Raw genomic sequence first — 71,782 nt, 5'->3', positions numbered from 1 at the left:
CCCAGGTACGTGTTACAGTGCAGGAGCGTAGTATGTCAGCCCTGAAGCTTCCTGATGCAAGCCACTGAACGCTCAACTCAAAAGGGCTTAAGCAATAATGAAAAGTATCCTTTCACATAAGAAGAATTCTGGAGGTCAAGCAGTTCCATTGTTGGTTCATTTCCCAGAAAAATTTGGTCATGAAGTACTCAAATTCTTTCCACTTCATCTTCAGTGGATTGGCTATTCAGCTTTTTCATATTTGCCAATCTGACACATAAAAAATGGTATGTAATAAACAAGACACAAGTTTATTGACATTCTGGAGTAGTCACTAGCAGGAAGAGTTTTGAGAAAATACTCAGACTCTTCTTGCCCCAGAAGGTGTATCCAGCAAATCAACTCCTGGGATCTCCAAACAGACTGGATTAAAAATGGAAAATAGCAAAGGATCTTGGCAGAGAATCCTCTCTGACTTTGTCAGATACAAGATTTAAAAAAAAAAAAAGTTATTGTCTTGCTTCCTAAAACAAATCCTGATAAAGACCCCTAAGAATCTAAAGTCAATTGAACACAGAAAGTTTAAAGCAAAGGAATTTCCCTACGTCCTGCCAGGAAGAGGAATGTTTACAATCTCTGCACATGGCCTAACATGGCTCCCCTAAAAACAGACTTCCCTTGTTTCAATTTCCATTAAAAGAGGAGCATAAGGGCTTTTTTTTTTTTTTTTTTTTTTTGAGACAGAGCCTCGCTCTGTTGCCCAGGCTGGAGTGCAGTGGCATGAACCCAGCTCACTGCAAGCTCTGCTTCCCGGGTTGAAGCAATTCTCGTGCCTCAGCCTCCTAAGCAGCTGAGATCACAGGCATGCACCACCACACCTGGCTAGTTTTTGTATTTTTTGTAGAGACAAGGTTTCACCATGTTGCCCAGACTGGTCTGGATCTCCCAACCTTAAATGAGTCACCAGGCCCGGCCCACATAAAGGCTTTTCTAAACCAGTGATGCCCCAGTAGAATTTTCTGTAATGCTGAATATGTTTTATATCTGAGCTGTCCAGTAGAGTAGCCACTGTCATGCATGTGTGAGTATGTAGCACTTGAAATGTGGCAAGTGTGAATAAGGAACTGAATTTTTAATTTTAAGAAATTTTACTTAATTTAAATTTAAATAGCCACATGTGACTAATGGCTACCATATTGAACAGAGCAGTTCTAGGTAGACTTGTTTGGGGTTTTATTTTGCTGAGAGCGATGCCCCAGGTCCTACTGGTCCAGGATGCCTGTAACTGCAACCTCTGGACACAACTAGGGTTGTTGCTGATAAACCACAGGATAGTATAGCTTCAGGTTTTTATAATAATAAAAATAAATAAAGTGAAAAGAGTAGAGGATGTTTATACTCAAAATCACAGGCACCACCCCATCTCCACTCCAGCCACAGGCTGAGTCTGCACAAATGAAATCAAGTGTTGAGCTGAGCTAAATACCTTGCTGAGAAAGGGAAGTTTGGTAGGAGAGGTGAGGAAGACAGAAGGTCTGAGCATTGTTGAATTACCTGGATGTAAGTGTTTTACTTCACCACTTTGTCCCTAATATCACAACACAATTATTGAAGGGAGTATGTGCCAGGCACAATTGCAATTTTACTTTATTAAAAGTTCACAATGTGTAAGCAACTGTACAGAACATAGAAACAATTGTCCTCATCCTCCAGGACTATATACCCTGGTGAGATGGGTAAAAAAAATAATAAAGAAGGCCAGGCTCAGTGGCTTACGCCTGTAATCCCAGCACTTTGGGAGGCTCAGGCGGGTGGATCACCTGAGGTCAGGAGTTCGAGACCAGCCTGGCCAACATGGTGAAACCCCATCTCTACTAAAAATACAAAAATTAGCTGGGCATGGTGGCAGGCCCCTGTAATCCCAGCTACTCAGGTGGCTGAGGCACGAGAATCACTTGAACCTGGGAGACAGAGGTTGCAGTGAGCCAAGGTCATACCACTGCACTCCAGCCTGGGCAACAGAGTGGGACTCTGTCTCAAAAAATAATAATAATAAATAATAATAACAATAATAAAGGAGATTGAGTGCAGGTAAAAGATATCATGATGAAAAAAAGGATGGATAAACCAATGATGTGTGATTTTCTTCTATTATGGATTTTAAAAATACATACTTTTTCCCCTATAATTATTGAAATGATATTTGCCCATTATGGAAAAACTGAAATAAACATATAAGCACAAAGAAAATAAATATCGGCTATAATAGCATGAAAATATTTCCTTAACCAATTTTCTTTTTTAAAAAAATATATTTTTAGGTTGGGCACGGTGGAGGAAGTTCTCTAACAAAGAGAAAAATCAAGCTAGAGAATGTTTTGAGGTAAAGGAATTGAAATAAATTACTCACGTTCATTGCTATCTAAATACATGATGACAAAAACGGAAAAGTAGAATAAACCATAACCCAAACTCTAGATAATACAAACAGCAAACATAAAAAACCAGAGCTAGTGAAATATACCTAGGTACACACATGTTTGGTAGAGAACACATAGATATTGACAAGGTTAAGAAGCTGACTACAGGGAAATATAGGTATTAATGTAAGGGATATACCCCAGAAGAATAAAAATAGAATGTGTATCTTAAGCCAACAGTAGAAGAAAATTTGTTCTATCCAATGAAAGGAAAAAAGGAATAAAAAAGAAATAAAAGTATGAAATAGAAAATATGAAATTAAAATTATAGAAATAGTTCTAGTAGACTGGTGATTAGAATTTATGTAAATAGGTTAAATTCACCAATAAAAAAATTACCAAATTGGATTTTAAAAATAGGCTGGCCACGGTGGCTCATGCCTATAATCCCAACAGTTTGGGAGGCCAAACTGGGAGGATCTTTTGAGCTCAGGAGTTGGAGACCATCTCTGGGCAACATAGCAAGGCTCCGTCTCTATTTGAAAAAATAACAGAGTATCAGATAAGGTAGAACTTTAATTTCTCCCCCAAATTGTAAGCCAATTTCTCCTTCATTATTTGTTGAGAAATTTGTATTTGTATTCTCCCATTACTGAATTGAGATGCCAACTCTGTCTAGTACTCATGATTTATATGTATTTGGGTTTGTCCTTGGATGGTGGACTCTAGCTCCTGCTTCAATGAAAGACTTGTCCCACCGCTGGTAGTGTTGTCAGCGGAGTATTCAGGGGTCATGTCCTGCAGGGATTTTCTCAGCTGTAGAGAGCCACCACATCTGAGGAGTTACCCCTTCCCAGTGGCCTACATCCAGTGACTCATTCCTGTGGGTATAAATGCCTGGCCACAGGTCCCACTTGAGACAACTCCGAAGGCCATTGAGCACCCAGCTCCTGTGGGTTTGGCCAGGGCTCTTGGGTCTACTGAATCATGGTTTGACTTCTCCCCCTGTCTGCTTGTCCTTCCTCCTTCCCCTCCCATCCACTGGTGGTGATCCCAAGGGTGCTCCTACATGTGAACACCCTGCATGCTAACCCTCGTCTCAGAGACTGTGACACTTGACTTTGCATTCTGTGCCACGCAGTGGCCTGTCCTTTCCGCAGTGCACTGTGAAGTCAGCTTCCTTTTAGCAAGCTTAAGGTCTACAGTGCAAGTCCTGCGCTTGATGATGCAGGACTGAGCTTGTTTAATTTGGTTACTTTTCCAGATGTTTCATTAAGTGCCAAAAAAAAATTTCCTTGTCACTTTGATTGGAATTACATTAAATTTATAAATTTATTTAAGGACAACATCATCTTGATAATATCCAGTCATCCCCTCAGGGAACATGCTTTACCTTGGCATACACTCCTTCTTTAATGTCCTTCATTAAAGGTTTGTGGTTTTCTATTTCTTTTTTTCTTTGACACAGTGTCTCGCTCTATCACTCAGGCTGGAGTGCAGCGGTGTGATCATAGCTCACTGTGGCTTCGAACTTCTGGACTCAAGCCATCCTCCTCCCTCAGCCTCTCAAAGTGTTGGGATTACAGGTGTGAGCCACCACACCCAGCCTGGTTTTCTATTTCTATTTGCATTGTTATTATAAAATAATACATATTATTATAGTATATATGAGATATATACTGGCTTTTATATAATCTATTTTTTTAACTAACATGTAAAAGCTATTGATTTTTATAAAAATACTTATTTTATATACTTCTTTTATAACTGGTCTCTTGGGTTTTTAGGTAAATGTTCATGGGATTGTGCAAATGGCAATAAATTTGACACCTTTCCAAAAGTTTTATTTTACTTGTTTTTCTTGTTGTTATTCAATGACTGGAATTTTGAGACCAAGCTTAAGCAGCATTGGGGATAGTTTCAGGTTACTAGTGGGAATGTCCCAAGTATTAACCGTTAAGGAAGGTATTAGTTTGGGACATTAATCATGTCAAAAAAGCAGCCTTCTAATTCTTAACATAAGAGTTTTTGTTTGTTTTAAAAATCAGCGATGGGCCGGGCGCAGTGGCTTACGCCTGCAATCCCAGCACTTTGGGAGACCAAGGCAGGTGGGCAGATCATTTGAGGTCAGGAGTTCGAGATCAGCCTGGCCAACATGGTGAAACCCCATCTCTACTAAAAATATAAAAATTAGCTGGGCCTGGTGGCACACACCTGTGATCTCAGCCACTCGGGAGGCTGAAGCATGAGAATCGCTTGAGCCCAGGAGGCGAAGGTTCCAGTGAGCCAAGATCATGCCACTCCAGTCCAACTTGGGTGACAGAGCAAGACTCTGTCTTAAAAAAAAAAAAAAAAAAAAAAACCAGCAATGTTGTCAGGGTAAGTTTAAATATTGGCATCTTTCTATTGCTTTTGCCTGGAATCCCTTTAAGTCTACATATATAGGCTTTGTTTTTCAATTCGGAAGTTTCTTTGATTACATCCTCCATTATTAGGTCTGTTTCAATGTTCCTGTTTTAGCCTCAGCAACATCTTAAGTTCTTAATTTTTATCTTCCTTCTCTGTCTTCTATATTTATTGCCTTTTCTCATGTTATTTTGAAATTTATTCTTTTCCTCTGCATTTTAGGAGGACTTTTGGGCCTCCATAATTGTGGATTCAGTTTTCCATCTTCTTGAATCTAGAGGCTTTACTGCCGCTCATGTATTTTCAAATTCCATTATATTGTTTTAGTCCATTTATATTATTTTCTTATCCAATTCCCCTTTTGAAAAAATTTTAGTGGCCTCTGCTTTTCATCTCAGTCTACTATTTGAGAACATCAATTTTGAGCTATTGTTTCACAGAGTCCATGTTTTCATTTTGTTAGGATCACAATAAAGTTTATCATCTAAAATTTATAGGTTGGTGCAAAAGCAATTGCAGTTTTTGTCATTAAGAGTAATGGCAGGGTATTAAAGTAACACTTCAGTCTTCTACCGTAACTCTGATGTCAGTTGGATTCAGACAACCCTGGGTCAACCTTCCATCCCATGGGAAGTCCAATGCCACACCCAAGATTTCTAGGGTTCCTTGTGCTCACTGCTTGCTCCATTTTCCTGTTCCTGCTCACTAGAGCTCATTTGTTTCTTTCATTTCATGCTTGCTTTCCTCTCTGCTCAGGGCCTACTTTCTTCCCAAGGTTCTTGAACTTCCATCCCTTTCTCTCCCCAGACTCTCCCAGATCACATCCTCTCTGGTCTGCGCCAGCTCCTCCCAATTCTGGTTCCTTTCATATCTCTGGATCTTTTTGCTCACCAAACCATCTTAGCCATGCCTAGAAGGCTTCATCTTCAAAGCTAGTCATGCTCTGCAAGATATGTTCTTAAACACATTTCCCCCCACCATGAGAAATGAAGTATTCTGCTCATAAAGTAACATTTTTTTCCTCCTCAGTATACTACCATTCACCTTATTCAATAGCTTGGTTTTCCTCTTGAGTGTTATGTTCTCTTCTCTTCATGATACAGAATACTTTCATAGTTCCATGTTGGTTTTACCACCATTTCACCTTTGAAAATTGATAGATTTATCTAAACTTTCTAGGTGACCCTGAAACAGGGTAAAATGATTTTCTTGGGATTCCATCACCAGTCGCTGTTACAATGCTCTTCTCTGTTCTTAGTTTGAAGGCCTCTTTGATGCTTAGAATAAGGGAAGAAGGGATCCAGAGCTATGAGCTGAAGGGCAGATTCTGTGATTCTAGGTGTTCGGGGATGCACCAGGCTCAGCTTTCTGACTGGCCCTGCGATGACTGGCCTGGGGGCCTCAGCATCCAGGTGTATCCCAGCCTATTGTAGTGTCCACTGTCTCTAGAAGGAGTCCTATCCCTACTCCCACACCGTGATATTCTCCATGGGGTGGCCACTTTAACCTTGGACCACGTGCACAACTGTTTTTAAAGGTAAAAAGGATTGCAAGTGGTGCGATTGACCCAAGGTCTATTTTACTGTTAACTCTTGCTCTTTCTAACTAGGGGATGTTACTAAGATCTGAGATCTCAATTATTCCAGGATGCTGTTTCTTGGGGAGAAGGGAGGTCAGGGTATACCTGGAGCTTTTTCTTCCATGCAGACTTCTTGCTGTAGTCCAGTAGAAAGTCCTCAATATTTTTGAAATGTAGATGATAACCTTTTCTAGTTGTAGCACTGATATTTATTTTACTTATATTGTATTCCTTTCAATCAGGAGCTGGGGCTGTGGGGTGGGACAGGATTAGATGTTGACATTCAAAGTCAGGCTGGGCGCAGTGGCTCACACCTGTAATCTCAGCGCTTTGGGAGGCTGAGGCAGGTGGATCACTTGATGTCAGGAGTTTGAGACCAGCATGGCCAATATGGCAAAATCCCATCTCTACGAAAAGTACAAAATATTAGTCGGGCATAGTATCATGCACCTGTAAGTCCCAGCTACTTGGGAGGTTGAGCTGGGAGAATTACTTGAGCCAAGAGGTCAAGGCTGCAGTGAGCTATTGCACTCCAGCCTGGGCAACAGAGTGAGACCCTGTCTCAAAACAAAAACAAAGTCACCTATGCTATTCAAAAGTACCAATAGTTTCTTCCTTTTGTGTTTAGTTTACGGAAAAGTTCTTTCGGTTTAAATCAGGCATTCATAATATTTCAAGTCTGAAACATGTCTAGAGAAAGGGTCTACTCAAATACACCATCACAACCTGTTTGTGCAGGCACGGAGCTGGGTAGCACTGCCTCTATTTTTGTTAGAATGATCTTTGGATTTCCTTACTCCTGTTCTGTTAGGGAGAAAAACAGCTTAGAAATATCTGAACAACTCCCAAAAATAATACACGGCTGAAAATTCCTTTTGCTATAGTTTTCTCAGGAAGCAGATCAAGCCTTTCCATTTCCTAGCAGATCCCTCAACAGTCAAAAGGACAGGGAATGTTTGTAAGGGTATCTTGTGTGCTTTTGTTCTCACCAGCCCTCAGGTCCCCTGGAAACACCAGACTCTAATAAGCAAAATAATCTGAGGAGTAAAGAAATAGCAGGCACCTTTTAGATAGGATGCGCTGCAGCCAGAACATTGACGTGCGGTCAGCTGGGCACCAAGTTGCTGTTTTGAATTTGTGAAAGTTCCATCTGTTTGGTGACCAAAATCCAAGGGAGGAAAAAATTCTGCTCCAAGTAAACTCAAATTTAGTGGCATTGGTAGAAAGATGTGAATAAGATGAGCTTCCATTTGGTAAGCAACATCCTTCTATCAGACAGGCCCATGGGGGAGTGGCACATGTGGCTTTGGGTTAACTCACAGAGGGGTTCCAGAAACTCTACACTGCCACAGACAGACAGTCAGGAGTTCAAGACCAGCCTGGCCAACATGGTAAAACCTCATCTCTACTAAAAATACAACAATTATCTGGGTGTGATGGTGGGTACCTGTAATCCCAGCTACCTGGGAGGCTGAGGGAGAAGAATCGCTTGAACCTTGGAGGCGGAGGTTGCGGTGAGCTGAGATCATGCCACTGCACTCCAGCCTGGGTGACAAGAGTGAAACTCCATCTCAAAACAAAACAAAATAAAAATTATCTGGGTGTGGTGGCACGTGCCTGTAATCCCAGCTGCTCAGGAGGCTGAGGCAAGAGAATCGCTTGAACCTGGGAGACGGAAGTTGCAGTGAGCGGAGATCGCACACTGCACTTCAGCCTGGACAATGGAGCGAGACCCTGCCTCAAAAAAAATAAAATAATAAAGAAGCTCTCTGAATATTTCCCTTTAGGGTCCTCTCGAACACTCTTGCTTAACCTTTGTGTGCCTCAGTTCTTTGACTGGTCCTTCCCTGTTCTGACATTGTTATCTATAGCATGCATTTTCTTACTTCCTTATGTGAGTTTGCTAAGCTGAAGTTGGAATTTGTGAACTTTGGACATTTCTTCTCCATTTCTCTTGTTATTGCTCAGTTTGGAGAAGTGAGGGTATAGGATGTGGGTTTGCGAGTGCATGTGTGTGTGTGTGTGTGTGTGTGTGTGTGTGTGTGTGTGTGTATCAGATAACAAAAGATCTAAGATACCTCTAGCAAAAAGGCCATCAAAAGAGAAGTGGGTTGCCCTTAGATTAGTGGCACAACTGGTCTAAATAGACCCAGTATAAAATCTCTGTGAGGTCTTTATGCTTTCTGCAACCTCTTGCATACACAAGAATACTTTGTTTTGCCATACTTCAGGACATTACCTTATTAATAATTAAACACCATTGTTTTTAATAATACCAACATATTATAAAATAACTGTATATAAAAATTTTAAATCTAGGCCGAGAGTGGTGACTCATGCCTGCAATCCCAGCACTTTGGGAGACCGAGGCAGGTGGATCACTTGAGGTCAGGAGTTTGAGACCAGCCTGGCCACCATGGCAAAACACCATCTCTACTAAAAACAAAAAAAAATTAGCCAGGCGTGGTGGCGCACACTAGTAATCTCAGCTACTCTGGAGGCTGAGGCATGAGAATCGCTTGAACCCAGGAGGCAGAGGTTGCAGTGAGCTGAGATAGTGCCACTGCACTCCAGCCTGGATGACAGAGGGAGACTGTCTCAAATAAATAAATAATAATTTTAAATCTAACACTAAAATCAGAAACACAATAACTTAAATAAATTCTGTCCATACAAAATATTGTATGTGATCTTATAATCATCATCATGATTTATTTGGCAAAGTCACCAAATAAGTTTTGCAATTTCCAGTTGCTTGAGCTACTCTACTATTCAGAGCACTCTGTTAAATATTGTTCCATATTGTTTGCCTTCCTTATCAGTATTTCCCAAACTTCCCTGATGATATGAATCACCTGAAAAACATGAGGTGCCTCTGTCACTCAGGATTTGGTGCCCATAGTGGAAGAACAATCTGCAATTCTCAACATCCACCAACATGTTCAAGCCCCAGTGCTCTCAGCTTTTGCTGTTTGCAACATGAAAAGTGACAGAACAATGCCTCAAAATTGGGCAATAGCAGGCTTTATTTAGTTAGTTTATTTTTTATCAGCTGCAATAAATACCTTTACTGTAGGTATTTATTGATTTGCTTTTGAATTTTTAAATTGACACATTATAATTGTACTTTTTTTTGTTTGAGACAGTCTCGCACTGTGGCCCAGGCTGGAGTGCAATGGTGCGATCTTAGCTCACTGCAATCTCCCCCTGTGGGGTTCAAGTGATTCTCCTGCCTCAGCCTCCTGAGTAGCTGGGATTACAGGCACCAGCCGCCATGTCTAATTTTTGTATTTGTAGTAAAGATGGTGTTTCACCGTGTTGGCCAGGCTGGTCTTGAACTCTTGCCCCCAAGTGATCCGCCCGCCTCAACCTCCCAAAGTGCTGGGATTACAGGAATGAGACATAGCGCCCAGCCTATCCTGACTTTTTAGTAATTTTGCTAAAACGAAGGTAAGACAAATACATTTTATGAAATAAATATATAAAAGTTATAAATTATGCTTGTTTTATTTTGTTTTATCTTCCAAACATTCCTGATCTATCAACTGAACATCAAGATATAAACAATAATATATTTACTAATTTGGATACTAACCATCCCTTTACATGTATTTTTAAAAATGTTGCCATTTTGAAGATATATTCATCAAGGAAGGAGAGTGGAACACAATTCATTTAATAATTTGTTTACCTGACTTATGATTTTTAAATATTTAGCCATATGGCCTGTGGGCCTTAGTCCCAGGGACTGGAAATGTTAGGGCTGGCCCTAACAGCAACTTCCTGGGAAGGGTTGTCCATTCTTTTGCACTTGTAGCCTTTCTCTTGGGAATGAGCTTTTCTGAAGTTCTAAGAAATATAATTTCCTCCTCCACCTTACATGTAAAGGACAGTTAATTTTAAATCTCCTGGACATCGGTTTCAAGCTTTCACATAATTTGTATGTACACCTTGATGTTCTCCTATTGTACCAGGACTAGGACTTTAAACAACAAACTGCTTAAGGTCAAAAGCCTGGGCTGGACGCAGTGGTTCATGCCTGTAATCCCAGCACTTTGGGAGGCCAAGGTGGGCAGATTACTTGAGGTCAGGAGTTCGAGACCAGCCTAGCCAAAATGGTGAAACCCTGCGTCTACTAAAAATACAACAATTAGCCAGACATGGTGGCGGGCACTTGTAATCCCAGTCACTTGGGAGGCTGGGGCATGAGAATCACTTGAACTCAGGAGGTGGAGGTTGCAATGATCCGAGATGGTGCCACTGCACTCCAACCTGGGGTGACAGAGCAAGATTCAGTCTCAAAAAATTAAAAAAAAAAAAGAACAAAAGCCTGTTAGAACTAAAGAGTAGAGGCCGGGTGCTCTGTGGGTCACGGCTGTATTCACAGCACTTTGGGAGGCCGAGGTGGGCAGATCACAAGGTCAGGAGTTCAAGACCAGCCTGGCAAACATGGTGAAACCCCATCTCTACTAAAAATACAAAAATTAGCCAGGCGTGGTGGCAGGTGCCTGTAATCCCATCTACTCAGGAGGCTGAGGCAGGAGAATTGCTTGAAACCGGAAGGCGGAGGTTGCAGTGAGCTGAGATCATGTCATTGCACTCCAGCCTGGGCTAAAGAGCAAAACTCTGTCTCAAAAAACAAACAAACAAAAAACTAAAGAGTAGAAAAAAACAGAATCCTACCACCCCTAATCAAAACCAGGTACTCAGAGCAGAAGCGCCGGTGCTCGTCAGAAATGTAAAATCTCAGGTCCCAATTCAAGCCCACTGAATAGGAATATGCATTCTAGTAACCAGATACTGTGGCTCACGCCTGTAATCCTAGCACTTTGGGAGGCCAAGGCGGGCAGATCACCTGAGGTCAGGAGTTCGAGACCAGCCTGACCAACATGGTGAAACCCCATCTCTACTACAAATACAAAAACTAGCCAGGCATGGTGACACATGCCTGTAGTCCCAGCTACTCAGGAGGCTGAGGCAGGAGAATTGCTTGAACCCAGGAAGTGGAGGTTGCAGCGAGCTGAGACCGTACCACTGCACTTCAGCCTGGACGGGAAGAGCAAAACTCTGTCTCAAAACAAAGAATATACATTTTCACAATATCCACATTACCCTATATACCCCTATACCCACTAAAGTGTGAGAAGCACTTCCGTAACCTCTGGACTGAGGCAATTAAAGGAATAAAGTTGAGAAAGAGTGGAGAATGATGGCTGTGGATCAGATAGATGTCTGGGTCGGGGGCAACCATAGAAGTACTTCTCACACTTTAGTGAGAAGCAGCTAGACTCCCAAACAGCCTCAGTTTCTGCTCTTCCTCAAACCTATGTTAATTTTAGGGGCTATAAGCCTCTGCTTCTAGCAACCAATGGACTCTTGACTAGAAGAGCAGGTAAACTAATGCTAGTAACCTAATTCCAAATACTCTAAAACTATCCATTTATTATCCTTCTATTAGTGTTGGCGCAGAAACTGGGGAGAATGGGAAGAGTGAATTTGGGTGGGAAGAGAGAATGTGTCTCTGAGGATTGACACCTAGGTGAGTGAGCACTCAGTTTTAGTACTCACATCTAGCCTAGAGGTTATCACAGCACATTTTATTTCTCATTACTTGGTTTATCTCTGTGTTTTTTAAAATTGGAGAAAACACTAAGAAATTCAATAGAAAGCCCAGATTAGGGGTATTGTTGGTTAAGTACTTATTTAGAGCTTAGATTATCCAAGTCAATTTTGCTAATAGGCTCTTAATATTTTAACATGCTAGAGAAGATTAATTAGGGAGATTTAAAATAATACTGCTGTAGCCATCTTGGCTTTAACCTGGGTCTGGATTGTTCATGATATGTATGGGGGAGTGAGGGACAGTTGGGGGGTGGTGCAAGAGGGGCTCTGGAAGAGTCAGTTCTGGACAATCCGTTTACATAAGAGTTGTTGCCAAGGGAACAGGAACATCTGCCTACACCAGAGAACAGGTGTCTTTGGAGGGCAGTGCTGATCTGAGTGCTAGGGGAGAGGTGGTTCTAAAATATGCTGAAGGAGCTGTTGCCTGTAAAAAGTCTGAAATATCAGGCGCAAGCCTCATTGTTTTCATGCCCAGGTGGATCAACATACGACAAAAAATGGAGGCGCGGTTCCCCACGCCAGCAGCAGGTCCTCAAGTGGACCTCAGGGCATTGAGGGCAGCAGTGTTGCTCAAGCACCTTGGGCCTCCTGGGCTGTCCAGGTTTTGTTTTAAGCTGGCTTACTGTCCTCTGTGTCATGTGATCTTGCTTTGTTCTTAGTCTACACATTTAAATTCTTGTCCAAAATCTGTTTTTTTTTTTTTCACTCCTGACATCATGCATATCCCAATCTTTACTTGTCTGCTAGTCTCCAACAGGATTTACAATGACAGTCTCTTAACAACCTGGTCTCCCTGCTGCCATTCTTGTCATCCTCTCCATTCTCAGCTTGGTAGCTGGAAGGAACTTTGAACAATGGAAACCTCTTAATATCCCATTGTCGGCTGCTCTGCCTATGGATAGCCATTCTTTATTCCTTTACTTTCTTAATAAACTTGCTTTCACTATATAGAGATAGAGATAGAGATATCTCCCAATGTCTTCCTGCCATCCTTAGCACAAGCCAAATCTCTTATCCTAGTCTGTACTGCCTTGTGTGATCTAGCCCCTGCCTTCCTCTCTGACATTACCTGCTACCTGCTACTGCTCTCCTTGCTTTTTTCGCTCCATCCATATGACTTCCTCTTTCTCAAACACCCTGAGCTCCTTCTGCCTCAGAGACTTTGGAGAAGCTGGGCTGGCTGCCTGGGCTCCACCTTGTCTCACCTGAAATGCTACCTTCTATTGCTAAGCCTTTCCTGATCTATCAGTCTAGAGGGCATGCTCTCTGCTGAAGCCACTTTCTAGCATATCATTGTGTTTTATTTTTTTTCACAGAATACATCTCCATCTAGAATTTCCATGAGTCTGTTTCTTGTTTGTTTGTTCATTCCCTGTCTCCCTCCAGTACAATGAAAGCTTCATGACTGCAGAGACCTCATCTGCCTCCATAGCTGCTGCATTGCCAACACCTAGAACAGTTTCAGGGACATAATAGGTGCTCAATAAACATTCATTGAAAACACAAACAAGCAAACTTCCCAGCATCGCTGATCTCCCACTTGCCACTTGGATTGATTGCATGCATGCTTGAATTTGCTCCTCTGTTATGGAGACTCCACCCTCCATTTACACCTCTTTCTGGAAATCCTGATAAACCTCTCAGATCAAGCCCTGTCCCTGGAATTTTCTCTAGCACTGGGAAAGGAAAGCTCATGCACAGTTTGACTTTGTGTGTTTAAACTTTTGGTGATTGGAGTAACTGCTTCCTATTTCACAGCCACTCAACTCTGTAGAGAAATATTTCTATAAGCATTTTGCCCTCGGTCTTGCTCCTTCTGCATGTTGACTTTGTGCTCTGAGACAACAGCCCTGCTTCCTGGCAGCACCTGAGCCTCACATCCAAGGAGGCCACCAACAGTGACGTGCTGATTCTCCCTCCTAAGTTTCTGTTTGAAAACTCCTGGAGGACGCTGGGTGTGGTGGCTCATGACTGTAATCCCAGCACTTTGGAAGGCCGAGGTGGGCACATCACCTGAGGCCAGGAGTTCAAAACCAGCCTGACCAACATGGTGAAACTGTCTCTACTAAAAATACGAAAATTAGCCAGGCTTGGTGGCATGAGCCTGTAATCTCAGCTACTCAGGAGGCTGAGGGAGGAGAATCACCTGAACCCGGGAGGCAGAGGTTGCAGTGAGCTGCAATCAAACCACTGGACTCCAGCCTGGGTGACAGAGTGAGACTCCATCTCCAGTAAATAAATAAATAAATAATATGGTTTGGCTGTGTCCCCACCCAAATCTCAACTTGAATTGTATCTCCCAGAATTCTCACATGTTGTGGGAGGGACCCAGGGGGAGGTAATTAAATCATGGGGGCAGTCTTTCCCAAGCTATTCTCGTAATAGTAATTAAGTCTCGTGAGATCTGATGGGTTTATCAGGGGCTTCCACTTTTGCTTCTTCCTTATTTTCTCTTGCTGCCACCCTGTAAGAAGTGCCTTTCACCTCCCACCATAATTCTGAGCCCTCCCCAGCCATATGGAACTGTAAGTCCAATTAAACCTCTTTTTCTTCCCAGTCTTGGGTATATGTTTATCAGCAGTGTGAAAATGGACTAACACAATAAATAAATAAATATTTTTAATTTCAAATATGCAGCTTTTAAAACCAGGTTGGGAAAACTTCTTGAATTTTTAAGATTCAAGAAGTTTTTTTTAAATGATGAGAAATGTTCCCAATTACATTTCAAAGCTACGATGTGGCAGTTACAGTTCTAACGCAGTTATTTAAGAGCAAAGCTTGTGAAACGTATCACTTCTGACAAATTCTTCACTTTCCTCAGTTATGGTTAAGGCTCTCTTGAGTCCTCTCAAATTCTAACCATTCTATTTGTGGCCTGAAACCTTATCCCAGTTGTCCACATCATCTTTAAGCCAGCAACCAAGTAGAAAGGACTGTGTTTATTGTACTTCTCAAAACGTGGGATAGCAGAATCACTTGACGTGGTTGTAAAAACACAGATTGCTGAGCTGCACCCTAGGCATAGTAACTGGAGGGTCTCTGGGGGTGAGTCCGGAACATTTTTTTTTTTTTGAGGCAGAATCTCACTGTGTTGCTCAGTCTGGAGTGCAGTGGCAAGATCTCAGCTCATTGCAACCTCCGCCTCCCAGGTTCAAGCGATTCTCCTACCTCAGCCTCCCGAATAGCTGGAATTACAGGCATGTGCCACCACGCCCAGCTAATTTTTGTATTTTTAGTAGAGATGGGGTTTTGTCATGTTGGCCAGGCTGGTCTCGAACTCCTGACCTCAGGTGATCCACCCACCTTGGTCTCCCAAATGCTGGGATTACAGGGGTAAGCCACTGCATCTGGCCCAGAGCACTTTTCTTAATACTCAAAATTTTATAGGTATCCAGCTTCACCTACCCTACCCTCTACAGAACAGCATGCGTTGTTCTTACTTGTTAAACATTACAAATAGCAATTCTCAGATTCCACTGTGGTGATGAGAGACAAACTTAAGCCTACCTACTTAAAAATAAAGCAAAAGAAATTTATTTAAATGCCAAAAAGTAAGAAAATACACGCAAACTACTAGAGAGATCATTCATTTGAAAGTCTTTGGTTTGTGTTTGTTTTATTTTAAATAAGATGTTCATTTAAAATGAAGGGGCTGTGCATTAAAAGTCTTGCTCTCCTATATTTTATTTTATTTTGAGACAGAGTCTTACTCTGTCACCCAGGCTGGAGTGTAGTGGTGCAATCTTGGTTCATTACAATTGCCACCTCCCAGGTACAAGTGATTCTTTTACCTCAGCCTCCCAAGTAGCTGGGATTACAGGCACGTGCCACCATGCCTGGCTAATTTTTGTATTTTTAGTAAAGATGGAGTTTCGCCATGTTAGCCAGGCTGGTCTTGAACTCCTGACCTTAGGTGATCCACCAGCCTTGGCCTCCCAAAGAGCTGGGATTATAGGCATGGGCCTCCCAAAGTGCTGGGATTACAGGGTTGAGCCCCCGCACCCGGCCTATTTTATTACTTTATGGTACGAGGAATACAATTTCAGAAACCTTGATTCATCCAGCAGTTTTCTTAATTTGGGCAAATGTCCCTGATGATGGATTTCTATGTAGTTTCCGGAGATTAAATAACACTATTATTCTTTTTTTCTCATACAAATAATTTTTCCCAAAAGGTGCACATGGGGTCCCAGGAATGTTAGATGACTCTTCCATTGCCCTCTTGCCAAAGGCAAGAGGATGCGGACTTGAATCCTGAAAATAATTTTTAAAAACTTTTTTTTTTTTTTTGAGACAGGGTCTCACTCTGTCACACAGGCTGGAGTCCAATGGCGCAATCTTGGCTCACTGCAACTTCCACCTCCCTAGTTCAAGCAATCCTCCTGCCTCAGCCTCCCAAGTAGCTGGGATTACAGGCATGCACCACCACGCTTGGCTAATTTTTTTTTTGTATTTTTGGTAGAGACGGGAGACGGGGTCTTTCCCTATTGTTCAGGCTGGTCTTGAACTCCTGGGTTCAAGTGATCTGCCTGCCTCGGCCTTCCAAAGTGCTGGGATTATAGGCGTGAGCCACTGCGCCTGGCCTAAAAATACTTTTTAATATTTAAAGATTCATAAACAATTAACATGATTTTGAGAAAAGAGGAGCAAAGGAATAGACTGTCTCTACCAGACATTACAATGCCACAGCAAGAAAAAGCGTGACACTGTCATACAAACAGGCAAAATAGAGAGACAGAATAGAATAGAGTCCAGAAAGAGACACAGTTATATGTGAGGGAAGGATGTAGAGTTGGGAAACCTGATTCACTAAATGGATTTTTTTAAAATGGCTCTCCAGGCATGGTGGCATGTGCTTGTAGTCCCAGCTACTCAGGAGGCTGAGGTAGGAGGATTGCTTGACCCCAGGAGGCTGAGGCTGCAGTGAGCCGTGATGGCACCTCTATACCCCAGCATGGGTGACAGAGAGAAATCCTGCTCAGAAAAAAAAAAAGGTCTCTCTATTTCACACCATAAATAAACTCCAAGTGTACAAAACACTTAAATGTGAAAGGTAAAACCATAAAAGTAATAGAAGAAAATGTAGAAGAATATATTCGTGACCTTGGATTGAGAAAGAGTTTCTTAAATAAGACTCCAAAAGCATAAAACCATGGGCAAAAAAAAAAAAAATGAAATTCACTCTATCTGTGGGCTTATAGAATGCTTTATCCATCATCATAGTATTCCACACGCACTATTTCTAACCAAAGAGTTCATTTCACAGCAAATAAAGTGTGACCAAAGGCCCATGTTCATGGAACTCACTGTTCTTACCATGTTCCTCATTGTCCTGAAGCAGCTGCCTCGATGGAACAGTAGAATGGCCTTTGGAAGACTCAATTATAGTTCTAGCTAGATGGTAACACCTGTGGGGCTGAGGCAGTGTTCTTCAGAAGGCAGTGTGTGTTCTCAATCAGCATCCAACATATGGTAATATTTCTGTCATAGCCAGGATTCCCAGGTCTGGAAGTCAAAGGATGGGAATGGGAATAGTTTCTTCTCACTATTACTCCTAGCAATCCATTAGCGACACTTTTGCTTTCCAGTCCCATGAATGGTCCAGAGATTTTGGCTCCAAAGGGATAAATGCTTCCATCAGGGGTACAACAATGATTCCAATGAACTGGAAATCGAGAATGTTACCCAGCCACTTTGGGCTCATGCCTCTGAATCAACAGGCAAAGAAGGAGTACTGTCTGTGGTGATTGATCCTGACCATCAAGAGAAAATGGGGCTCTTCCAGGGATGCTGTCTACAGGCACTCAGAATGGTCCAGCGTTTGACATACCGTCGTAGGCTTTCCTACAATACAGCCTCTAACAAAACTAGGCTGTCCCGAACCAAAACTAGGCTGTCCCGAACCCCTGGTAATAGAATTGTTTATCTTTATACCAAGAAGTTTGGGAAAGCACCAAAATCTGCATGTGGCATGTGCCCAGGCAGACTTCAAGTGGTTCCTGCTGTAAGACCTAAAGTTCTTATGAGATTGTCCAAAACAAAGGAACATGTCAGCAGGGCCTGTGGTGGTTCCATGTGTGCTAAATGTGTTCGTGACAGGATCAAGCATGCTTTCCTTACCGAGGAGCAGAAAATCGTTGTGAAAGTGTTGAAGGCACAAGCTCAAAGTCAGAAAACGAAATTAAAAAATGAAACTTTTTTGAGTAATAAAAATGAAAAGACTTAAAAAAAGAGAGAGAAAATGAGGATGCTGTTACGAAATGAGGGTAAGGGGGCATATGCCTGGAATGCAAGAGATTCTCCAGGGTTCCCCTTTGTCCTCCCAAGCCCAGGGATTAAAGTCAATTGAAAACTATAACAACCCAGTTAAGGCAGGGCTGTTGATGGTCCAGACGGTTCAGGAATGAAGGTCTGGGTTATTTTAGCAGGCAGGGAACTAAAATCAGCTGAGGTGCCTGCTGAGGACACAAATAATAGGAATGGGAAGTGGAAGAAAGTAGTTATAAATGAAGTATGGCAAGGGGCTCATGCTCATGGAATTCATTTTTTTGTTTGTTTGTGGTTTTTTGTTTTTTTTTTTAGACAGAGTCTCACTCTGTTGCCCAGGCTGGAGTGCAGTGGTGCAATCTCGACTCACCACAATCTCCACTTCCTGGGTTCAAGCGATTCTCCTGCCTCAGCCTCCCAAGTAGCTGGGATTACAGGCGCCCACCGCCATGCCCGGCTAATTTTTTTTTTTTCTGTATTTTTGGTAGAGATGGGGTTTCGCCACGTTCGCCAGGCTGGTCTTGAACTCCTGACCTCAAGTGGTCTGCCCACCTTGGCCTCCCAAAGTGCTGGCATTACAGGCGGTAATATGAGCCACTACGTCCGGCGGGAATTCATATTCTTATCATGTTCCCATCATTCCGAAGCAGCTGGCTTGATAAAATAGTTTACAGCCATGTAGCTAGCTGCAGAAATAAGGACTGTAATGAATATTTCTTCCTTTTTTTACATGAATATGTTTGTGTCTATATGAATAAAGTAGTTTGATTTTCTTTCCCTCTCCCATACCCATACTTAATAGCAGATTAGATTTATATCAGTCTTTAAATTGTGGAATACCAAAGGAAAAGTGTGAATTAGGTAGGAAAATGAATACCCTTCAAAAACTGAAAAGGAATTTTGCCTCGTCTTTCTGGGGAAAGGGTTAACGTGTTTTGTGTTGTACATGGTACAGTTGTGTCATATTAGACAGAAAGATGCCTTAGTTGTTATCTTTATTTAGAGGTTAAGTGTGGTTTAAAACATGGGTGCCTTAATCCTGGCCTGTGGAGTCCAGGAGCGGAAGCGGGAGAGAGGCCGGCTGGGAACTGTAGTAGCCTCACCTCGGTGTTCACAGCAGGTAGGTGGTCATTTTGCTAATGGCTTGGTGAGAGTGGACAGTAATTAGGCTTTCGCACTTTGGAGGTTGGCTCCGGCTAAGAGAAGCAAAATGCTTCTTGAGTGAAAGGGCTTTTTATTATTTTTATTTATTATTTATTTATTTTTTGTAGAAGTGTGGTGGGGGGAGTGGAGGGGGTTACCATGTTGGGCAGGCTGGTCTCGAACTCCAGACCTCTAGTGATCCTCCCGCCTCTGCCTCCCAAAGTGCTGGGATTACAGACGTGAGCCACCGCGCCTGGCCAGGACTTTTATTTGCGCTTCCTCTTACACATGGCGAGTGAGCGCCTGAGATTCGGAGTGTCTCCTTCGCAGAGGACGCCTATGGTAGGGGCTCAGTGTTTGCTGAATTAAAGGGAATTTGTCTTCCTACCTTTAGATTCGCAACACTTCAGAACCGAATGAGAGACCTTCCTCCATAAAATTGACTTTATAAATCTTTTTCTTTTCTTTCCTTTTTTTTTTAATTAATTAATGTATTTATTTATTTATTTATTGATCATTCTTGGGTGTTTCTCGCAGAGGGGGATTGGGCAGGGTCATAGGACAATAGTGGAGGGAATGTCAGCAGATAAACAAGTGAACAAAGACCTTTTTTGTTGTTGTTGTTAGAGCCAAGGTCTCGCTCTGTTGCCCAGGCTGAAGTGCCGTGCAGTGATCATGGCTCCCTGCAGCCTTGAACTCCTGAGCTCAAGAAATCCTCCTGCCTCAGTAAGTCACCAAGCCTGGCTAATTCTTTCTTTATTTTTTTATTTTTTATTTTTATTTTTTTGTAGAGAAGTGGGTCTTGCTTGGTTGCCCAGGCTAATCTCGAACTCCTGGGCTCAAGTGATCCTCCCTCCTCGGCTTCCCAAAGTTGAGATTGTAGGCATGAACTATCACGCCTGGCCTTATAAATCTTTATTCATCTTTGCAAACTTCTAATTATCAGAGAATATAGTCAGGTCTAATCCATCATTTTACAAATAAAGTGACTTCCTGACATCCCCCAGCTAAATAAATAATAAATAGATAAATAAATAAACTGAGGTGCCAAATTGAGAAGCGGTAGACCATGGTGGCTTTGAAACGTATTGCGTCCCGTTGGCGAGGTGGAACTACGTTTCCCAGCATCCCCTGTGGATATGTTTCTGGTTAGGGTGGGCCACAGGAGACATTCTCATGCAGATTTGAGGGCGGGAGCGAAGCAGCAGACATTTTGTGGCTCGTGTTATTGTTTATCTGCTGGTTTACCTCCTTGGCTTGGGCCAGCAGCTGGGCCTAAAACTGCTCCGCCTTCCCCCAAGTCCTTCTCCAGCGTTTCCTACTCCTAGGCTAGGTGTGTACTGAAGGAACGCAGCTGCTTCTGCAGGATGGCCATACTATCAAGGTCAAAGGCAAAGAGAATTGACACGGTTTTAGTTTGCCTTTGTGGGTTCCAGCTGGTATTTGCTTTTCTCTACGCCTTCCTGACTGCCTTTCCTGACGTCTTCAAGCTCCAGGATCAGCTGTGACGATAACAGCTTTGCAGGGATTGCTTAAGCAGTTCCCACAATTGTGTAAGATTATATGCGGTATATATGATATATAATATACATACCCTAGTGGGTTCTGCTCTGCTTCAATCTCTTCTGTGCTAGAATCCTGACTGATTGTATTATAATGATTTTGTAATCCGGTAAATGCATTATCTTCTTCGGATTTGCACTTCCGAAAACTTTTCATTCAGAATGGTTTGTGGTGGATTAAATCAGGGGTGTCCAATCTTTTGGCTTCCCCAGGCCACGTTGGAAGAAGAATGGTCTTGGGCCACGGTTAAGATAGGCTAACATTTACGATAGCTGATGAGCTAAAGAAAAAAAAATCAAAAAAAAATCTGATAATGTTTTAAGAAAGTTTACAAATTCGTGTTGGGCCACAATCAAAGCCTGGGCCACATGCAGCTAGTGGGCTGTGGTTTGGACAAGCTTGAACTACATTGAAGTCATTATTGCTGTGTTGCCTGGGCTGGAGTGCAGTGGCCATTCACGAGCACAATTATTGCAAGCTACAACCTTAACCTCCTGGGCTCAAGCAGTGCTGCCTCAGCCTCCATAGTAGCTGGGCCTACATGAATTTTGAAGAACAATAAACTTGATCAGATAAACAGTTCACGTGTGTAAGCTTTTCACAGTTGCTTAACATAAAAATTGCTATGTGGACCAGGTGCTGTGGCTCACGCCTTTAATCCCAGCACTCTGGAAGGCTGAGGCTGGTGGATCACTTGAGGCCAGGAGTTCGAGACCAGCCTGTCCAACATGGTGAAAACCTGTGTCTACTAAAAATACAAAAATTACCTGAGTGTGGTGGTGCACACCTGTAATCCCAGCTACTCAGGAGGCTGAGGCATGAGAATCCCTGGTACCAGGGAGGTACAGTTTGCAGTGAATCACTGCACTCCAGCCTGGGTGACAGAACAAGACCCTGTCTCAAAAAAAAAAAAAAATGCTATGTGACAAACTAGAGATAACATGTACGGATTTCTTAGATATAACAGAGATAAATGTCCAAAGAGATAAATTTTGTTTTCCAACTCTTTTTTTTTTTTTGAGACAGAGTTTTGCTCTGTCACCCAGGCTGGAGTGCAATGGTGCGATCTCGGCTTACCGCAACCTCCACCTTCCAGGTTCAAGGGATTCTCCTGCCTCAGCCTCTCTAGTAGCTGGGATTACAGGCATGTGCCACCACACCTGGCTAATTTTGTATTTTTAGTAGAGATGGAGTTTCTCCATGTTGGTCAGGCTGGTCTCGAACTCCCGACCTCAGGTAATCCACCCGCCTCGGCCTCCCAAAGTGCTGGGATTACAGGCATGAGCCACTGCGCCCGGCCTGTTTTCCCACTCTTATGTACCCACAAAGCAATAAATTGAACAAGTTGAGTAGTTGCCTCTGAGTGGTAGGAAGTGATGAAGGGGTAGGAGTGAAACTGCTGCTTTTGCTCTAAGCCTTTTTAGCATTATTTGACCCCTAGACTAGTTGCATGGAATATTTTGATAAAAAATAAACATTGGTTACAAAAAAAGTTTTAATAAAAGCAAAAACCATACCACCTATTTGTATAGGGTGGGCAAGAAGAAAGAAGATAGGAAAGGTTATCATTTGAGTTGGACAATAGACCAGTACTGGAGAGTTTCCAATACAAGTTGAAAGGAAGGTCAGGTTCCCTCCACTACTGTCCTATAACCCTGCCAAATCCCCCTCTGCAAGAAACACCCAAGAATGATCAATAAAAAAAATAAATAAAATAAAATAAATAAAAATTAAAATTAAAAAATTAAAAAAAGAAAGGAAGGTCAGGTTTAGGGAGGATTATGAAGCTGTGAGATTTAAAAGGATAAGAGAATGAGCTCTTCCTTCTTTAACAGTCATTTTCTACAAAAAGAACATCTTGGCAACATAGTCTCAGGCTCCCCCCCTCCTCTCCACCTCTCTGCCTTCCTTTTTATACTGTATTTATTGTGCTAACTGAATCTAAATCTCAGAAATAATTGAAACAATACTTTGAAGCAGCTCCTTTCAGAGCTGTGTTTCATAGACTTGAGGAGTCTTGAGTTCTGGGATTGGTATAGTAATGGCCATAAAAAATAATTTTCACTTAAAAAAAAATTGGGCTAGCCACTTGGAGGCTGAGGTGGGAGGATCACCTGAGGTTGGGAGGTCAAGGCTGCAGTGTGCTGTGATTGCGCCACTGCACTCCAGCCTGGGTGACACAGTGAGACCCCGTCTCAAAAAAACAAACCAGGCCGGGCGTGACTCATGCCTGTAATCCCAGCGCTTTGGGAGGGCAAGGTAGGTGGATCACTTGAGGTTAGGAGCTTGAGACCAGCCTGGCCAGCATGGTGAAACCCCATCTCTGCTAAAAATACAAAAATTAGCCAGGTGTGGTGGCACTGTACCTGTAGTCCCAGCTACTCGGGAGGCTGAGGCAGGGGGAGGTTGAGGCAGGAGAATTGCTTGAACCCCGGAGGGAGAGTTTGCTGTGAGCCGAGATTGTGCCACTGCACTCCAGCATGGGGAAAAGAGTGAGACTCTGTATCAAAAAAATGTAAAATAAAATAAAATAAAATAAATAAAATAAAATAAAATAAATAAAATAAAAATCTTCAATGGCAGAATAATTACTAGTTATAAAATTACGTGATGTGAGAGAGGGTCCCAGCTTAAATGCCATTTACTACCCATAGTCTTTAGGTTCCTTTCCATCCTTCCTTCCTTCCTTTCTGCTTTTCTTCTTCCCAGATAACAAGCTGAGAAATTTAGAGTCTCGCCCTGTCGCCCAGGCTGGAGTGCAGTGGTGCAATCTCAGCTCACTGCAACCTCCACATCCTGGATTCAAGCCATCCTCCTGCCTCAGGCTCCCGAGTAGCTGGGACTACAGGTGTGTACCACCATGCCTGGCTAATTTTTGTATTTTTAGTAGATATGGGGTTTCACCATGTTGGCCAGGTTAGTCTCGAACTCCTGACCTCAGGTGATCCTCCCACCTTGGCCTCCCAAAGTGCTGGGATTACAGGCATGAGCCACCATGCCCAGCCTAAGTTTCTTGACAAAGAAAATTATTAGGATTTTTTTTTTTTTTTGGTGTGTTATGTTGAGGGTGAAATGAATGGATGAATGGTAGATGAGTTATCCAAAATCAGATTGCATCAGACAAGCCACTGAGAAATAAGAGGAATCTATCACTTGCTAGTTCCTTCTGTGTTATGGGTCCACTAACTTTTTGGCTATATTTCAATAAAGAAAACAGAAAGAACTCTAAGATATTCACCATATGTTCTATAAAATGGGTGCATTGAAATATATGACACCGGCTTTTCCAGGAGCAATGCTGCATGGTGAGGATCTCTCATCTATGCCCATAGCCATGTGGTCCAAGAGCCTGCTGCAGTCCATGCAGGTCTTTGGACAGAGGAAGATGACCACAGCCATGGCGGGCCGCAAACATGGCAGTGGCCTCATGGAAGTAAACAGGCGGCCCCTGGAGATGATGGAGTCATGCACACTGCTGGAACCAGTTCTGCTTCTGGGCAAGGAGCGATTTGCTGACGTGGACATCCATGTCCTAGTGAAGGGTGATGGTCAGGTGGCCCAGATTCATGCTATCTGTCAGTCCATCTCCAAAGCCCTGGTGGCCTGTTACCAGAAATACATGTGGCTTCCAAGAAGGTCAAAGACGTCCTCATCCAATGTGGCTGGACCCTGCTGGTGGCTGACCCTCATCGCTGCAAATCCAGAAAGTTTGGAGGCCCTGGTGACCGTGCTTGTTACTAGGAATCCTACCCTAAAGCCCATCACGAGTTATCAGTAAAAGTCCATCATTGTGTAATAAATACCTACGTAATAAATAACGTTTGAGTTTAAAAAACTAAAACTAAAATAAAATATATGACTCAATGGGCCAGGGAGACAGAGTGCTGGGGATTTGGCATTAGGAGAACTGTGGGGGCAGCAGCATCCATGGAGGCTGAATGAGGTGGGGACTGTGAATGACCTGCTGAAATATGAAAAGAAGTTTCCATCTGAGAAGGCAACAGGCTTAGTGTCCAAGAGTCTGCAGTTTGAAAACACATCGTGCCTGGTGTGGAGCAAGTACAATGATGTTCTCCAAGGCATCAGCCTGCCAAGAGGGGCTGCTATTCAAAAGGGGGTAAAAGACAAACCAACCAACCCAACAGGGCTCTATACCTGGCTGAGGGCACTGCCAGCTTCTGGAATGTGAAAAGGCCCTAAGATACGTGCAAGAGTTGCCGTGGGCAGAGAAGCCAGGCCAAGCAGCTGCAGAAAAGAGAAAGCCTCTGTCCTTCCTCCTTTCCCTCCCCTGTTGTAACTCTCAACCATCCCCATCTCTGCTCCCCTCTCCCAAATTTAGCTCCTCATCCTCAGGTCCTTGTGAATTCCTGGTTATTAAGACCTTTTCCTACCCCCATGTTTAAGGCTTTTAAGTCTCCTTTTAAATCATCTCCCTCCAGGCAATTCCCTCTCAACATCCTCTCACCAGCTTACGGAAGCCCTCCCGATGAGATTTAGGAGATAGACAGGTCACATGACTATCTCTATGTGGATTATTTCTACATAAGAAAAACATCCAGTTTGGATTGATTCTTAACAGCATTAATCTTGGAGTTTCAATTTTTCAAAATAACGTATCAAATTTTGCCATTGTTCTAGCATATGGTGCAATATAAAATGGTCGAATGATATTTATGCAGGGAAGAAAGATGAAGTCAGGAGGCCTACTACGTGGATCCACTTGTGTCCCCGTGTGAGGTGATGAATAAACTAAGGTAAACTAAGGAAGCCCATGACTGAGCAAAGGAGCTGGAGATGATTATGGGTCAGGATTGTTGGCTCTTTTGATCAGTGTTATGTTTCAGTTTGGTGGCAAAATCAGCCTAGAGCCCAGGTCTCCAAATTTATAATTTCATGGTTTCCACGAAGCACATGAACTCAAGTCAGAAAGAAAGGTTTCAATTCTGACTCTGCCTCTTACATAAGTATGTGAATTTGCAGAAGTTACTTAACCTCTGAAACTTTCCTTATCTGTGAAATGGGGAAATACTTGCTAGGAGGATTAAATGAGCTAACCCAGCAAAGGGCCAGACAGAGTTTAATGAAGGGTAGCCTTCTCCCTAGCTCCTTAGTGCTTGCTTGAGAGCTGGAACAAACCATAAGGATTGCACAACTCCCAAATTCCCAGATCACATCAAGGTGGCCAAATCTTAAGAGGAATTTAAGCTCCTAGGCTTAAATTTTGCTTGGCTTAATCATACTATTCGCTATGCTGGGATAATTCTCCAAACCTCTCTGGAACTGAGTTCATTCCTCTGTGGGATGAAGAAATAACAGTCTATACCCTTGAGACACAAGGTTAGATAACAGCCAATTAATGCTTACAAAGTACATTGGTATCCAAGGATGAAAGTGCAGAGTCAAAACATATTTTCGGCTGGGCTTGGTGGCTCACACCTGTAATCCCCACATATTGGGAGGCCAAGGCAGGCAGATGGCTTGAGCCCAGGAGTTTGAGACCAGCCTGGGCAGCATAGTGAGACCTTGTCTCTGTTATATTTTAAATTTAAAAAATTTTTTTGTTTTAATTTAGGCCCGGCAAGGTGGCTCACACCTGTAATCCCAGCACTTTGAGAGGCCGAGGCAGACGGATCACCTGAGGCCAGGAGTTTGAGACCAGTCTGGCCAACATGGCAAAACCTCACCTCTACTAAAATACAAAAATTAGCCAGACATGGTGGCGTGCGCCTGTAATATTCCGTAATTCGACACAGATGATTAGGGCATCTTCTGCTCTTTTGACTAAGAGTCAATGGCTCTGTTCTCCCATCCCACTTTCTTTCCATATCCTTTTTCAGGTGTTTTAATATCTAATCCAGAAGAAACATGGATTTCCATTTTATTAACACTCATAAATTTAACTATTGTATATGTTATTCCAAAAATGCACAAGAAAGAGATTATTTGTAATGGAAGGAATATTGGATTTTGAGGGAGCTGATGTTCATTCTCACCCTTGATTTGCCATTTACTGACAATGTGATCTTAGGTAACCTAAGTTCTTGTTAGCACTAAAATTTTAGGAAATGCAAATGAGTCTATGAAAGGGAAATAGCTTAGCTGAAAGTTCACTTCCTTCCCTTTCTAATTGAGAAATTGAACACCCTCACAGTAACATTTTAATATAGACCCAAAACTGAAAGGAGATCTTCATTTTAATTCTCATTTTTTATCTTAGTCTGGTACTTGGCACATAGTAAGACATCAGTAAACATTCAGTGAATAGAGTGGCTTCTCATGAACATGAGACCAAGAAGAAGAATGTTTCATCATGTAAGAACTCAATTCAAAGAGAATTAACTAAGCATCTGCTATTTGGCAGCTGTATTTGCCAGGCATTCTAATTTTTTATCTTTCATAAAAATTGAGATGAGGCTGGGTGCAGTGGCTCACACCTGTAATCCCAGCACTTTGGGAGGCTGAGGTGGGCAGATCATGAGGTCAGGAGTTTGAGACCAGCCTGGCCAATATGGTGAAACCCCGTCTCTACTAAAAATACAAAAAATTAGCTGGGCGTGGTGGCGTGTGCCTGTAATCCCAGCTACTTGGGAGGCTGAGGCAGGAGAATTGCTTGAACCCAGGAGGCAGAGGTTGCAGTGAGCCAAGATCATGACATTGCATGCCAGACTGGGTGACAGAGCAAGATTCTGTCTCAAAAAAAAAAAAGTTTAAAAAAATTGAGATGAATGGATATGACCTCTGTCTTCCATTAACTTAGACTTTGGGGAGAGATAACATGTATACAAAGTTCAGTGTAATAGGAAAAGTGCTGGGAGTCTTGCAAGGAAAACCATACCTCATCCTCATTTTATCACTAACCAGTTGTATGAATGTGAGAAAGTTATTTATACACTAAGACAATAGTTTCATCATCTGTAAAAGGTAATACTACATGATCTGGCCTCTAAGGTCATTTCTAGCTATGAGTCTGAAAATGATTCTATGCCTCTGAAACATTAGTTTAAATGCCTGTTCTTAAAAACTCCTAAATATTTATTGAAGATAACCTCTTCAATACACTTATTTTTCCATCTGCAACTAATAAGCAAAGTCACACAAAACAGTAGTGCTTACTTCTCTCGGAGGATACTTCCAAGACCCTAGTAGATGCCTAAACCTGCAGATAGTACTGAACCTTATGTATACTATGTTTTTTCTTATAGATACCTATGATAAAGTATAATTTATAAATTAGGCACAGGGCTGGGCGTGGTGGCTCGTGCCTGTAATCCCAGCACTTTGGGAGGCTGAGGCAGGCAGGTCACCTGAGATCAGGAGTTTAAGACCAGCCTGGCCAACATGGTGAAACCCCGACTCTACTAAGAATACAAAAATTAGCTGAGCATGGTGGTGCACGCCTGTAATCCCAGCTACTTGGGAAGCTGAGGCGGGAGAATCGCTTGAACCCCAGAGGCGGAGGTTGCAGTGAGCCAAGATCACCCAGCTTGCGCAACAGAGTGAGACTTCGAAAAAAAAAAAAGGAATCTGAAAAAAAAAAAGAAAAAACCAAATTCAGTAACTAAAACAATATGGAAGATTAAAAAGAACTGAAATAATGTGGAGGAGTCAGTCAGAAGTTCCTTAGCCTAAAAAAAATACTATGACCTATATTCTAGCAAGTAAAGATAGCAATAGCAGATCTTGGATTCAAATCCATTGTACCAGGACAAGACTGGCTGGCAGGGGTGAAATCTTGAGGAGAGATAGCCTGTGACCTGTCACTAGGACTCTCTGAGACCCTTGAAGAGAATTCAAATTCCAGCCCATGTCATTGCACCAGAAGTGGGAAACAGCTGACTAAAAAGCTTGCCAAAAAAGCCGGGCACCTGGAGATAAGACTCAGGAAGCGTTTTCCAAACAAGAAACAAAAGAGTGAAGGAGGAGACCACGAAAGAGAAATCCTGGAGTTGTATGCAGTTGGTGAAGGATCATTGTTTTCTTCCTCGCAATCTCTGTGGAATGGTCACAGGCAAAAACATCAGAAAATGAAAGTGCAGAGCTCTATTAGAGGAAGAGGAAAATGACTGATAGGAGGAAAATCTCCATCATCGCATGGAATGTTCCATTTTACACAGATTTCTTCTGAAGGTCAAGGACTGAACTAAAGGACACAGCCTGCATGTAACTGCCCTGAGTTTGGGGGTAAGGAGAGGAGAGGGAGCTGGGTTATCTCATCAGTGTGTATAGGAAATCCAACAGAGCAATAGAGATGGGGGGCCTCTGCTTACTCTTTTTTTTTTTTTTTTTTTTTTGAGATAGGGTCTCACTCTGTCGCCCAGGCTGGAGTGCAATGGCACAATCATGGCTCACTGCAACCTTGTCCTCCTGAGCTTAAGCGATCCTCTCACCTCAGCCACCCAAGTAGTAGCTGGGACTACAGGCATACTACCATACCAGACTAATTTTTTAAAAATTTTGTAGAGATGAGGTGTCATGTTGCCCAGGCTGGTCTCAAACTCCTGGACTCAAGTGATCCTCCCGCCTTAGCCTCCCAGAGTGTCAGGATTACAGGCCTGAGCCACCACACCCAGCCCCACTGTTTACTCTTTCAGATATAATTTCCTGTAAGCCTCCAGCATTCTGGCCCAGACACAGATGCAGAAACATCTAGACTGGCTGCACCATTTTCCACACTTTGAGCCTTTTTGGGTACAGTTTTAAACTAAGATCAAAGTATACATCTTTGAAAACCCAATACTAATATTCTGCTCAAACCACACTGTCAAAACACCCCACACAAAAAATGTGAAATCAGGGAAAAAGTGAAAAATAAGACAGCAGGGTAAAAATGGGGGCACTATTAGATATTTCATCCCCAGCAAGACTACCACCGCCAAAAGTGGTTGCCTTCAGAATTTTCCTCTGGGTCCTCTTATTTTTCCAGCATTTCCACAACTATAAAGATATCTATTACTATTTATTAATGTACATGCTTATGTGTATAAATTGTACTTGCCCAGCTGAATCCTGGGCAAATTCCATATCCTTTCATTCTAGAATCCCAGACTTAGTGCCACAAATCCCATGATTTGAAACTCCTGGCCTAGAATCCAAACCCTGCATAATTTTGTATGCATCCTTAGACTTAGCATGGAGAAGTTGTAAAAACAATGCAATAGCAGAGAGGTCCAAAAAGCAAAAATAAGCAACTCTCCTATTGCTTAAACAATGCATGCTGTGCAAGGCATTTTTAATTGTTTTTTGTTTGGACTTGGTCAGGACAGAGTCAAAACAGTATGATAGGCTTTTTTTTGTTTTGTTTTGTTTTGTTTTGTGAGACAGAGTCTCATTCTGTTATCCAGGCTGGAGTGCAGTAGTGCCATCTTGGCTCACTGCAAACTCCACCTCCCGGGTTCAAGTGATTCTCCTGCCTCAGCTTCCCAAGTAGCTGGGATTACAGGCACCCACCACCATGCCCGGCAAACTTTTTATATTTCTAGTAGAGATGGGGTTTCATCATGTTGGCCAAGCTCGTCTTGAACTCCTGACCTCAAGTGACCCGCCCACCTCAGCCTCCCAGAGTGGTGGGATTATAGACGTGAGTCACTGTGCCTGGCCATATGATAATCATTTTTATCTTTGAGATTTGACCACACTAGGAAACAATAAAATATTGGCATTGTGTTTGTTGAGTTTGGTTTTTTGGTTTTTGGGCTTAAAAAAATTTTTTTTTTGGTGGTAGTGGGCTTCATTCAATTCTCTGTTACAGAATTTATTAGCTTTTCTATTTTATTCATGTGTGGTTTTTTCTTTATTTTCTTTATTTTTTTAAAGACGAAGTCTCGCTGTGTTGCCCAGGCTGGAGTGCAATGGTGTGATCTCAGATCACTGCAACCTCCGCCTCCCAGGTTCAAGTGATTCTCCTGCCTCAGCCTCCCAAGTAGCTGGGACTACAGGCGCCCAACACCACGCCCAGCTAATTTTTTGTATTTTTAGTAGACACAGGGTTTCATTATGTTATCCAGGCTGGTCTCAAACTCCCACCTCAGCCTCCCAAAGTGCTGGGATTACAGGTGTGAGCCACCGCACCTGGCATGTGGCTTTTGTTTTCAGTAAATGTTGCTTTCTTTTAGTTATAGGAAGGGGATATTTCCTTTCTTCTGTCACCAAAATATAGGTTCAAAAATAAGAACCTGCAGGAATCCTTACGAATTTTAAATTTATTTAGAGGTTTGTCTGCAACTTCAGAGCTCTATATGGATGCATATCCTGATAGCAACCCACTTGAATTGCTCAACAAAAAGACCACAGTTGTGAACTGGATACATTCATGGTATCAAGGGAAATATACCTGTAATGTCTATAGGAATAATGAAAAGTTAATTATAGGAGAAGCCCAGTCCTCCGCGATAGTAAGTATTGTGAAGAACAGAAAAATGTTCAACGCCAAATGAAGTCAAAGTTACCTACAGTGATGTAGTAAAAAGTGTTTGTTTGTTTTTTGAGACAAAGTCTCGCTCTGTTGCCTAGGGTTGAGTGCAGTGGCAAGATCTCGGCTCACTGCAACCTCCACCTCCTGGGTTCAAGCAATTCTCCTGCCTGAGCCTCCCGAGTAGCTGGGACTACAGGCATACACCATCACACCTGGCCAATATTTTTGTATTTTTAGTAGAGACGGGGTTTCACCATGTTGGCCAGGCTGTTCTTGAACTACTGAGCTCACATAATCTGCCCGCCTCAGCCTCCCAAAGTGCTGGGATTAGAGGCATGAGCCACCACTCCCAGCTAATTTTTGTATTTTTAGTGGAGACAGAGTTTCACCATGTTGGTCAGGCTGGTCTCGAACTCCTAACCTCAAGTGATCTGCCTGCCTCAGGCAAAGTGTTGGGATTACAGGCATGAGTCACCACTTGGCTGAAAAGGTTTTTTAATACAGGAAGACATTATTTTATGATAGGAAAGAAAAGGCAAGACACAAACTTTTAAATTGTAATCTACTCCAAATGCTAATTATTTCCATATGCATAGTTATATTCACTCCCCCTGAACAAACGAATGTGACTATTGTTCCACCTCTTTAATGCTTCTGCACCTCCCTGTTCATATAAGAAAATGGTGTAGAAAAAGCAAAGGTATAACTACATGAAAATGCCTGCCTGTTTATACAACATTTTGCTGAGATGTGAGATAATAGCATGATGGAGGATGCATATACAGTTACATATACAGGTTGAATATCTCTCATTGGAAATGCTTGGGACCAGAAGTGTTTCAGATATCAGAATATTTGCATACACATAATGAGCTATCTTGAGGATGGCACTAAGTCTAACATGAGTCTAAACATGACATTTATTTATGTTTCATATACTTCTTACACATAGACTGAAGGCGATTTTATACAATTTTTTTTTTTTTTTTTGAGATGAAGTCTCACCCAGGCTGGAGTGCCGTGGCACGATCTTGGCTCACTGCAACCGCCGCCTCCCAGGTTCAAGCGATTCTCCTGCCTCAGCCTCCTGAGTACCTGGGACTACAGGCATGCGCCCCCACACCCGGCTAATTTTTGTAGTTTTAATAGAGACGGAGTTTCACCATGTTGGTCTTGAACTCCCGACCTTGTGATCTGCCCACCTTGGCCTCCCAAAGTGCTGGGATTACAGGCGTGAGCCACCGCGCCTGGCCTTATATAATATTTTTAGTAATTTTGTGCACGAAACAAAGATTTGACTGCGCAAACTTTTTTTTCTCTTTTTGAGGCAGCATCTCACTCTGTCACACGAGGTTGGAGTGCAGTGCTGCAATCTCTGCTCACTGCAATCTCTGCTTACTGCAATCTCTGCCTCCCAGGCCCAAGAGATCCTAGCACCTCAGCGATCGACCCCAGCTAATTTTTTGTATTTTTGGTAGAGACGGGGTTTCACCATGTTGCACAGGCTAGTCTTGAACTCCTGAGCTCAGGCGATCTACCCATCTCAGCCTCCCAAAGTGCTGAGATTATGGCTGTGAACCACCTTGCCCAGCCTGTACAAACTTTTGACTGTGACCTGTCACATGAGGTCAGGTGTGGAATTTTCCACTTGCAGCATCATGTTGGAATTCAAAAAGTTTTGGATTTTGTAGCATTTCAGATTCTCAGATTAGGGATGCTCAGCCTGTATATGTATATGTGTGTGTGTGTATATATCTCAGGATAATAAATGTTGGTAAAAATTATGGGTAAATTGGCCTTAACAAATAACTATATAACAGTGATGTTTTTTGAATAATTCAAGAATGAGATTCAAGAGAATGGGATTTTAGTGGTTGGGTCAGCTTTGTTTTTGAAATGAATGCTTTCTAGAACTTTTGTTTATTATTATTTATTTTTATTTATTTTTGAGATGGGGTCTCACTTTGTCTCCTAAACTGGGGTGCAGTAGCTCAATCACAGCTCACTACAATCTTGACTTTACCAGGCTCAGGTGATCCTCCCACCTCAGCCTCCTGAGTAGCTGGTACTACAAGTGCGTGCCACCATGCCCAGCTAAATTTTTTGTATTTTTTTTGTAGAAGCAAGGTTTCACCATGTTGCCAAGGCTAATCTAGAACTCCTGGGCTCAAGCAATCTGCCTGCCTCAACCTACCAGAATGCTGGGCTTATAGGCATGAGCCATCATGCCTGGCCTTTTATTTATTGTTTCGATTGTACATATACTTAATGTTATTTCACAGCTTTTTGCCAACCCTTTATTTTCTATGAGATTTTGATCTTTCAGTTTTGCAGTTAGCTAGGATTACTATATATAAAAATAGTATTTAACACATATATAGTACTCTGTGTCAGGCCCTGTTGTAAATACTAATCCTCAAAACTGTGAAGTAGGTATTATTACTATCCCCATTTTCTAGATGAGAAGACTGAGGCACAGGGAGGCTAAATAATTTGTCTAAAGACATGACATTACTAATACAACTTTTTAAGGGGAAGGAAATAACACCAAGGTGTCAATGGTGGTTTTTCAGGGTGTGGGGTTATAAAGGATTGTTAAGAGGATTGAAATGATAAGATCTTGAACTAAGCCCATGGCAGCTGAGCTGGGACAGACAGGACAGACTCTAGAACAGTTTAAGATAAAATATTGGCAAGCCTTGTGGATTGGTTGATTTGATGTTGGGATGAGGCATAGCAGGGAAGCTAGGAAGACTCACCTCTGGCACCTGTGACTGGGTGGACATTTCACTAGAGTAGGAAATACAAAAGACGGAGCAGACTGAGGAGAAATGATGTGTTCAGTTTTGACATTTTGAGTTTTATTGTAAGCATTTGAACATGTAAATTTTAAACTTAAGACAGGCCGGGCTCAGTGGCTCATGCCTGTAATCCCGGCACTTTGGGAAGCCGACACAGGTGGATCACCTGAGGTCAGGAGTTCAAGACCAGCCTGGTCAACATGGTGAAACACTGTCTTTACTAAAAATACAAAAATTAGCCGGGTATGGTGGTGTGCACCTGTAATCCCACCTACTGGGAAGGCTGACACAGGAGAACTGCTTGAGTCCAGGAGGCGAAGGTTGCAGTGAGCTGAGATCGCGCTGTTGCACTCCAGCCTGGGTGACAAAGCAAGACTCCGTCTCAAAAAAAAAAAAAAAAGATGGAAGTTAGCTCTCAACTTGAGGGTCTTCACACAGAGCTGGTATTTAAACCCAAGAAAGAGGTTGCCATCACCCAGGGAGACTGCGAAAGAAGGGAAAAAAAAAAAGCTGTGGGCCAAGGACAGAACCCTAGAGAACCCCAACATCTATGCGACATGTAGGGAATAAGAAGCCCCTTCAGATTTGACATTAAAATAGCAAACACAGATATGAAATGCCAGGTATATATTTGCTTTTCAAGCCAGGTTTCATTTATGAGAGGCAAGGTAGCATGGAAGCAGGGCAGTCAAACAAGTCTGAGTTCAGATCTAGCCCCTGCAGCTTACTCTGTCCTGTGGCTTCTCAGGTTACTAAGTGTCTATGAAATGTATGTCAATACACTGTATGTGCACTCCAGCCAGGGCGACAGAATGAGACTCCATCTCAGGGAGAAAAAAAAAAAAGAAAAAGTCATCACAATAATTCACTGATGGACACTCAAGAACTGGTATTTCCCATGAATTTGTATGGTATAGTACAAGTAACAGGGATAATAGCAGTTGGTTAAAAGAATTAACTGAGATGGATATAAATGTTGGTATATGAGCTACAAGACTGCATTAAAGTTTTTCTGTAATGTATGTCAATACACTGCTCATATGTTGTGAGCACGAAATCGGTTAATCCACAGAAGCACTTATATGGCTCAGTGCTTAGAAGTATCTATTACTAATGAGTACACAAATCATAAAATTATTTTTCATTCCATTGTCATGCTTTGCCAGTTGAGAAAATGGCCAGGAAGTCTGTTGGCTTGCAGGAATAAACTAAAATAGAAATTAAACAATTGTATTAAAAAGTCTGGCCGGGGTGGCTCACGCCTGTAATTCCAGCACTTTGGGAGGCCAAGGCGGGCAGATCACTTGAGGTCAGGAGTTTGAGACCAGCCTGGCCAACATGGTGAAATCCCGTCTCTACTAAAAATACAAAAATCAGCCAGGCATGGTGGCGTGTGCCTGTAATCCCAGCTACTCGGAAGGCTGAGGTAGGAGAATCACCTGAACCCAGGAGGCAAAGGTTGCAGTGAGCCGAGATCGTGCCACTGCACTCCAGCCTGGGCGACAGAGTGAGACTCCATCTCAGGGAGAAAAAAAAAAGAAAAAGTCATCACAATAATTCACTGTTGGACACTCAAAAACTGGTATTTCCCATGAATTTGTATGGTATAGTACAAGTAACAGGGATAATAGCAGTTGGTTAAAAGAATTAACTCAGACTGATATCAATGTTGGTATATGAGCTACAAGACTGCATTAAAGTTTTTCTTTTGTTCTACTCTAAAAATTCAGCAACTAGGCCCAGTGCCTGATACAGAGTGAGTCCTCAAGATATCGTTGACTGAAGCTAACAAAGTGATTTATTGATTTATTTATTTATTGAGACAGAGTTTCACTCTTGTCACCCAGGCTAGAGTACAGTGGTGCAACCTCAGCTCACTGCAACCTCTGCCTCCCGGTTTCAAGCAATTCTCCTGCCTTAGCCTCCGGAGTAGCTGGGACTTTGCCACCACGCCTGGCTAATTTTTTGTATTTTTAGTAGAGATGGGGGTTTCACCATGTTGGCCAGGCTGGTCTCGAACTCCTGACACCCGCCTCAGCCTCCCAAAGCGCTGAGATTACAGGCGTGAGCCAGCGCCCCCAGCCTAACAAAGTGATTTTTTTTTAAAGAGGAGGGGCAGGCAGGGCGCAGTAGCTTAACGCCTCTAATCCTAGCACTTTGAGAGGCCGAGGTGGGCAGATCACAAGGTCAGGAGTTCAAGACCAGCCTGGCCAATATCGTGAAACCCCCTCCCTACTAAAAGGACGAAAAAAATTAGCTGGGCGTGGTGGCAGCCACCTGTAGTCCCAGCTACTCGGGAGGCTGAGGCAGGAGAATCGCTTGAACCCGGGAGGCAGAGGTTGCAGTGAGCCGAGTTGGCGCCACTGCACTCTGCTCTGGGAGACAGAGCAAGACTCCGTCTCAAAAAAAAAAAAAAAAAAAGGAGGGGCGATGTTTTATTAAACATTTCGCTATTTGAAGAATTAATACATTCATGCAAAGAAAAGATGAAGTAAACATGCCCTACAGTGTTATCATTTGAGATCTCTTAAAAGCGGCTATGCAGCCGGGTGTGGTGGCTCACGCTGTAATCCCAGCACTTTGGGAGGCTGAGGCGGGTGGATCACTCGAGGCCAGGAGTTCGAGACTAGCCTGGCCAACAGGGTGAAACGCCCTCTCTACTAAAAATACAAAAATTACCCGGGCTTGGTGTCACATGCCTGTACAAATCCCAGCTACTGGGGAGGCTGAGGCAGGAGAATTGCCTGAACCCGGGAAACGGAGGTTGCAGTGAGCCAAGATCACGCCATTGCACCCCAGCCTGGGAGAAGCGAGACTCCGTCTCAAAAAAAAAAAAAAAAAAAAAAAAGCGGCTATGCAACACTTTACTCTGTCCCATGAATATCTGCCACATATTTGAATTCCCAGTCTTATACGCCCCAGGCCTTTGCAATGTTTAGGGTCCACACGAGAAGCCATTAAAATGCAAATACATCATCTGTGACCGGGAACCAAGCTGGCATCTGGCAGACACTGACACATTTATCAGTCTGATGTGTGGACAACTAGGTGCCTCCCAGAGGCCTTCAGGTAAGGTGGAGGAAGGACCAATTCTGAGCTGACACAGTGGGATCCATCTTGGCCAGGACAAAGGCAGTCCAGGGAGGCCCCGCGGCGCAGTGCGGCGCGATCACGCCCGAGTCTCCTTCCCGTTCCCCTCGGCCCTTCCTAAAACCTGCTGGCTCAGGTCTGAACAATCGCAGCTGGACAGGTGGTGCACAACGATGTTAATTTTCATCCTGTCTTTTTCATCAGTGCATCCTTCAGTTCCCTATTACTTGTGGGCTGGGGAGTTGGCCAAATTGAGTGAAAACCTGAAATGTCTTTTTGTTCTTTTCGTTCAGCCAGTTTAAGTTCCATGCAATCTTTAAGCTAGGAGGCTAATAATAATACAATTCTCTCCTTGCCCTTTTCAAAGCCACTTCAGCTTATAAACTCCATATTAGACCATCCAGGCCCAGAAGACGCCACCGGCCTACAGGCAGAGTCAGCGGAACCAGCCTGGGCTGGATCTCCCCCTGCGAGGCCCCCAGGCAACGCCCGCGCCGGGGCGGGGAGATCACGTCCCGTGCGTCGGGAGGCGGGGCCTCAGGCTGTGACGTCATGTAGCCGCGCCCCTGCCGCCCAGATATCTCCGGCGCCGCCCGCCATTTTGACTCCAGTGTCTCGTTTGCAGTCGGCGCGTTAGGGGAACTGTCTTCCTCCGCAGGCGCGAGGCTGGGTACAGGGTCTATTGTCTGTGGTTGACTCCGTACTTTGGTCTGAGGCCGTCGGGAGCTTTCCCGAGGCAGTTAGCAGAAGCCGCAGCGGCCGCCCCCGCCCGTCTCCTCTGTCCCTGGGCCCGGGAGGGACCAACTTCGCGTCACGCCCCTCAGCGGTGGCCACTCTCTTCTCTGTCGTTGGGTCCGCATCGTATTCCCGGAATCAGACGGTGCCCCATAGATGGCCAGCTTTCCCCCGAGGGTCAACGAGAAAGAGATCGGTGAGGATTGGGACCGTGGGTGGGCGCATGAGGGCCGAGGAGAGGCAGGGACTCCCCGGAGGAGGTTTGGGAGGAAGCGACTCCCAGTCTGAGGGAAGAGCTCCAGTGCGCCAAGGCCACCCCACTAGCGAGGAGGAGGAAGCCGCCTCGGTGGGAGTTGGCTGAGGGGTAAACGGCACCGACGTGGATGCAGCACCTACTGTGCTCCCTCGCGGTTGCTGTGTGGCTGGGGCGGGCAAGGACCCCGGTTTCTTCGTCGGAGGTCCGCGCAGGGCTCTTGTCCTGGGAGTTCTTGGCTCAGGGCATGACTGTCGAGTGGACAGGGAAGGGCCACTCAGGGACTTTAGGTTTACAATGGGGAAAAGTAAACTTGTGGGTTGTGAGCGGTAATGAAAGGAGGGGGGTCCTCGTGTGTACCAACCACTCTTAGATAGAAATGAGATGGAAGAGGTCCCAACAGCCTGGCAGAAGCAATACAGTATTTTTAAAATGGTGTGGCCTTAAGAAACGCAGCGGTTCGGGGGAGGAGACTTTTAGAATTATCTTTCAAACACTTAAGGGAGGAGCTGGGTGGTTGGGTGGAGTGACAGAAGGAAAGCTTTTGTGCGGAAGAGGAAACTCTGGAAAAGGCTTTTCTGGCTTAGTGTCTAGCCCTGGTCGGCTTAGTAAAGGGCAATTAGTGTTGAAGGTTGTGCGTCCACACCTACTTAGCGGCTCAGTGGAAAGCACGTCGCATTATTTAAATCCTCTTTTAAAGTAAAATAACTGGAACAACGTTTGACGGTGTTGGGGGGTGCTGTACATTGGCTGATAACACTTAGCAAACACTGATCTTACTGTGTGAAGTAATAATTAGCTGCGGCCGCTGAGCAGAGAGCATTTACATTTTCCTACTCTTGAAGTGAATGTGTGCCTTTACTAAGTACAAGGAGGAGTTATTTCTAGAGAAGGGAAGAGGCTGAAGTAGCCAAAACGCGCACTATTTTGTATGTGGGTGAATTTTTGTATCTAGAAACAGCTGTTTTAGAATTCTGGACTTTTGTTGTCTTAGGGATGATTGATTAGGAAGGGACTTTAACCCTGGTTTTAATAACCATTTTTAAAGATACAAACACAGAAAAAAAAAGGGAAAAAATTGTAGCAGAGCTCACACAGAAAAAAGAAAAAAAAAGATGCAAAGAACACAAAATTTGTGTCCAGTTATTATTTTAACTGTATTTTAAGACTAGAAAGTATGTCGCGAAGTGGGACAAAGAACTCAAAAGTTCTTATCAGTCCAGTGGGTTTTTCTTTTACTTCAGTACACCGTAATGTTATAGACGAGTGATCTGCCTTTTTTTAAAATCTGTATTTTACTTCATCCTGATAAACCATTTTGAAAACTTTCCGGTCCTGTTTTCTCTCTCTCTCTCTTTTTTTTTTTTTTTTTTGAGATGGAGTTTTTGCTCTTGTTGCCCAGGCCGGGGTGCAATGGCACGATCTCGGCTCACTGCAACCTCCGGCTCCCGGTTTCAAGCGATTCTCCTCCCTCAGCCTCCTGAGTAGGTGGGATTACAGGCATGCACACGCCCGGCTAATTTTTGTGTTTTTAGTAGAGATGGGGTTTCTCCATGTTGGTCAGGCTGGTCTCGAACTCCCGACCTCAGGTGATCGCCCACCTCGGCCTCCCAAAGTGCTAGGATTACGGGCGTGAGCCACCCCGCCCAGATTTCCGGTTTTGTTTTCTAAGAGATGGGTAGAGATGGATAGCATACCTACATAAAGTAGAACCATCCACTAAGTGTTCCCCCACCAGCCCCCTGATTTCTCTTTTCTTTTCTTTTCTTTCTTTTTTTTTTTTTTTTCATATTTAGGTCTCAGTGTTATTTCCTGGATATGTTATAAAAACTTACTAGCTAAGTGCCAGATATCTAGAAGAACTTTTGCTTTTTCTGAGCTTTTTTTAACCCCAGTTTTTTTCTTTGTTTCTTTTTTTGAATTATCATTTGGATACAAGGTTGAACATTTCTCTGCGTAGCTTTTTAAATCTATGAATAAGGATTTACTTTTTTTCTTTTCTTGGGTGTTAATTAAAAGCCAAGCCAAGTTTAGTTTCTCAAGGACATACAGAGAGTAGAGGCAAGATTTCCATGAATGATTAAATAATTCTATGTGATACTACTGCCCTTTTTCACAAGGCACTGCCACAGATCATCCCTTTCTGGTTATGAAATTTTGGGGAGGAATGTAAAGAAGGAGCTAAATCTGGTTTGCTTGGTTCAGCAGTGACTCAGATGGTATGTTACTGTTTTACAGATATTAATAATGTAGTGTTGTATCTTACGGCTGATTTCCCATGGCAGCCTTTCCCTTAATAAGGTCATTAAATCATACATTTCTGTTGCTAACATTAAACAGTTACAGATAATGTAATAAAGGTTTAACTTAAAAATTTTTTTTCAAAGCACTTTATTACAAACTTTGTGCTAGGTTTATAAAATTGTACCAGTATTTAATCTGAGCACTTAAATCATTTTATTAAAGTGCCAAAGGCAATTTGATATACCTGTTATCCAGCAAAGAAACACAATCAAGGCAATTATTAGTAAATTTTAACAGATTAATGCATTTATTTGGTAGGTTTTATAATGGCTCTATTTCTTGAGTTTGTATATATTTGAGAATTATGTTATAAATATGTTATTATTTCATTGTCTTTGCTATCTATTTGAACCAATTTTTTAGTAATTGTTACCGCTCTTTTACTTTTTTTTTTTTTCCTTTGAGACTGAGTCTCGCTCCGTCGTCCAGGCTGGAGTGCAGTAGCACAGTCTCAGCTTACTGCAACCTCCACCTCTCGGGATCAAGCAATTCTCCTGCCTCACCCTCCCGAGTAGCTGGGATTACAGGTTCGTGCCACCACACCTGGCTGATTTTTTGTATTTTTAGTACAGATGGGGGGTTTCACCATGTTAGCCAAGCTGGTCTGGAACTCCTGACCTCAGGTGATTCACCCTCCTCGGCCTCCCAAAGTGCTGGGATTACAGGCGTGAGCCACTGCCCCCGGCCTACTCTTTTTTTTTTTTTTTTTTTTTTTTAGACAGAGTCTTGCTCTATCACCCAAGCTGGAGTGCGGTTGTGAAATCTTGGCTTTCTGCAACCTCTGCCTCCTGGGCTCAAGCAATTCTCCCACCTCCGCCTGGTACTACAGGTGCATGCCACCACACTCGCTAATTTTTTAAATTTTTTGTAGAGATGAGGTCCCCTATCTATCCCAGGCTGGTCTCAAACTCATGGGCTCAAGTGATCCATCCACCTTGGCCTACCAAAGTGTTGGGATTACCAGTGTGCCTGTCCTATTACCACTATACACAAGGAGTTCCATGATTGTGGTCAAGGTAGAAGAAAAATATAGAGTAACCTTAAAATACAGTCTAGGCTGGGCACGGTGGCTCATGCCTGTAATCCCAGCACTTTGGGAGGCCGAGGCGGGCAGATCACCTGAGGTCAGGAGTTCAAGACCAGCCTGGCCAACATGGTGAAACTCCATCTCTGCTAAAATATACAAAAGTTAGCTGGGCGTGGTGGTGGGCATCATGATGGTGCATACCTGTAATCTAAGCTACTCGGGAGGCTGAGGCAGGGAGAATTGCTTGAACCCGGGAGGCAGAGGTTGTAGTGAGCGGAGATCATGCTACTGCACTCCAGCCTGGGCAACAGAGCAAGCCTCCGTCTCAGAAAAAAAAAAAAAAAAAAAAAAGTCATGTATGAGAAATTTAGTCTTGCTTATGCTTGCTAAGGGAGAGCTTAATTTTAGTCTCATTTACTAGATGTTCTTGAAATTGAATGCAAGGGCTGTTCCTCGTATACAAGTTACATAAATATTCTCCATAGAGACTTTTAAGTTGAATTTTAAAACTTGCTTCCCTTATTTGTGAACTTAGCATTTTTTTCCTCCTAAAAATGCTTGTAAAATGTTTTTAAAATGCTTTAAAAATGTTTTCAAAGATAGATGTGGTTAAACAGGAATCCAAGTTAAAAAAAAAATTGTGCCTGATGCAGTGGCTCATGCCTTAATCTCACCACTTTGGGAAACCAAGGTGGGAGGATCGCTTGAGGCCAGGAGCTGGAGACCAGCCTGGGTAACATAGCAAGACCCTGTCTGTAAAATGTTTTTTTGCCGGGTGCGGTGGCTCACACCTCTGATCTGAGCACTTTGGGAGGCCAAGGCGGGCGGGTCACAAGGTCAGTAGTTCGAGACCAGCCTGGCCAACATGGTGAAACCCCGTCTCTACTAAAAATACAAAAAATAATAATAATAATTAGCCAGGCATGGTGGTGCATGCCTGTAATCCCAGCTACTCGGGAGGCTGAGGCAGGAGAATTGCTTGAACCCAGGAGGCGGAGGTTAGAGTTTGAGACCAGCCTGGGCAACAAAAGGAACACCTACCTTTACAAAAATAAAAACATTAACCAGGTGTAGTGGTGCATGTCTGTGGTCCCAGCTACTTGGGAGGCTGAGGCAGGAGGATCGCCTGAGCCTGGGAGGTCAAGGCTACAGTGCACAGTTATTGTGCTACTGCACTCCAGCCTGCGTGACAGAGCAAGACCTTGACTCAAAAAAACAAAGTTATGTGACGGCTAGTAAAGTTAATGTCATCTTATGCTGTGCTAATATGGGGTGGGTGGGGGACTCTGCTGCTTTGATTAAACCACACCTGAAGTATTGTGGTTAGTTCTGGGTGCCACTTTTATGAGGGCCAGTACTAACTAGAATTTATCCAGAAAAGTATGATGAAGTTAGGATGGGAAATGGACTTGAAACCATGTGATCTAAGGTATGATTGAAAGGATAGAGATCTCTTAGCCTGGTAAAAAAGATTCATTGATGGCTATCTTCAATATATAAATGCCATATGAGGATAGCAGCAGGCTTATTCTCTTAGGTCAGAATCAGTACTGAGTGGGTAGAGTGGTAGGAGGAAGATTTTGAGTCATTAAAAACGGTCTCGGTTGCACCAAAATAGTGTAAGCCTTATTATGAATATCATAGAAAAGTAGGTCTCAGGCTTTTTGTTTTTGCTTTCTAAACCACACCTATTTGTTAAGGTGTCAAGAATTGGGCAGATAACATATTTAAATCACTTTAGAATGGGAGCATAAATGTGTGCTTTGATATTCATTCAGTAAATATTTACTGAGCACCTGTCATATGCCAGGTGCTATACTAGCTGTTGATGGAGCATACATTCAGGCTGAAGAAGTACATTTTGGGGGTGGGTGGGTGTGGGGGGTGGGGGTGGGTGTGTCCATGTCCAGGTTCTCTAGCTATATCAGTGTAAGGGGTTCTTATGTGAACAGCAATAACATAGAATATATTAAAGCTTAGGTGTTGGAAAGTTTAAACCAGAAATACATAAAAATATATTATTATACAGTGTACAATTGACCAGACAACTGACCACAAAATAGATAATAGGGAAAATTAAGACCAACCCAAAATAGGTGATACACTGATAAAGAGGCTCCTTTCCCCAAATTGAGGAAATTGTAGCTGAGTTTGCATGCATGCATTGCAGTATGAGCTTGTTGATCATGCTTTTTGTTAAATATGGAAGTAATATTCTCCATATACTCTGGTAATATGCCAATTTTTGTTAGGAATACAAAATTTGAGTAATCTGAATTTAAAATATATGACATTGTCCATTTTTTGTCCTTAAAAACCAAAATAATTCCATTTTTGAGTCAGTTTGAGGCCTATTAGGAAGACTCTTAAGGACCAGTATTTGAGAATCACAAATATAATGCATTTTGGTTTTTTTTTTTTTTTTTTTTTTTTTTTATGACAGTCTTGCTCTGTCACCCAGGCTGGAGTGCGGTGATGCAGTCTTGGCTCACTGCAGTCTCCACCTCCAAGATTCAAACAGTTCTTATGCTTCAGCCTTCCAAGAAGCTGGGATTACAGACACACTCCAGCATACCACCATGCCCGGCTATAATGCATTTTCTTTTATTTTAGCTTATTTTTTTTTTTTGAGATGGAGTCTCACTCTGTCGCCCAGGCTGGGGTGCAGTGGCACTTTATTGGCTTACTGCAACTTCCGCCTCCTGGGTTCAGGCAATTCTCCTGCCTCATCCTGGGGTTACAGGCGCCCACCACCACGCCCAGCTAATTTTTGTATTTTTAGTAGAGACAGGGTTTCAAACCATGTTGGCCAGGCTGGTCTCAAACTCCAGACCTCAAGTGATCCGCTTGTCTTGGCCTCCCAAAATGTTGGGATTACAGGTGTGAGCAACCACACGCGGCCTATAATGCCTTTTTAAAGCACTGGTTTGGAGGGTTGGACTAGACAACCTGTAAGTCTCTTCTAGTTCTGAGGGTTTTGTGATTTTTGTGACCTGGGCCTGAAAAGGGTAAAAATACTTGTTTGGATAGTGTATTTTGTAGTGCTTTCCTTTGAGTAATGGTGTAATATTGTATTTTATGGTGAGGTATGGTTTTTGAAAGCTAAGAAACTTAATTTGGAAGATACTTTTCCTGCCAACTAAGTTTAATTTCTTGCATTTTAAATGTTAATAATTTGATGAGAACGTAATACAATGCAAAAGTTAGGACTTTTGTAATTGTTAGGTCTAATTGGTCATTACATTATTATTGACCAGTTTTTTTTACGGAAACTTTCTTAAAAACTCTTGCATTGGGAAATTTTAGGGAAATCACTTTATCAAAACTTGGAGATAGTCATTATCATTAAGGGGTCTTCATATACTGCATACCCCCCGTTAGAGGATGGAATGCAGAACTCACTATACCCTGTCTGCATAGAAGAGGGAAGAAACTCAATCCCAAAGTAATATGGAAGCAGTCTCACATGTATTGTTGGTTATATATGATATCCAGTATTTTTATTTTTCCTTTTAGTGAGATCACGTACTATAGGTGAACTTTTAGCTCCTGCAGCTCCTTTTGACAAGAAATGTGGTCGTGAAAATTGGACTGTTGCTTTTGCTCCAGATGGTTCATACTTTGCTTGGTCACAAGGACATCGCACAGTAAAGCTTGTTCCGTGGTCCCAGTGCCTTCAGAACTTGTAAGACTGTTACTTTTCTGTATTTTGTATCTGTTTGTGGAATTTACCATTTTCTCTCAGTGTAGGGTAATAAAAACATTTTGATATTTAAGTTTTACTTTATAGATGATGTCGTGAGTTTTAATCGTGGGCTGAATATATTTATTGGAAATTTTGTGTAAAGAATTCTTTGGGCCGGGCGCGGCGGCTCAGGCCTGTAATCCCAGCACTTTGGGAGGCCAAGGCAGGCAGATCACTTGAGGTCAGGAGTTTGATACCCGCCTGGCCAACATGGTGAAACCCCATCTCTACTGAAAATACAAGAACTAGCTGGGCGTGGTGTGGCACACCTGTAGTCCCAGCTACTCGGGAGGCTGAGGCAGAAGAATTGCTTGAACCCAGGAGCCGGAGGTTGTAGTGAGTCGAGATAGCACCACTGCACTCCAGCCTGGGTGACAGAGCCAAATAATGTCTCAAAAAAAAAAAAAAAAAAAAAAAGAATTGTCTGGTGTTATTTATACATTAAGTTTTTCTGTATGTTAAAAGTCAGATTGTGTCTAACAAGTTTATATATATAGTGTTGTGCCAGAGCAGGTGACTTCTGTGATGTGAAGCTTTTTGGATTCACTTTGGATTTTACATTTTGTTGGATAACCCTGGTGCATAGTAGTAGAGACAGGGGTTTCACCGTGTTGGCCAGGCTGGTCTCGAACTCCTGACTTTAGGTGATCCACCCTCCTCAGCCTCCCAAAGTGCTGGGATTACAGGCGTGAGCCACCGAGCCTGGCCCTTTGTTGTTGTTGTTGTTGTTGTTGTTTTTGTTTTTAATGGACTTATAGTCCCTCTGTTTGGGGTAAATTGAGTTTGGATGTTTGTTGAAAGTTTTTCTAAAATGTATCATGTGCTATATTGGATCTTTCCCTGTTTTTTTTTGTATCTAGCAGACCTTCATGGTTATAGTCACTAATGTTCTCATTACATAACTTGAGGTCTGGAACCTATGGGAAACTGATCATTATGGTTTGAGGATTTTTTTCCCCGTTTAAGGCAATTTTTTGATATCAGCTTGACCATATCTTAAGTTACTGGGTTTTTTTGTTTGTTTGTTTTTTGCTTATTTATACTTGTGTTTTTAGGTTGAAGGAGCACCAGTTGATTTGGTGGTTTTGAGGAAAATTTGGGAGGCAAATAAGTTATAATATAAATTGCTTTATTGTTGAACTTACTACTCAGTCACTGAGAATTTCTATTAATGTCCTTCTCTCGTAGTTCAAATATCAACCTTTCCCTTCCTATCTATAGGATTCTATTGTTATTTGGTGTCATTATAATAATATTGAGGTTATTTTAACAAACACTTGTAATTATTCAATGTCCAGAGGAGTCCAGAGTGAATAATAATACAATTTCCATCTGACTTCCCCCACCCCAGTCTCTTGCATGGCACCAAGAATGTTACCAATTCAAGCAGTTTAAGATTGCCAAGACAAAATAGTGATGGTGGTCAGAAAAATAAGCCTCGTGAACATATTATAGACTGTGGAGATATTGTCTGGAGTCTTGCTTTTGGGTCGTCAGTTCCAGAAAAACAGAGTCGCTGTGTAAATATAGAATGGCATCGCTTCAGATTTGGACAAGATCAGCTACTTCTTGCTACAGGGTTGAACAATGGGCGTATCAAAATATGGGATGTATATACAGGTATGGATTCATAGTTTTTAAAGCAAATGTATTATTTTATGATGCAGGGCACTGCTCATAGGCGCTGGAATTGGGATTTGAGGATTTCAGCTTAGTGAAAAGCAAGAATTGATGGCATAGGTGCGTCTTTATAATAGACCTGAATGTCACCTTCTTCAGCTCATGATTTTAATTTAGGAAAACTATAGAGTTCATATTGCTTCATCACTCTTTAGAGAGTATTACAGTAGGAAAGGATTTTCCAGGGAATGTTTAGTTAGTTGTCCTTTATAAACTAGTTATTTAGTTAATGACTCACATGTCAAGGTGTTTTCTTTGTTTATGCTTTTTCAATGATTGATAGCTTAGAGGTTTTCGAGGTAAATCAGATTTCAGTAATCATCTCACCTTGGAAAGGTTTAGTGAAAGTTTAGATAGATTGAGAAGTTAAATTATTTGGGCAACTAGAAATAAATGTGTTGCTTATTGCCTAAAACACTTTCTGGCATATAATATGTACTCAAAAACATAAAGGATTTTTAAAGAAGCATTAAAAGAACATGTACATTAGAACATAACAAGTGATACTAACATAGGTGATAATGAGTCAAAATTTGGGTTCTTGAAAAAAATAAGATGAACACATAGATTGTCTTAGAAAACAAAGCTCTTACATTATTAGTTAAATACATTTTTTTTCACTGGGATCATGTTTGAAAACTAAAGTTGTGGGATAACTTGTATCTTTTGAGGAGCTTAACATTCCTAGGCCAGGGAAATAACAAGCAAAGAAATAATTTGATTTTATATTTTAAAGTTCATGCCTGTAATTCCAGCACTTTGGGAGGCCAAAGCTGGGGGATCACTTGAGCCCAGGAGTTCTAGACCAGCCTGGGCAACATGGTGAGACTCCATCTCTCCAAAAAAAAAAAAAAAAAAGGCCGGCCGTGGTGACTTGTAACTGTAGTTCCAACTATTTCGGAGGCTGAGGTAGGGGGATTGCTTGAACCCAGGAGGTCGAGGCTGTAGTGAGCCAAGATTGCGCCATTGCACTCCAGCCTGAGTGACAGAGTGAGACCCTGTCTCAAGAAAAATAAGAACAAAACAAAAATATATTAATACTGTCTTTTTTTCCCTTTTCTATCATATTTAGGAAAACTCCTCCTTAACTTGGTAGATCATACTGAAGTGGTCAGAGATTTAACTTTTGCTCCAGATGGAAGCTTGATCCTGGTGTCAGCTTCAAGAGACAAAACTCTCAGAGTATGGGACCTGAAAGATGATGGTATGTCTTTTTTCCAAGCTATGAACTAGGATTTGTTTCTTGATACTACTATGGAGAGGTATTGGGAACATGTGGGGCATTTGACTTTAAAAATGGCATGTGATCAAAGTTCCTTTTCTCTGCCTAACACTTAGGTTCCTTTCCTGAATAGATCAAAGAAAAACAGAAATGTGACCCAGAATAGGAGCCAACAGTTATTCGAAGTAAATGATCTGATATTATTCAGAAACTAACCACATAAATCTGTATCAACTATCTGAGGACCAAATATGGATCAGGTTTGGGATTTTACAGGAACCAGTCTGTGTTTATGTCCTCTTAGGGAGGGTTATTAACTTACTGTATTGGCTTAGTGAAAATTTAGGTAGGTCTTGAAGTAACTTAGTATCTAATAAAATTTAAATTGAAACATGACCTACATACCAGAACTTATAACATGTGAATATTAGTAAACGTTAAATTGGCTAGGTTAAGAAGTGCTTTTATAAAAAGTGAAAGATTTACTGTCCAATACAATAGAAAGATACGTTGGTGTCAAGCACTCACCTTTCTCTAAAGCCTTACAAAGTTTTGGAGATGCTACCTCATTTGAGATGAGCATCTCTTCCCTTTCTCAGTCCCTAATGAAAGAGTTTATATGTTTAACTAAAACCTTAAATGTAAGGTCTGTTGGTGCTCTAACAGCCTCAAGCTGGAGGTTAACAGGCTTGCCTAGGGGTAATAAAGCTTAAATTGAATTAGTAGGAAACAAAACCCTCAGATCTGGAGATGTTCCAGCTGATAGATAGTAACCATTCCTTAATAAAGTTCTATGCTAACATTAACAAATCATGAAGGACCTTCTCTGCGTTTTATCTGCTCAGCTGTTGAGGTGCAAAGGGATGCCAACAGTTGAAATATTTTAATAATTTTTTTATTTTGCATATCGAATGATGCTTGCTTATCTCAAACTAATTTCAGCAATGTACATGTTTTAAGAACATAGGCTTAGTAAAATATAAGCTCCAAGATAGTGGGGTCCTTGCCTTATTTCCAGTTATATCCTCAGTGCCGGCATAGGGCCTGGCATGCGTAGGCACTCAGTAAGTATTTGTAAAACTAAGAGTTCAGTATACTTAAGCATAGTTGTGTGCTGTGGGTATAATACACAAGGACTTTGGAGTGAGTTGTAGGTTCTCAAAAATGAAGAATGAAAAGGCATTTTGAAGATGGTCAAGTTTCTTAACCTTGCTGTTGTGTTCCAGTTGCTTAACTTTTAAAATAAGGGGATTGGACTAAAAGAATTCTGTCTTTTTTTTTTTTTTTTTGAGACGGAGTCTCGCTCTTTCGCCCAGGCTGGAGTGCAGCGGCGTGATCTCCGCTCACTGCAGCCTCTGCCTCCCAGGTTCAAGTAATTCTTGTGCCTCAGCCTCCCAAGTAGCTAGGATTACCGGCATGCGCCACCATGCCCGGCTGATTTTTTAATGTTTTTTAGTAGAGATGGGTTTCACCCTGTTGGCCAGGATTGTCTCAAATTCCTGGCCTCAAGCAATCCACCCGCCTCAGCCTCTCAAAGTGCTGGAATTACAGACAAGAGCCACCGCGCCAGGCCCCAGACTTTTTCTTGAAGGGCTAGATGTTGAATATTTGAGGCTTGTGAACCATGCTGTCTGCTGTAGAGCACAACATAAACACATGGACAGGATTGTGTTCCAGTAAAATTTAAAACCTAAGCAGCTGGTGTATATCGGTAACCCTTGTTATAGATAAATTGCTTTCAGCTATAAATGTTTGTGATCCTTTGCTTTACTGCTGTTTTGAAATACTGCTCATTTGAAGTGGATTCTAGGGTTAATACAGATTATTTCTTTTTGTTCAGGAAACATGATGAAAGTATTGAGGGGGCATCAGAATTGGGTGTACAGCTGTGCATTCTCTCCTGACTCTTCTATGCTGTGTTCAGTCGGAGCCAGTAAAGCAGTACGTGTCAAAGTTCTTGTACATTCATTATGAATTAGATTATGATAATGTGTGCATAATCATTTTAAATCTAAGTAACCTATGAAGTCTGTGCTCGGTGTCATGAATATTTTAAATGTTTTATTTCATGATGGGGGAGAATTTGCATGAAGGAAATTAAATATAGTTATTGATTGCCAAGTGAGAAGTTGGATTGTTTTTAGAGATAATAGATAATAATGGGCATATCAGGGTTTTTTTTTTTTTTGTAAGTCTAGAAAAGTTTATGTGCTGTAGAAGAGATCTAGTCTATATGTTAAGACATTCCCTTGCTAATTATTTTCTTCTCTGTTGTTCTATTTTTTTGGTCCAGTTTGCTGTTTTTAAAGTTTTGAGTCCCAGCTGGTCCTGTACATTTAACTGAAAAAAAGTAACTTAAAATAATATAAAAATAGCACTCATGTATGTCCTACAGTTATAGGTGAAATTTGGTATTGTTTGTCTTACATAGCATACCTGTAGACAGCTTAAGTAAAGTGACTGTTAAGAGGGTTATGCTTATTGATGAACTCTTGTAGTTGTTTACCAGCTCTGTTAGTATAGTTAAATTGATCTCAGTAGCTTCAAGTATTTATAAAATGGTTGAAGTCCAAATACATGTGATAATTACAATACACTTTGAATTAATGGAGGGTGGGAGGCTAGTTGAAATGCATTTTATTTACCCAAGGAGTATGTTAAAATGATAGTTATAAATGTTGGAAATTTAAAGCAAGATACTCAGTTTAGTTCTTTACAAATCATAAGAAGAACAAAATTAGATGTTGACATTGCTATTTTAGGCTGTGTGTTTTCCATATGCTTCTTGCTTTCCCTGTCACAGGTGGTGGCAGCAATATTGGTGTGATTGAGGTTATGCTGGCACCACTCGCACACAGGCGCACAATGGTGTTAGCTGGGCAGAAAGAGTGGCATCTCTGGCTACCGGGCTGGGGGCGACCTTTACCATAGGATGAAGTAACCTTGCATTCGGCTGCAAGGTGTACTGTACGTACACAGGTGCTGGTCGATGTCCACTTTCTGCTTTTCTTTCTTTCTTTTTTTCTTTTTTAAAGTAATTTCCCCCACAGTAAAATACACTGACTCCTGAGTAAATTGATTTTCCAGTTTTATGGAATTGGGAGTCTGACAAGTGAAACCAATTTAATGTAAAGTATTTGGCTTTCAAATGGTTTCTCTGTGCTATTTTTTGGAATTCTTTCAGATTCCAGAGATATCTTACGTCTTTGATTCAATTTAAAATTTGTACTTATTTTCTTTTAGAAATAATGTATTGTGTCTGTGCAGAAAAAAAAAACCAAAAAGGATTGCTTTACTCTCCAAAAAGAGGAGAGATTGTCTTAGGATAAACCTCCAAGCTCACATTTAATATAACAGACTGAAGTAAACATTAGAATCCTGTTTAGAGCTATTCTGCACAGTTAACTACTGATCTTTAGAATCTAAAATTGTATATGAACTTATTCTTAAATAATTGAACCGTTTTATATTCAAATGACTTATGATCGTGGTTAGTTTGGGAAAAATAAGATGGTTAAATTTTGATTTATTGAAATGTAATTGTATTATTTTCATAAAATAGCATTTTCATTTTGTAATGTGGTTTAACATCCTTGTTGTTTGCCAAAGAAATTTCATTTGGCTGTGAATATTCTATTTGCTTGCAGTATCTGTTTCTCTTCCTAGGCTCAAGTTGGTGACCCAAGCCTATTGTAAACAAGTGATTATCTCAAAGGGAGATGCCAATGGAGTAACAATTTGTTAACCTTACGTTTTCTGTCTGTATATTTTTTTAAAAATCTGGTAGTTTCTGGAAAAAAAAGAGAAGGGGGTTTGTAGTACTTAACCCTATTTATTTCCATATATTTTAGTTAATTAGTTTTTGGAATAAATGGATTTCAGTATAGCTTTGTGGTTAAATTGCATTGCCTTTATTTTATGTTTAGGCTTATTTTTAAATTAACATTTAACAGAAACATTTGAAATAGAATTTGCATGTCTGCCTTAATTAACTTAAAGACTGATTTTAATCTGACTATGACACTGAGCATATTCTTTAAATTACTCATAATTTATAATGCTTAATATAATCTTAATTAAATTTAGCAGTTTTAGTTTAAGATGTGCCATTTTGTCCTCTGTATGTCTGAATGAAGCTATAACATTTGCCTTTTTATTGCAGGTTTTCCTTTGGAATATGGATAAATACACCATGATACGGAAACTAGAAGGACATCACCATGATGTGGTAGCTTGTGACTTTTCTCCTGATGGAGCATTACTGGCTACTGCATCTTATGATACTCGAGTATATATCTGGGATCCACATAATGGAGACATTCTGATGGAATTTGGGTGGGTACAGCATGAATTATTTTAGTCTATAAATTCATCTCCACCTATCAAGTTATGTGAATAATTACAATCACCAATATATGCAATCTAAAATTACAGTCTATTCTAATTTAAAATGTTGGTATTATTTAAGCCCTTGACTAATGGAAAGCCTTCGATATAAATTCTAAAAGTAAATTTGGCTCTCTTGATACAAGTCTTGCTACTTAACAGTACCCAGCTCTCTATAGAAGTACTAATTATGTTTAGAGTTTTTGTTGGAGAAAAACAGTTAAAACCAAAGTTGGACTTAATCTTACTGTCTTAAATCATAAAAGATTTTTTTTTTTTTTTGACAGAGTCTTGCTCTGTCGCCAGGCTGGAGTGCAGTGGCGCAATCTCGGCTCACTGCAACCTCCACCTCCTGGGTTCAAGCAGTTCTCCTGCCTCAGCCTCCTGAGTAGCTGGGCTTACAGGCACCTGCAACCACCCCTGGCTAATTTTTGTATTTTTAGTAGAGATGGGGTTTCACCATGTTGGTCAGGCTGGTCTCAATCTCTTGATCTCGTGATCCACCTGCCTTAGCCTCCCAAAGTGCTGGGATTACAGGCGTGAGCCACTGCGCCCGGCCATAAAAGATTAGTTCTTTTCAGGTGACTTTAATTTGGATTTATCATCTCTACTGAGTCTTCTCAGTTATATTAATTAAGGCTACTTTAAACACTATTCAAAGACAGATGTACTTTGTACCTGGGTAATTTTGTTTTCTTGAAGTGACTGATATCCACTGAAAACATATATTTGACCTCAGGCACCTGTTTCCCCCACCTACTCCAATATTTGCTGGAGGAGCAAATGACCGGTGGGTACGATCTGTATCTTTTAGCCATGATGGACTGCATGTTGCAAGCCTTGCTGATGATAAGTAAGTATGTGCATTATAGCTTGACTGACTTACTATTACCTTTTACATTCTTAAGCCTTAAAGCCTTTCTGCAGTTAAGAGTTTTAATGTCTCTTCCTCAACACAAGCCCCTGGGAGATTTTGTTGTGTCTTAAAGAATATCAGCCTGAAAAATTATCTGTGTAAACTAAAGATAATGCATGCCTCTCCCTGTGTTCCTTGTTTAACTTGTTTAGGCATAGTGGGTTGATTTTTAGTCAGCTTTTAGCCCAGCTTACAGAGATGTTTTAAAGTAATGTCTTAACAAAGGTTGAAGCAGAAGGAAATTTCTAAAGTGAAACAAATAGTAAAACCAAAAGAATTACAAATAAATAGTAATTTGTATCCACCATGATTGAGATTAGAATATGAAATGTCACATGAATGAGATGTGCTGCTTGTTGGTAAGAAGCAGAAACTAGTTGCAACCATCTGTGTTCATGCATATAGCATTGAGTAGTTTGGTGACATCAATTCATAAGGCAGCTCTTCTCTTCCCAGAATGTTAGCAAACATATGGAGAGAGGTTTTTTTTGTTTGTTTGTCTGCAACCATTGTTTCCTGTTTGCTCAGATAGATTCTCCATGTTAGTTCTCTGCTGTATTTGTAGACACACTCAGCCTGGGTGAAAAGCTTTTTTTCCTTTCCTGGTTTTTTTTGTTTGTTTATTGGAGACAGGGTCTTGCTTTGTTGCCCAGGCTATAGTGCAGTGGTGCAATCACATCTCACCACAGCCTTGATTTTCTGGGCTCAGGTGATCCTCCCACCTCAGCCTTCCAAGCATCTCACACCACAGGGGTATACCACCACACCTGGCTTATTTTTTTAAAAAAATTTTTGTAGAGACAGGGTCTGCCTATGTTGCCCAGGCTGGTCTTAAAAGTCCTGGGCTCAAGCAGTCCACCCACCTCGGCCTCCCAAAGTGGTGGGATTATGGTTGTGAGCTACCAGGCCCACCTAGCTTTTAAAAATGTCTTGGGAAAAGGGTGAAACAGACTAGAAGTTGATTGTATTGTAAGTGTAGGAAAGTAAGGAGAAAGTTTCCGGGTGTGAACATTCTAGGTTTGAACACTGGGAAGGAGGGAAGGCAGCCATGCATTGTAGTCTCTTAAGTGAAAGTTTATCCAATTTACCAACTGATATTATAGACCTTAAAATATTTTGTAATTGTATAAAGCAAGTTATAATAATTGCCTGTTGGTGTGATGTGTGTATTTTGTGACTCATAACTCAATGGCGTTTCTTTCTAAATTTTAAAAAAGTGCTTTTACCTTACATTTTCTACAAGATACTAAATAATTTATTTCATTTTCAGAATGGTGAGGTTCTGGAGAATTGATGAGGATTATCCAGTGCAAGTTGCACCTTTGAGCAATGGTCTTTGCTGTGCCTTCTCTACTGATGGCAGTGTTTTAGCTGCTGGGTAAATATATTTTTCTCTCTTTTTTTTTTTTTTGAGATGTAGTCTCCCAGGCTGGAGTACAGTGGTGCAATCTCTGCTCACTGTAGCCTCCGTCTTCCAGTTCAAGGAGATTCTCCTGCCTCAGCCTCCCGAGTAGCTGGGACTACAGGTGCACACCACCACTCCTGGCTAATTTATTTGTTTGTTCGTTTTTCCAGTAGAGTCGGGATTTCACCATGTTGGCCTGGCTGGTCTCAAACTCCTGACCCTGACCTCAAGTGATCTTTCCGCCTCAACTTCCCAAAGTGCTGGGATTACAGGCGTGAGCCACCACACCTGGCCCATTTTTCTCTTTTCTTTAAGGGCCAATTTAAGGGGGCTTTTAGCAGCTAGTAATTTATTGTCAGTAAAACTCTAATAAGTGTTCTTCATAGTAGTGTTACCTTGTCATGGAATACATCATTGGTTAGTTCTTCCTGGTTGGGTTTTAATGTGAAGTTTGTGACTCCAGTACTCACATGTATTGGGTGATAGTTGTTTGAGCTGTAGCAACACTGAAATACATATACTTGGGTGACTAAGCATGTGCTTTGTTTCTGTTTAGGACACATGACGGAAGTGTGTATTTTTGGGCCACTCCACGGCAGGTCCCTAGCCTGCAACATTTATGTCGCATGTCAGTCCGAAGAGTGATGCCCACCCAAGAAGTTCAGGAGCTGCCAATTCCTTCCAAGCTTTTGGAGTTTCTCTCGTATCGTATTTAGAAGATTCTGCCTTCCCTAGTAGTAGGGACTGACAGAATACACTTAACACAAACCTCAAGCTTTACTGACTTCAATTATCTGTTTTTAAAGACAGAAGATTTATTTAATTTGATATGTTCTTGTACTGCATTTTGATCAGTTGAGCTTTTAAAATATTATTTATGGACAATAGAAGTATTTCTGAACATATCAAATATAAATTTTTTTAAAGATCTAACTGTGAAAACATACATACATGTATATATTTAGATATAAGCTGCTATATGTTGAATGGACCCTTTTGCTTTTCTGATTTTTAGTTCTGACATGTATATATTGCTTCAGTAGAGCCACAATATGTATCTTTGCTGTAAAGTGCAAGGAAATTTTAAATTCTGGGACACTGAGTTAGATGGTAAATACTGACTTACGAAAGTTGAATTGGGTGAGGCGGGCAAATCACCTGAGGTCAGCAGTTTGAGACTAGCCTGGCAAACATGATGAAACCCTGTCTCTACTAAAAATACAAAAAAAAAAAAAATTAGCCAGGCGTGGTGGTGCACACCTGTAGTCCTAGCTACTTGGGAGGCTGAGGCAGGAGAATTGCTTGAACCCAGGAGGTGGAGGTTGCAGTAAGCCAAGATCACACCACTGCACTCCAACCTGGACAACAGAGCGAGACTCCATCTCAAAAAAAAAAAAAAAAAGTTGTGTTGCCTCATACGAAATGTATTTGGTTTTGTTGGAGAGTGTCAGACTGATCTGGAAGTGAAACACAGTTTATGTACAGGGAAAAGGATTTTTTTATCCTTAGGAATGTCATCCAAGACGTAGAGCTTGAATGTGACGTTATTTAAAAACAATAACAACAAAGAAGGCAGAGCCAGGATATAACTAGAAAAAGGATGTCTTTTTTTTTTTTTTTACTCCCCCTCTAAACACTGCTGCTGCCTTAATTTTAGAAAGCAGCTTACTAGTTTACCCTTGTGGTATAAAGTATTATAAATTGTTGTGAATTTGAAGAATCCATCTACTGTATTATTGCTAAATATTTTGTTTATACTAAGGGACAATTATTTTAAGACCATGGATTTAAAAAAAAAAAAAAAAACTCTATGTTTCTGCAGGGGATGATATTGGTGAGTTGCCAAAGAAGCAATACAGCGTATCTGCTTTTGCCTTCTGTTGTTTATCTTACCTGCAGATATTAAGAATGTATGCATTATGTAAAATGCTCAATTATATATTTTTGTTGAGTTTTTTAATTAAAGACTTGTAAAAAAAAAACAGTATATTGCAAATGTTTCTTAAATAGGTTAGGTGGAGTACTTTCTCTCTGTCTCCATTGTAAGGTTGATGGTACACCACAGGCAAATTAAGCAAAAAGGACAATGAAGAAAGAATGCAGGACTCAGGCGCTGCTCTAGAGTTCATTCAGGGCTCCCCGAGTGCAGCAGCTCTTATGGTGGTTTTGTTTTTAGGAGAACTGTTGTAATAATGCATATTTGAAAAGCATAGGGAAGCTCTAGAACACAGGAAGGTGACTACTAAGCAAGAGAAAAGTATCTTTTAGTGGGGAACTACCAGCCTATAGTAAGCCTATCTGGTTAAAGTAGTTAAGAAAATCTAGCAGTCTGGGTCCTTTGAGAAGGCATAAAAAAAGCAAAACTCTTATGAGCCATGTGTGATTTTGAAGACTCATTTCCACTGAGAAATTATTTGGAAGTTCCTATGGTTAGCTCTGTTAAGGAATGTAAAAATTTATAGGGGGTGTAGAGTTATCAGTTTGAAAGCCAGTAGAAAATCTGCTCAAGTTACTTATTGAGGATCATCTGTATTTTACAAAAAGAAGCACAAGAAGCATCTAATCTTTATACTTCTTGTGACTTTTTTTCCCCTGCATTTTACTTTGTAATATATCGGCTTTATAATTTTAAAATACACTGGCCGGGCGCAGTGGCCCACACCTATAATCCCAGCACTTTGGGAGGCCAAGGCAGGTGGGTCACTTAAGGCCGGGAGTTCATGACAAGCCTCACCAACATAGCGAAACCCCTGTCTCTACTAAAATTACAAAAATTAGCTGGGCGTGGTGGTGGGTTCCTGTACTTCTAGCTACTGAGGAGGCTGAGGCAAGAGAATTGCTTGAACTGGAGAAATGGAGGTTTCAGTGAGCTGAGATCACGCAACTGCACTCCAGCCTGGGTGACAGAGTAAGACTCTAAATAAATAAGATACCATTACTTTTCATACCATTGCATTATTTTTACTTTCCACACCAACATATCCAGTCAAGTAAAAACAGCTTTATTTATTTATTTATTTATTTATTTTTTGAGACGGAGTCTCGCACTGTCACCTGGGCTGGAGTGCAGTGGTGCGATCTTGGCTCACTGCAGCCTCCACCTCCTGGGTTCAAGCAATTCTCCTGCCTCAGCCTCCCAAGCAGCTGGGATTACAGGCGCCCCCCCCCCACCACGCCCAGCTAATTTTTATTGTATTTTTAGGACGGCGTTTCACTGTTGGCCAGACTGGTCTCAAACTCCTGACCTCGTGATCCGCCCGCCTCGGCCCCCCAAAGTGCTGGGATTATAGGTGTGAGCCACCGAACCTGGCCCAAAACAGCATTTTTGGAAGCTACATTCTGTGAGATGTTCACCTGTTTGCCACCTCTTCTCGTGAAAACCATAGTGAGTGCCAGTGTGAAAGGAAGATTGCAGCGTATATGTCAAGTAGAAACATGTTTGAATTTTCCATTTGTCTGTGGGGAAGAAGGTAATAACAGTAATAATAGACTGAAGGACCAAAGGAAAATAGGGAAGACGTTGATTATGGACTTGGATCAGATTCTAGCTACATGATTTGAAAATGACACTGCCTCTCCTATTTTGCCACAAGCCTGTCATTTGGAGAACTGGCAGATCATTTATGTTCAGATTTGATTTTCTGTTTTAGAATCCCATGGAGTACATGTGAACATAGGAAAATCACACTCAGCAGCCAAGCTATCCTTTTGCGATAATGAAATCACTTTAAAACCTATAACTTGATCTTAGGTTGGCAAATCTTAAACTTAACGATCCTTGAAATTTCCTGCCTGCTGTGACTGTGATACAGTTGGATTCAACTGGTTTGCACTGCTCTTGGATCGGCAAGACCAAAAAAGGTTGGACTGCACTGTAGCATGCTTATGGGTTGAGGCAGTGGCAGAGGCAGAGGACTTGGCCGTCAGCCAGCCAGCACAGGCGTAAGAAAATAGCATGAGAAGTTTCACGAGCCAGAAACCATTGAGACAGTGATTACAACCTCCATATTAATCAGATGAGGGTTTGTAGGTGACATAGCATTTTACCCAAGTAATTCTGAACAGACTGTGGCTTATGATAATACATTTTAACTAGCAAGTGTGTAGACTATAAAACAAATATCTAGAGTTATATATGGATGTACTATCATTTGGTGATAAAAGCATAGAAAAAGCATAAGTTGGAGTATACTGGGTTTTTTTTTCTGTTGTTAAATTCTTTTCCATCAGAAGTAAGAGCTGTTGGCAGCAACTAATAAAATGCAACCTAGTGACATGCTCGTCATAACCTTGGCAGATGTTTATGGTAAGATGCTTGGAAGGAATGAACGTAAGTAGGCAATCTCAACCTGCCCTTTGATCCATAAAGCATTCTTTAGCCACCAGCAAAAATCTGGTCTGAGCCAGGTATAAAGTGACCTGTTTTATTACAGGTGGGTGGGGTAGCTTTGTGTGGTTGTTTTTTGACATTATGTATGCTTTTATTTTTTACTTTGAGGTAGGATCTCGCTCTGTCACCCAAGCTGGAGTGCAGTGGTGCAATCTCAGCTCACTGCATACTCTGCCTCCCCAGGTTCAAGTGGTTCTCGTGCATAAGCCACCTGAGTAGCTGGGATTACAGGCGTGAGCTGGGCCAATTTTTGTATTTTTAGTAGAGATAGGGTTTCATCATGTTGGCCAGGCTCGTCTTGAACTCCTGGCCTCAAGTGATCTGCCCATCTTGGCCTCCCAAAGTGCTGGGATTACAGGCATGAGCCACAGTGCCTGACCAGTCTAGGCTTATCTTAACAGTTGAGGAATCAGAAAATGATTGAATAGGGCTAGAATTGGAGAAGGAAAAATGATTTAATTCAATTTTTATCAACTCCAGCACTATTTTCTCTATTAGAGACTACTGTCATTATCCTTCTGGTTTCTGTTTTAAAGATACTGATTAAGGAATTTTCTTTATAGTTCCACATAACAGTTGTTCTTCTGGTCTGAAAGTAGTATTACAGGTTTTGTTAGGAAAACCTATAATACAGTGTTGCCTGTCACCGTCATTATAGTGAGTTTGTGTTTGTTTGGTTTTAAATAAGGCTGAAGCATCAATGGCTCTTTCTGAAAAAATTGTTCTCCAAAAGTAAAGTGCGAGCTATAGAAATCATCTAGAACAGGGGTGTCCAATCTTTTGGCTTCCTTGGGCTACATTGGAAGAAGAATTGTCTTGGGCCACACATAAAATACACTAACTGATGAGCTTAAAAAAGAATTACAAAAACAATCTCATAATGTTATTAAGAAGGTTTACGAATTTGTGTTGGGCCACGTTCAAAGCCATCCTGGGCGACATGTGGCCCGTGGGCTACACGTTGGACAAGCTTGCTCGAGTATAGATCAGTAAGTAAGAGAAGTGAAATGGCTACTCCACTAGGTGGTTTTATGCTTCCAAATTGTTGAATAATAATGAAATGTTCTTATAAAAAATAGATTAAGGATGATGGGCATTAGAGAGATACCTGAGAAAGATAATGATTAAAATAAATCCAAGAGGCCAGGTGCAGTGGCCCTCGCCTGTAATCCCAGCACTTTGGGAGGCCGAGGCAGGCAGATCACCTGAGGTCAGGAGTTCGAGACCAGCCGGCTAACATGGTGAAACCCCGTTTCTACTAAAAATACAAAAAATTAACCCAGCATGGTGGCATGCGTCTGTAATCCCAGCTACTCAGGAGGCTGAGGCGGGACAATCGCCTGAACCCGGGAGGCAGAGGTTGCGGTGAGCCAAGATTGCACCATTGCACTCCAGCCTGGGCAACAAGAGTGAAACTCCATCTCAAAAAAAAAAAAGCCAAGAATGAGGCTGATATTAAACAGAAATATATATATATATGTATATATATATATTTTTTGACACGGAGACTCGCTCTATTGCCCAGACTGGAATGCAGTGGTGCAGGCTCAGCGCACCACAACCTCCGCCTCCTGGGTTCAAGAGATTCTCCTGTCTCAGCCTCCTGAGTAGCAGGGATTACAGGCCGTGCCACCACGCCTGGGTTATTTATTTATTTATTTATTTATTTATTTATTTATTTATTTAGAGATGGAGTCTCTCCCTGTCACCAGGCTGGAGTGCAGTGGCACATTCTCGGCTCACTGCAACCTCTGCCTCCTGGGTTCAAGCGATTCTCCTGCCTCAGCCTCCCAAGTAGCTGGGACTACAGGTGCCTGCCACCACGCCCAGCTAATTTTTGTATTTTTAGCAGAGGTGGGGTTTCACCATGGTGGCCAGGATGGTCTCAATCTCTTGACCTCGTGATCTGCCTGCATCGGCCTCCCAAAGTGCTGGGATTACAGGCGTGAGCCACCACGCCCGGCCGTATTTTTTTTTTTTTTAGTAGAGACAGGGTTCTGCCATGTTGGCCAGGCTGGTCTGGAATTCCTGACCTCAGGTGATCCACCCGCCTCAGCCTCCCAAAGTGCTGGGATTACAGGCATGAGCCATCACGCCCTGCCTTAAATGGAAATCTTAAAAGACATACATTTGCACCAAGTGAGCTAAATATTTGGCACCAAACTCACACAAAATGGCCAGGCACAGGGGCTCACACCTGTAATCCCAGCACTTTGGGAGACCGTGGTGGGCAGATCACTTGAGGTCAGGAGCTGGAGACCAGCCTGGCCAACATGGTGAAACCCCGTCTCTACTAAAAATACTCCCCAAAAATTACCTGGGCGTGGTGGCTCATGCCTGTAGTCCCAGCTACTCAGGAGGCTGAGGCAGGAGAATAGCTTGAACCTGGGAGGCAAAGTTGGCATTGATCCAAGATGGCGCCACTGCACTCCAGCCTGCATGACAGAACCAGACTCTGTGTCAAAAACAAACTCACACAAAATGGGAAACCCAGTAAGTTGTATGAGTCACAATATTAATCTCACAATAATGGCTGAGGAAAAGCACAGTTAATATTGTGGACTGAATGTTGTATACACACCCCACCACCACCACCACCACCACCAGTAATACGTTGAAATCCTAATCCTCAATGTAATGATATTAGGGAGTGGGGCCTTTGGGAGGTGATTAGGTCATGAGGGCGGAGTCCTCATAATGGGATTCGTGCCCGTGTGAAAGGAACCCTAGAAAGCTCTCATTCCCTCTCCACCATGTGAAGATACAATGAGAAGACAACAGTCTAACCGAGAAGAGGACCTGCACCCTGATCTCAAACTTCCAACATCCAGAACTGTGAGAAGTTAACTTCTGTTGTTTATAACCCATCTAGTCTATGGTACTTTCTTCTAGCAGCCCAAATGGACTAAGGCATAGGAACAGCAGGAATGCCTCCTTGAAACTTCTTTATTTTTTCAAGATGGTCTCGCCCTGTGACCCAGGTTGGGGTGCAGTGGCACGATCATGGCTCACTGCAGCCTCCATCTCCTGAGCTCAATCGATTCTCCTGTCTCAGCCTCCTGAGTAGCTGGGACTATAGTTACGCACCATCACACCCAGCTAATTTTTGTATTTTTTATAGAGACAAGGTCTTGTTGCCTAGGCTGGTCTCCATCTCCCAGACTGTAGCAGTCCTCCCGCCTTGGCCTCCCAAAGTGCTGGGATTACAGGTGTTAGCCCCCCACACCTGGCCAAAACTTAATTAGATACAAACTCTGCTAGAGCACACAGACAGTGATTTCTGTGTACTCCCCAACCATCTTGCCACCTCTAAGACCCCTAACATGATTTGGCAGAAATTACACAGGCTTCAAGTTCTCCCTTGGATGATAACAGTTGAGCTCAGAAGAGAAACAGTGAACATTACTGTGGCCTTGCTGTGTTGCAAGGGTCTGCAGGCAGCTTCTGGGAAATAGGACCGGGAAGCCCCCAAGTCAAAGGTTGTCCCTGCCATCCCCCTGGGTGACATGAGCCTGTCTCACTTGTTTTACCCAATTTCATAACAAACCCAATTCTTGTATATTTGAGTTTATGATGCATTACCTAAATGGCCTGTTTTTGGTGGTCAGATAAGCTGGCCCAGCCAGCAGTCATCTTGCCCATTTCTCAAGTTCCATCAGAGTCCTAATTTCCACATCACTTCCTTTCAAATACAGCCTATTGCTAGGTACTCATTCTTGGGTGTTGGTTACTCATTTAGAATGCAAATTCCTTACACCTGAGGAAATCCTTCAAACTTTTCCCACTGGACTCTACCCCTGGCTGATATTTGGGTCACAGTGGTTGTTGATGCCTTGGCAGGTGAGAGACCAGCCCCTGGTCAGCAGTCATGGCAGTAGCTCTGGCCTGGGGAGCTGGGATGGGCATCCTGGTGCACGCTCATCCAGCTTGTGCTGGGTGGAGAAAGCAGCTCCCTCAGACTGTGTCTGGGTCACGCTGCTCAACACCTGGCAAAGACCCAGCTTTCTAGGCTTGGCCCCATCTGGCCTCAGATCAGGAGGCTGTTCATATAGCAGCTTGGCCCACTTTCTCGCCACAGGGCCTGCTGCCCAGAGGACTTTGCAGAAGTGTTGGCTGAGGCTGCAGTCCCAAGAAAGACAGGTGATTGCTGGCTTGGCTGCTTAACAGCTTGTAACTTTCAGAGCTTTGATATAAGAATACTGTAATAATACCTCTCCTCCATGAATAGTGTTTAGCTTCTATTTTGTATCTGCAACAGTGTCAGGTACATGGCAGGCACTTGACAGCTGCTACTACCATCTGTTGAGCACTGACCACGTGCTCGTCACTATCCCTGGTACTTCTTAACAACCCTGTAGAATTATCCTGTATTATAGCTGTGGAGGTTCAGAGAGGCCAGCTCCTCAGGTCACACAGCTAAGAGAAGACCATCGAGCATGTAAATTCAGATTAATCTGTCTCCAGGCTGGGCCCAGTGGCTCACACCTTTAATCCCAGCACTTTTGGAGGCCAAGGCGTGAGAGTCACTTGCACCCAGGAGTTCAAGACCAGCCTGGGCAACATAGAGCTCGTCTCTACAAATAATAATTTTTTAAAAATTTGCTGCACATGGTGGTGTGCCTGTGGTCCCAGATACTCTTGTAGCAGGACAAGCCACAGACAAAACCCCTCAGACATTGAGTTAAAGAAGGAAGCAGTTTATTCAGCCGGAAGCATCAGTAAGACTCCTGTCTCAAGAGCCGAGCTCCCTGAGTGAGCAATTCCTGTCCCTTTTAAGGGCTCACAACTCTAAGGGGGTCTGCGCGAGAGGGTCGTGATCGATTGAGCAAGCAGGGGGTACGTGACTGGGGGCTGCATGTACCAGTAATTGGAACGGAACAGAACAGGATGGGGATTTTCACAGTGCTTTTCTATACAATGTCTGTAATCTATAGATAACATAACCTATTAGGTCAGGGGTCGATCTTTAACTACCAGGCCCAGGGTGTGGCGCCGGGCTGTCTGCTGGTGGATTTCATTTCTGCCTTTTAGTTTTTACTTCTTCTTTCTTTGGAGGCAGAAATTGGGCATAAGACAATATGAGGGGTGGTCTCCTCCGTTACTCTGGAGGCTGAGGTGGGAGGATCACTCAAGCCTGGGAGGTAGAGGCTGCAGTGAGCTGTGATTGCACCACTGCACTCCAGCCTGGCAACTAAGAGAGACTCTGTCTCAAACACAAAATAAATCTGTCTCAGGAGCCCTGTTTCTTTTCATGATGGCCATAGACGGGCACTGTCATTTAGGAAGGGCATTCAGTCAACATCAAATACCAAAATTAGCTCTCTTTTTTCTATGAATTTTTTATTTCAATATTTTATTTTTGTGGGTATATAGTAGGTGTATATGTTTATGGGGTACATGAGACTAAATTGGTTCTTGCCTGTGCCTCTGCCAACTCCCTAGAGCCAGCCATGATGTCAGGCTAAACCTTTCCCAACACTCCCTACCTTTCATTGAATCACAGGGAAAACAAACGCAGAAGGAATGACTCCAAATATAATTAGGCCATTGAAACCCACACAAGGTGTCCTTCGCCCACCACCTGGGCAAATGATACCAAAGGATGGTTAGTTTTTTCCTACACACCACTCTCCTTGGGAACTGATCTCACATTTTCATTGCAATGTGAACAAATCCAACTCAAACAGGCTGGAGCAGGATGCTCCAAAGCAATCACTGCAGGTGAGGAATTCACCTGACCCTGCACCCCTGGCTTTATTTATTTGTCTGGTCATGGTCACAGGTTGAGCCTCTAGCTTTAATGATCAACAAGAGGTCAGGTTACAAGCTGACGTGAGCCCCTTTTTTTTTTTTTAATTTTATTTTTGTGTTTTGAGACAGAGACTTGCTCTGTCTCCTAGGCTGGAGAGCAGTGACACAATCATGGTTCATTGCAGCCTCAACCTCCCGGGTTTGAGCAATCCTCCCACCTCAGCCTCCTGAGTAGCTGAGACTTCAGGTGCGCGGCATCACACCTGACTAGTTTTTGTATTTTTTGTAGAGTTGGGTTTTCACCATGTTGCCCAGACTGGTCTCAAACTCCTGGGCTCAAGCAGTCTGCCCCCATCGGCCTTCCAAAGTGCTGGAATTACAGGCATGAGCCAGCACACCTGGCCTGACATGAGCCCCTTCTACCAGCTGTATCAGACAAGGGTAGTCCCACTTGCCTGGAGCTGACCTGCCAGTAATACCAGCCATTGGGGCTGGCCCTGGGTTAAGAGTCCAGGGGCCAGACTGCATTGGGTGGAACTGTTATCTAGATCAACTAATACAGATGCCATCTAGGGAGCAGGGAGAATTCATACCCAGGAAGGACCCAACTCAGTAATAAAGGGTCAGACCATTCTTACCATATTTCACTGATAAGAAAGTTATACTTTTATCTCTGCACTCTGAAATTAGGACATATTTTATAATCAAAGATGTCTTAAAAATTGTTTTAAGTGGTACACACTGTAATGGTATATTATAGATAATGGTACAGATTATAAGTGTCATTGAGGATTTGATAAAACACAAAGTCAGGAGAATGTACATATAAAAGTCAAAGGTCAGTGGAATGCTATATATAATGTCAGCAGTAAAAGACACCAGAAACAGGTAGTAAGTGAAGTGTTAATTTCTATTTGTATTAAATAAAGTGTTAATTTCCGTTTGTATTGAAATATAGCTAACATTTATGAACTTTCACCATGATTCAGGCACTGTTCTAAGTGCTTAATGTGTATAATTGAATGCTCACAACAACCCTATGAAACAGACAGTTATCTTCATTTTATAAATGAGGATCTCAGGCACAGAGGGGTTAACTAACTTGCCAGAAGTCACGTGATAGTAAATAGCAGAGTCAGGATTCAAGCCCAGGCTATCTGACTCCAGAGTCAAGAAATAGTTGGGACTGGGTGCAGTGGCTCACGTCTGTAATTTCAGCACTTTGGGAGGCAGAGTGGGGAGGATTGCTTGAGTCCAGGAGTTACAGGCCAGCCTGGGCCACAAAGTGAGACCCCATTCCTACAAAAAAATCAAAAAATTAGCTGGGCATGGTGGCCTGTGCCTGTGGTCCCAGCTACATGGGAGGGTAAGGTGGGAAGATCACTTGAGCCCGGGAGGTCCAGGTTGCAGTGAGCCATGTTTGCATCACTGCACTCAAGCCTGGGCAACAGAGTAAGACCCTGTCACAAAAGAAGAAAAAAAAAGAAAAAAAGAAATACATGGCTTAAGATCTTTGCTCTAACCACTTTGCAGCTGTGTGCCCTTGGGTAAGCCCCTTAACCTCTCTGAAACTCCTCCTCATAATCACAGTATGGCCCAGGAATGTATGGATTAAATAAGATCAAGCCCCAGAAGCACTTAACATAGGGCCTAGTCTTGGTGAGGGAGGCGGTTGTTATTAATATGCCCAAAAGATCACATCTCCACACCACCACCAGCCTGGCTATTTATGAAAACCCCATCCCCTATACAAATTTGAAGCAAATCAGAGAATTGTTTTAGTGTTTTGAGCCGTTATTTGTTTAGCTTTTTTTTTTTTTTTCCTTTCCTGAAACAATGCCAAAGTCCTTAAAAACAGCCACACCCCACCATGGACTTCCTGTGAATGGTCAGATGATCTGGGAGCGACGGGAGGGAGGCAGAGAAGTGGGTGAAAATCCAGCTTGACTTCCTTTCCCCAAGATACAAGCCCTGGAGCCCGGGGGAGGAGCCTCCTTCCACTGGAGAGTCTGCCTGGGCGGGGAAGGCTGCAGCCCGGGCTGGGCGGAGGTTTTGCTACAACCAGTAGTTGGGTCAACTCCACAGGGTGGGCTGTGTACAAAGAGACAGACGATATTGTTTAGGGGCCCCTTGGGTATGGACAGATCATGGCACAAACCACCCTCTGGGGCCTGATTCTGAGCCTCTGCCCTGACAGAGGCTGCCCTGGATTCCTCAGCACCCCGTGCTTCTCTCTGTCCCAGCACTGGTCATCCATGCACTCACTTATTCATTCATTAATTCATGCATGCATTTATGTATTCACTCAGCAGCAATTGAACACTTGCCATATGCCAGACTACTGGACGCTGGAGCTATCAAGACAGTTTCTGCCTTCTAGGAACTCCAGTCTAGGGCACAGATGATAACAGACCTGCAAACCCCTAAACAGCTGAGGAAAAGACAACCTCATAATTGCCATAATGGGCCACATGCAGGATCACTAATCAGCCTTCCTTGCTTGCACAGGAGGCAACAGAGAGAGATGATTGACAATACACTACTAGGGTAGGCATCCCAGCTCTCTACTCACTAGCAAGTAACTGAACCTCTCTGCGTCTCCTTCCTTCACTGTAAAATGGGGATAATAGAAGTTACATCCTCGTGGGGTTGTTATGAGGATTAGAGACTTAATAGTTCTGAATCTGGAATAGGGCTGGCCTGGACAATGTAAGTGGTATCTTTCTTTAGTATGCTGCAAGTTCTTGGTACAATGCTGGGGTTCTATACCCACACCACCCCCCAAGTGGGAGAATGTGCCCAATGGACCTCACCAGAAAATGAGGGGTGACAAGGACCTCAGAGATGAACTAAGGCTGGTGTTGACCTTCACAGTTACTGGTGGAATTTCTGAAAACATTTCTACCAGGCCCATTGCCTGGATATTCTAAGTCCAAACCACAACCCAGGCCACACAGAGGTATATCCCCTGCTGAAAACCACCAATGTGATTCAAACCCCTTCATGTTCCTCAAGTCAATCAACTTGACCAAGACAAGGTGAGCATTAGTAGCAGAGCCCAGACTGATAAACTAAGGTGCTGCTTTCTTTCAATCCTATTACTGGAACCAATGCCCCAGCAGCCCCTATAGCCAACGAGACAATGGCAGAAAGCACCAGAAACCAAGGAGGAAGCTGGGAAACTCCACATGGGGCAGTGCCTGCTGCCCTGCCCATCTGCCTCCCTACTTGACTGCCCCTTCCCAGTTCAAGGCACACTTTAGGGCCCACTTCTTCAATTCCTGCCACTCAAGGCTAATTCCGTAGATAGTTGTGGACCTGCTCTTGGGCAGAACAAGGCCTGAAGAGAAGAGGCAGCTGCAGAGCCTGGCAGTCTCTCAGGGGCTCGGCCATCAGGACTGCATCTGAGCACACAGGGCCAGCCAGGTGGGGAAGGTCATGGCGGGAGCCCACACCCTACACTGGGGAACTGGCTGCCAAAGAGTTGACCCTGTCTGCCTCCAGGCAGCTTGAACATCAGCTCCTGGTTGGGAGAAACCTTATTCTTAACCCTCAGAGTTAAGAGCCCATGGATACCCTCACTCCCAGAGAACAATGTATGCACTCCACATTTGGAATTTATTTTCCCAGTGTTGGATATAAACTCCTGGCATCCACTCTTGCTGAGGTTGTCTTCACAGACCTTTGTCCAGCCTGCCCCTGGTAGCCACAGGGGATCTTCCTAAAATGCAGATCTGACCCAGGCTGGGCCTTTAAACTCTTGACTGCCCTGGGCCCTCCCCTGTCTGGACCCTGTCCAATCCCTCCAGGCTTTCCCAAGCCCAGACCTCCTGCTCTGGTTCTTCTCCTCACTCTTCCATGATCCAGCTGGCCTTCCAGCCTCCTCCTAGGCCTGCTAAAAGAAATATATTTATGTTTTTAAAGAGAGAGTCGGAGCCAGGTGCGGTGGCTCACACCTGTAATCCCAGCACTTTGGGAGACTGAGGTGGGTAGATCACCTGAGGTCAGGAGTTCGAAATCAGCCTGACCAACATGGTGAAATTCCATCTCTACTAAAAATACAAAAATTAGCTGGGCATGGTGGCACATGCCTGTAGTCCTATGTACTTGGGAGGCTGAGGCAGGAGAATCGCTTGAACCTGGGAGGTGGAGGTTGCAGTGAGCCAAGATTGTGCCACTGGACTCCAGCCTGGGCAGAGCAAGACTCCATCTAAAAAAAATCAAAAAAATACAGAGAGAGAGACTCGATTTTTGAAAATATTAAGTAGTGAATAGCACAGATGATTGGCAGTTGTGGCACAAATTGTAAGAGTGGTTTGCAAAGACTAAGTTGGAAAAGCAATGCAGAAAGATGGAAGGGACAGAGGGAAGAGATCAAGGGACCAGAAAGGGGTCTTGATCAGCTCTTTGGCATTGACAGTGTTGGTGTGCATGACTGTCTAGCTCCAGACCTGGAGGGCAGGCGGGGCCAGTCACATGTTTGTCTCTTAATCAATTGTTATGATTCAGAAACAATGAGTGGCAATGCTCAGGTGTGTCAAGGAAGAAAGGCTCTAGGTGTGATGTAAGTCTGGACAGATGACTATGAGTTTGCCAAGCTGGGTGAGGGGGGCAGTAAGGGTATCAGAGTATGAAGCAGTTTCTGGTATTTTAGGGAAACTGACATAATCAAAGCATAGCAGTGCAGGGACAAGGTTAGTTTTGCTTGTCAGCTATAGGACAGCTGGGAAATAATGTACCAGAGAGTGCAAGGCAAGAGGCAGGAGGAGCAGGGTGGAGGCTATGACATCATTAATATTCATTCTACTTTGCCCATGGTATTAATTATTATCATTTATAATTGCCACATCATGTCTCAGAACATTTTATTCAATGAAAATAATCATAGTTAATATTCACAGTCATGTATACCTCACCTATTCTACCTTCTTTAATTCTTATAATCCTGTAAGTAAGTTTGGTTCTACTCTAGTCATCATCCTTATTTTACAGAAGAGGAAACTGAGGCACAGAGAGGTATATAACTTTCCCTAGGTTGCACAGCAAGTTAGTGCAGAGCTGGGATTTGAACCCAGCAGGTTGGCTCTAGGAACTGTGTTTCTAACCACTGCACTGCCTTTTCCCTCGCCTCACAGGTTCTCAAACATCTACTGAGGACCTACTATGGCCCACTGCCTGTCCTATGCTTTATGCATAGGGAAAAGTCTGTGTATTGAAGGAGCTTTCAGTCTAATTAACAATTTCCCTGTGGGTGGACACTTAAAGTCTTTTCTCCTTTTAAAGATAGCTCCTCGAGGAATGAAGCTTTTGTAATCTCAAAGCTGGACAAAAACTGTGCATCTAGTGGGTCAGAAGTTCTGCTTCATAGGCTGGGCGTGGTGGCTCATGCCTGTAATCCCAGCACTTTGGGAGGCCAAGGTGGGCAGATCACTTGAGGTCAGGAGTTCGAGATCAGGCTGGCCAACATGGAGAAACCCTGCGTCTACTAAAAATATAAAAATTAGCTGGGCGTGGTGGCGCACGCCTGTAATCCCAGCTACCCAGGAAGCTGACGTGGGAGGATCACTTGAGCCTGGGAGATGAAGGTTGCAGGTGAGCCGTGATCACACCATTGTACCCCAGCCTGGGTGACGAGTGAGACTGTCTAAAAAAAAAAAAAAAAAAAAAAAGGAGTTATGCGTCATAGCTCTTGTTCATGCTTTCAGATTGCTTTCCAACAGTGCAGAGTCCATTTAAACCACAAGCACCCGTATGTATCTGCGAGTGGCAATCTCGCCAGAACCTCACCAGCACTGGGCATTATCTTGCCAAAAAAGTTTTGGTACCCCGTGAGTTCCACAGGCAGCTTCTTCCTCTGTAGTGTTCACATCCCCAGTCCAGTCACAAATGAAGGGAAAAGCTTGTTAAAGGTGGATGGAATATTAAGTTACAGAGAGGATGGAGGATACACGTACGACTGTGAAGTGGGCCAGATTCACGGGGCTTTTGCACTTAGACTGGGAAAAGTATTGTCTTTCTTGGGTCTAATCTGAAAATGTTCCCTTGAGGCAGCTAGATTTCAAGAGCAAGAGGCTCAGACAGAGAACATGTAACTTTGAGGTGAGATGTGTAAGTAAACAAGGAAAGAAGACAGATTGGGAACATTTCTCCCCAAACATTCCACAGATAATAAATATTCCACATTATCATTTAATGTCACCAACCTCTCTTGTTCCCATCACATTGTATTATAATTGTTTATACATCTGTCTTGTGAGCAGACCAGGAGTCTAGACATTTTTCCATCTAGTTTCCTGACGTAGATAGTGACGTACTTTGTGTGGCATGATGTGCCAGACACATGGAAGATTCTCTGAGAACACTCGTTGAACTGGTCTGAACATCCCACACTGTTGTATTATGCTGGTTCCTAACACTCATACTGCAATATAATTCTGTGAAGAAGAATCACATGCACTCTTTTCTTAGCGGGGCAGCAGGGCAGGGGGCAGGTGGGAAAAGGTGAGCAAGAGGGAGGCAAATCTTGAAAGCTGTGCAGGGGCCAGGTGCAGTGGCTTATGCCTTACGCCTGTAAACCCAGCACTTTTGAAGGTTGAGGCAGGTGGATCCCTTGAGCTCAGAAGTTTGAGACCAGCCTGAGCAACATGGTGAAAACCCATCTCTACCAAAAAAATAAAGCAATCAGCT

At 42.6% G+C, this 71,782-nt stretch overlaps 2 protein-coding genes and 1 pseudogene across 4 annotated transcripts; all 3 read left to right on the top strand.

Annotated features, from left to right (window-relative positions):
- The first annotated feature begins 17,796 nt into the window (after nucleotides 1–17,796).
- Nucleotides 17,797–18,232, top strand: LOC739842 (large ribosomal subunit protein eL34-like). Its single transcript, XM_054670471.2, has one exon. The coding sequence runs from the start codon at nucleotides 17,816–17,818 to the stop codon at nucleotides 18,230–18,232; it is 417 nt and encodes a 138-aa protein (XP_054526446.2). The 5' UTR covers nucleotides 17,797–17,815.
- Nucleotides 18,233–24,313: 6,081 nt separating this feature from the next.
- LOC100614212 (small ribosomal subunit protein uS9-like) lies at nucleotides 24,314–37,918 on the top strand (annotated as a pseudogene).
- On the top strand, nucleotides 37,826–56,356 carry WSB1 (WD repeat and SOCS box containing 1). Of its 3 annotated transcripts, NM_001280230.1 has the most exon segments (9): nucleotides 37,982–38,212; nucleotides 45,117–45,285; nucleotides 46,697–46,965; nucleotides 48,098–48,229; nucleotides 50,088–50,188; nucleotides 52,410–52,582; nucleotides 53,373–53,486; nucleotides 54,820–54,927; nucleotides 55,511–56,356. In NM_001280230.1, coding segments are annotated over 9 exon segments (1,266 nt in total). In that variant the 5' UTR covers nucleotides 37,982–38,172; the 3' UTR covers nucleotides 55,671–56,356.
- The last annotated feature ends 15,426 nt before the right edge of the window (nucleotides 56,357–71,782 follow it).

This window comes from Pan troglodytes, chromosome 19 (assembly GCF_028858775.2).
Source record: "Pan troglodytes isolate AG18354 chromosome 19, NHGRI_mPanTro3-v2.0_pri, whole genome shotgun sequence".
Lineage (NCBI taxonomy): Eukaryota > Metazoa > Chordata > Mammalia > Primates > Hominidae > Pan > Pan troglodytes.
Note: the sequence above shows the minus strand (reverse complement) of the source record. Positions and strands in the feature narration are given on the sequence as shown.

Excerpts from the sequence above, each read along its gene's own strand:
- LOC739842 (XM_054670471.2), top strand. The coding sequence starts at position 17,816 with ATGGTCCAGCGTTTGACATACCGTCGTAGGCTTTCCTACAATACAGCC.
- WSB1 (XM_016930512.4), top strand. The coding sequence starts at position 38,173 with ATGGCCAGCTTTCCCCCGAGGGTCAACGAGAAAGAGATCG. Across the intron at positions 48,230-50,087 it reads ATGGGACCTGAAAGATGATG|GAAACATGATGAAAGTATTG; the intron begins GTATGTCTTTTT and ends CTTTTTGTTCAG. Across the intron at positions 52,583-54,819 it reads GACATTCTGATGGAATTTGG|AATGGTGAGGTTCTGGAGAA; the intron begins GTGGGTACAGCA and ends TTTCATTTTCAG.